At 35.0% G+C, this 72,089-nt stretch overlaps 6 protein-coding genes and 1 long non-coding RNA gene across 11 annotated transcripts; 5 read left to right on the top strand and 2 right to left on the bottom strand.

Annotated features, from left to right (window-relative positions):
• Window positions 1–10,557: 10,557 nt before the first annotated feature.
• LOC131011194 (uncharacterized) lies at window positions 10,558–12,634 on the bottom strand. The gene is made up of 3 exons (XR_009096783.1): window positions 12,030–12,634; window positions 11,222–11,579; window positions 10,558–11,063 (listed from the first exon to the last, which is right to left on the bottom strand). It is a non-coding gene; the product is annotated as an uncharacterized LOC131011194 (long non-coding RNA).
• Window positions 12,635–15,024: 2,390 nt separating this feature from the next.
• Window positions 15,025–17,414, top strand: LOC131010036 (chavicol O-methyltransferase-like). The gene is made up of 2 exons (XM_057937430.1): window positions 15,025–16,918; window positions 16,989–17,414. The coding sequence occupies exons 1-2, from the start codon at window positions 16,151–16,153 to the stop codon at window positions 17,280–17,282; spliced, it is 1,062 nt and encodes a 353-aa protein (XP_057793413.1). The 5' UTR covers window positions 15,025–16,150; the 3' UTR covers window positions 17,283–17,414.
• A 1,935-nt stretch (window positions 17,415–19,349) lies between these two features.
• On the bottom strand, window positions 19,350–22,741 carry LOC131010033 (protein WHAT'S THIS FACTOR 1 homolog, chloroplastic). Of its 4 annotated transcripts, none has more exons than XM_057937427.1 (4): window positions 22,359–22,741; window positions 20,875–22,073; window positions 20,670–20,726; window positions 19,350–20,173 (listed from the first exon to the last, which is right to left on the bottom strand). In XM_057937427.1, the coding sequence occupies exons 2-3, from the start codon at window positions 22,058–22,060 to the stop codon at window positions 20,686–20,688; spliced, it is 1,227 nt and encodes a 408-aa protein (XP_057793410.1). In that variant the 5' UTR covers window positions 22,061–22,073; window positions 22,359–22,741; the 3' UTR covers window positions 19,350–20,173; window positions 20,670–20,685. The 4 variants fall into 4 exon arrangements, with proteins under 4 accessions (XP_057793410.1, XP_057793411.1, XP_057793408.1 ...); XM_057937428.1 differs by having other exon boundaries at window positions 19,350–20,167; XM_057937425.1 differs by lacking the exons at window positions 19,350–20,173; window positions 20,670–20,726 and having other exon boundaries at window positions 20,749–22,073.
• LOC131010035 (chavicol O-methyltransferase-like) lies at window positions 19,365–20,676 on the top strand. The gene is made up of 2 exons (XM_057937429.1): window positions 19,365–20,132; window positions 20,232–20,676. The coding sequence occupies exons 1-2, from the start codon at window positions 19,365–19,367 to the stop codon at window positions 20,532–20,534; spliced, it is 1,071 nt and encodes a 356-aa protein (XP_057793412.1). The 3' UTR covers window positions 20,535–20,676.
• Window positions 22,742–31,382: 8,641 nt separating the features above from the next.
• Window positions 31,383–33,491, top strand: LOC131011197 (putative UPF0481 protein At3g02645). The gene has a single exon (XM_057938992.1). The coding sequence runs from the start codon at window positions 31,622–31,624 to the stop codon at window positions 33,305–33,307; it is 1,686 nt and encodes a 561-aa protein (XP_057794975.1). The 5' UTR covers window positions 31,383–31,621; the 3' UTR covers window positions 33,308–33,491.
• A 12,224-nt stretch (window positions 33,492–45,715) lies between these two features.
• On the top strand, window positions 45,716–47,237 carry LOC131012440 (uncharacterized). 2 transcript variants are annotated; one of them, XM_057940396.1, is made up of 3 exons: window positions 45,716–45,810; window positions 45,963–46,059; window positions 46,159–47,237. In XM_057940396.1, exons 1-3 carry the CDS (start codon window positions 45,772–45,774, stop codon window positions 47,073–47,075), a joined length of 1,053 nt encoding a protein of 350 aa, XP_057796379.1. In that variant the 5' UTR covers window positions 45,716–45,771; the 3' UTR covers window positions 47,076–47,237. The 2 variants fall into 2 exon arrangements, with proteins under 2 accessions (XP_057796379.1, XP_057796378.1); XM_057940395.1 differs by having other exon boundaries at window positions 45,963–47,237.
• A 4,279-nt stretch (window positions 47,238–51,516) lies between these two features.
• LOC131007766 (uncharacterized) lies at window positions 51,517–55,091 on the top strand. The gene is made up of 9 exons (XM_057934686.1): window positions 51,517–51,860; window positions 51,961–52,124; window positions 53,006–53,187; window positions 53,276–53,560; window positions 53,647–53,705; window positions 53,791–53,827; window positions 53,923–53,994; window positions 54,098–54,425; window positions 54,539–55,091. Exons 1-9 carry the CDS (start codon window positions 51,776–51,778, stop codon window positions 54,914–54,916), a joined length of 1,590 nt encoding a protein of 529 aa, XP_057790669.1. The 5' UTR covers window positions 51,517–51,775; the 3' UTR covers window positions 54,917–55,091.
• Window positions 55,092–72,089: the final 16,998 nt, after the last annotated feature.

The raw sequence follows: 72,089 nt of genomic DNA, 5'->3' as shown, positions 1-72,089 counted from the left end.
GGGAAAGGCTATGCCTCCGAAGGACTTTTCAAACTTGGTGTAAGAGCTTGTAAGCCTGCCAAGGCTAAGATCAATAAAGATGCATCAACCTCTTCTGCTTACTTGATTGAGTGTTCTGATTTATGGCATTGTAGACTTGGACATGTTAATCTAAATGCTATAAAGAGATTAGTAAAAATGAATTTACTAAAAGTTGATGAATACAACTCACAAGAAAAATGTGAAGTTTGTGTTGAAGCCAAGATGGCTAAGTTACCGTTTAAATCGGTAAAAATGAGCACTCAACCTTTGGAACTTATTCACACCGATGTTTGTGATTTAAAGTTCGTGCAAACTAGAGGTGGCAAGAAGTACTTTATCACCTTTATAGACGATTGCACAAAGTATTGTTACCTTTACTTATTGAAAAGTAAAGATGAGGCTATTGAAGCTTTTAGAAACTTCAAAAATGAAGCCGAGAATCAACTTGGATGTCGAATTAAGATAGTTCGAAGTGATAGAGGTGGAGAATATGTAGCTCCGTTTGCTGAATTATGCAACGAAAGTGGTATAATACATCAAACGACGGCTCCTTATTCACCACAATCTAACGGCGTTGCTGAACGCAAGAATCGAACTCTTAAGGAGATGATGAATGCCTTGTTGATTAGTTCAGGATTACCCCAGAACATGTGGGGGGAAGCTGTCTTAACGGCCAACTATATCTTGAACAAGATTCCACTCAAAGGGAAAGATGTAACTCCCTATGAGCTATGGAAAGGAAGGAAACCTTCGTATAAATACCTCAAAGTGTGGGGGTGTTTAGCCAAGGTAGAAGTGCCTTTACCAAAGCAAGTTACAATAGGACCTAAAACGGTGGATTGTATCTTCATTGGTCATGCACTTAATAGCAGTGCCTATCGTTTTATAGTGCACAGATCGGAGATACCTGATATACATGTTGGGACAACGATAGAATCAAGGAATGCTATATTCTTTGAAAATATCTATCCTAACAAGGATAAAGGTACATCGAACTCTAATGATGGAGTTGATGGTGATGCTACAGGTTCTAAACCTATGGAAGTAGCTAGTAATTCTACTCAAGTAGATGATGCCACGGGTTCTAATCATGTACCACCTAATAGGAAAAGACCAAGGTCTAAACCTATGGATGTAGAACCGAGACGTGGGGAACGAGTTAGAAAAGCTAATGTCTATGGACCGGATTATGTTGTCTTGATGCTAGATGGCGAACCGGTGACGATTAAAGAAGCTATGTCTGGCTCAGATGCAGCTCTCTGGAAAGAAGCCATCGATATTGAGATTGATTCCATTATGCAGAATCATACTTGGGTGTTAGTGGATCTACCACCTGGAAGTAAAGCTTTAGGATGCAAATGGATCCTAAAGAAGAAGTACAAATCTGATGGTACTATAGATAAGTACAAAGCCCGACTTGTCGTTCAAGGTTTCAGGCAGAAAGAAGGGTACGATTTCTTCGATACCTATTCACCTGTGACCAGACTAACATCTATTCGGATGCTTCTCGCTATTGCTGCCTTGCACAATCTCGAGATTCACCAAATGGATGTGAAAACTGCATTCTTGTATGGCGAGTTGGAAGATGAAATATATATGAAGCAACCTGAAGGGTTTGTAGTACCTGGGCAAGAGCACAAAGTATGCAAACTTCAAAGGTCTTTATATGGGTTGAAGCAAGCACCGCTTCAATGGCATTTAAAATTTGACAGTGTAATGTTGTCAAATGGATTCAGAATCAATGAGTGCGATAAATGTGTCTACATTAAGAATTCTAATAACGGATATGTTATTGTTTGTCTTTATGTAGATGACATGCTCATCATGGGAAGTAATTCCCGAGTGATTCAAGAAACCAAAGGCATGCTAAGTAAAAATTTTAGCATGAAAGATATGGGCTTAGCTGATGTTATCCTTGGAATTAAAATTCTAAGAAGACCTGAAGGTATTACTATAACACAATCTCACTACGTTGAGAAAGTGTTAAAGAAATTCAACGCTTTTGACAAGCCAATAGCTAAGACACCATGGGAACCTAGTGTGCATTTGAGTGTACACAAGGGAGAACCTGTTGACGCGATAGAATATGCGAAGATTATTGGGAGCTTGTTGTATCTAACAAATTGCACTCGTCCCGATATAGCATGCTCGGTCAACAAGTTGGGCAGCTTTACAGCTAACCCTAGTAATGAACATTGGAAAGCTCTTGAAAGGGTTTTGAGATATTTGAAATATACTCAAAACTATGCGATTCATTATACTAGGGAACCCTCTGTACTTGAAGGGTACTGTGATGCAAATTGGATATCTGATGCCAAAGACTCGTTTTCAACGAGCGGTTATGTATTCACTGTGGGGGGTGGTGCTGTGTCTTGGAAATCCAAGAAGCAAACATGTATTGCTAGATCGACCATGGAATCAGAATTCATAGTGATAGTCAAACTGCTATGGAATCAGAATTTCCTCGAGGATATTCCATGTTGGTCGAAACCTGTGTCGTCCGTGATAATTCATTGTGATAGTCAAGCTGCTATCGGACGAGCACAAAACCATTTGTATAACGGTAAGTCGAGACATATTCGTCGACGTCATAATACCGTGAGACATATGATCACTAGTGGAGTTATCACAATTGATTATATAAGATCAATTGATAACATAGCGGATCCTTTGACAAAAAGTATCCATCGAGATCAAATGTATAAACTGTTAGGGGGAATGGGTTTGAAGTCCACAAATTAAGGATAATCATAGTGGCAACCCAACCATGATGACTGGAGGATCCCAAGAACTTGGTTCAATGGGACAACTAAGCTATGAAAATCCGTGTGTTGAACACTCGAATTGCCTATTCCTTGTAGAACAGTGAGTGTTCGGAAACCTGCGCGTGGTGAGGTTAAGTCTTTGACTTTTAATGACTCTAGAACTCCTCGAAGAGGACAAGTATAGCAGGATACTTGAGTTAAGAGTCACCTATGTAAGTGTGAAGTGGGGCCGCTTCGATTGAAACACTTATGAATCCAAAGAGGTGTTCCAAGGCCTGTAATGGACACAAACGTGAGAACGAATAAGGATTGAAGCAATATTGTGTCAATATTGTTGACTAAGTATACACCGAGGAGGACTAGTTCAAGGAACACAATCCACTAGGCCGCCGGTATACTCGATAATATTGACTATGGCAGGTTCAAAGCCACAAGCTACCTTTCCAAAAGCAATGTTGTTTCTTAAGAAGACTGAGCTAAATGTCTGCATACATACGCATACTGATTTCTCACTCATGTGGGGGATTGTTGGAAATATGGTTTTATGCCAAATCTGAAAATTATTATTTAATTAAATATTTATTATTTAATTAAAATAATAATTGGATGTTAATCTACATCTCGAGTAGATCAACGTGATATACTTGAAGTCTCAAAACCGATTTCCGGTGAGTGAGATATTGTATGTCAAAGTTTGGATGTTGAAGAGGGAAAATCAGTTTCAACTTCTGCGTTCAACGATTGCGGCCACCTACCGCAGCCGCCGGAATTGACTGTTTCAACTTCTGCGTTCAACGATTGCGGCCACCTACCGCAGCCGCCGGAGTTGACTGCCGATCCGTTCACACTCGGTTTAACACCTATAAATATGGGTGTGTGGTGAGCTTTAGAATTCACTCTGAAAACTCACAACTCACAACTCACAAAATAGTCTGCATTCTGCATTCCACCTCTAGCTCAGTTTTCGATCCTTATTCAGTTCGCCGGAGCTCGCCGGATTGTGGTGCTACATCCGCCGAGACGTAGTCGTTTTACCTTTGGGGAAGATACGCCTAAACCGAAGAGCACTACCGGGGCGATAATCTTCTTGCGGGAAGAGATTCATCTCGACTCGACTTAGTTTATACGTATAATTTATTTATACAGTATATTTCAGTTGTATAAAATTATTTGAGTTGTAATTTCTCAAATTATTTTCTTTTGTAATATTTTCAATTATTTTGAGTAGTAATATCTCAAAATATTTATTTTGTAATATCTCGATCGTGTACCCGGTTCTAACATAAGTAATTCTATCTATCTCTACCATCAAATATGTTAATTTGGTAATCATGATAGAGCTTATGTTTTCTTAGATGTATTGGATTATATATTTCTTAATGTGGTAATCATGATAGAGCTTATGTTTAATTTTAATTGCAATTGCATGTGAAAATAAGTTTTTTGGGGGAATTTTGATTATCACATAAGCTCTGTTTTGTTAATATAGTTTTTTGGGGAGGATTATAAACTGCATTTACTGGGACTGTTTCCCAAGTTTGATTGAAATCGTTGCTAGGATTTGTTGATCAACTATAATTTTCAACACTAAGGGTTCCATACTTCCATCAACAGCTTCAGCTTCAACATATAAACTGCATTTCAGCTTATGCTCTAGATTTCTATTTTGAGAATATATACTGTGGGTTCCTTATTTTGCTATGGATTCCTTCATTCACTTGCCTTATCATACATATCGAATGCATTTGAATTTATCTTACCATACATATACATTTCAATTTGTTTTTTTTAGAACACGAATTTGCGTTTCTTATCTCATTATCCACAATATCTATTTGTAATGTATTCTGTGTTGTACACTACAGAATGCAGGGACCACCAACAGTTTCTCCAAACACATGCCATGCTCCAACTGTTCATGTTTACCTCCGGGTACCACCAATTGCTCCACCAGAAGATATTCCCATATACGCTCAGTTCACCTACGACAACAACAGACCACAAACTCGTTAGTTCTCCCAATTGTACAATTTCCTACTGTTTCTTCTACATATTTAATATGATTTTACTTTAACTATTGCAGACAGTGTCAGAGCACTTCTACAATACTTACTTGGTAGGTCTGAATGAAGTGCAAGTTCGATTTGCAGGTGCAACGACAATCTTGCCAGTAAAAATTGCTAAAAGGAGACCACTCTGTCCAACATATGAACTCACTATAGGATGGAAAGATGCCACACGTCGCAACGCTTTAATTCATGGCACCAAGTACAAAGCCTTCTTTGATGCAGAAAACACATCCATTGTGTTTGTTCCAGTATCATCATAGCAGGTACAATTCCATATTCAAATTATATATTATATAGTACATGCCGTAGTATGAAAACATTGTCAACTAATACACAATTAGTTCACAGATTGTGATATCAAAGGAAGGCACATGCAGAATTGTTAGTTTACTATGTAAAACAATGTTAAGTTTAATGCTTTTCTAGTATGATATTGTTAGTTTTGTAAGCAACTTATGAGACAACTCTGCTAAATATTTTATAAGCAGTAATTCTAATGCTTATGTATGATTGCATGATTGTATAGCTATCTATACTCTTCGATTAGTTGAAGATATTATGACATTGCTATATATGATCTTTCATTGCATGATGGCATATTTGTAGTGCATTCATAATCTCATATATATGTCATCATTTGTAAGGCTTATTGTTGCTATATGAGATATTTAACATTAAGGTTCCTTATATGAAAATACGATGATATATTTAGATGACATGTAATGCATCTCTTTGTTATAGCATAATATATCAATGGTGTGTTTGATATATAAATTGAGATAAAAACTGATAAATAAATATTTAAAATTTTGTAAGCATTAAAAAAGTTAATTTGATTTTGTATACTATCAAACTTAAAGATTTAAAATTTGCCATTCAAGTAGAAAATTACCTTAAGCAATAAGAAAATCAATTTAATATTAATATAAATTTTAAATAATATTTTGAGTGTCGATATTGGATCCAAAATGAATAAACCAGTTGTGCCAACCATATGAAACAAAAAAGGAACAAACATTCTTTTTGCCAATAGATTAAAATTGAAATATTTGAACCAATAATAAAAGGAATTGGACTGGCCCAATAATAAATTCATTTCCTTTATCTAACACTAATTGGGCCACAGAAAAAAAAGAAAAAGAAATTGGCCTTATTGGACATCTGCCTCCAACATGTGTGCATGCAATAGGTCCATAGAGAGTTCAGAGTTGTGGTTGAAAAGTAGTATATGACATACCTGTTTAAGTCAGCGATCGGTTCTATAGTAAATAACAGCTAAATGTTAGATGGAATACAAAGTAATTTTTATTAAATTTATTATTTTAATAATATTTTTTATAAAAATAATTTTTATTAGTATAATATTAAATAATAAAAAAAATTATACACTCTAATTGGAGGATTAAAACCCTAGTTAATAATCACAAAATTAAACTAAAGCATATAAGATTAAAATTGAATTAAAAATATGTAAGAAAATAAAAAAAATACTACTCCCACCGTCCCAGCGAAAGTGCATTTATTTTGGACACGAGATTTAAGGAGATAGTGTTTAGCGAAAAGTGAAATGAAAAAGTAAAATGAAAGAGATCCGAAAGTAAATTTCGGAAAGGGAAACAACTCAATTTCAATGGGACGATCCGAAAAAAAAAATACGATTCAACTTCGTTTGAAGTAGAATACAAAGTAAGATACCAAGTAAACAAAATATACTGCCTAAGTAGATTGAAAGAAGCTCCAAATCAACAAATAAATGCCAAAAATTAAAACGAGCCAAATTCAAATTACTATGCAATCACCATTCTCATAAATCGAACCTGGCCAAAAAAAAATTCTTAAGATTTTGGAGGAGAACTCGAACTGAACTGGACTGGGCTACTCTGAGAAGGCCCAAGTTCACTTTCTCATGTCGATTTATTTAGGTGTAATTCGAATTGAAGTACATTATTTTGTAGTTGGATTATTAGTTAATTAGCACAAGTACGATTCGATTAACCAAGCTTTATGTAACACCCCAATTTTCATAAACTTTTCAATATAAAATCTTTGAAAAATTAATAGATAAAATAAAATTTCTTGAATTATAAAAGTTTAAACCAATTTAAATCAACTTGCCAAAACTAAAGTAGTATCATAAAATAAAAAAAATAAATAAAACAATAAACTAAAACTTAACAAATTCTACTAAAATGTTCAATGTAAAATCCTTATCACTAGTCATTCTCCACTTCCATGGAGACTTCGACTCTGAAACTGCAAAACTGAAAAGATAAAGGGTGAGCATATTAAAAATATACCCAGTGAGGAACATAACAAAATATTCATATACGTCACATATATAATCAAATCACGATATCATACTTGCAAACATACGCCAAGAGACCGGAGCCCCTTGACAAACATAATCATAGTTTGAGTCGATGGCTTAAGTCCCATGACCAAACACATACATAGATCAATGACTTAGGTCCCATGATCAACTTATCAACATAGATCAATGGCTTAGGTCCCATGATCGCACATAACATCATAGATCAATGGCTTAGGTCCCATGATCGCACATAACAACATAGATCAATGGCTTAGGTCCCATGATCGCACATAACATCATAGATCAATGGCTTAGGTCTCATGATCGCACATAACAACATAGTCATAAGATGCACGTAAACAAGTAATCAACGCGATAATAAAAACATATATAACCATATGAATAAGCGTAAAATCCCTCACCTTAAAGTCGAAGGCAATTAACTAAAATCCGGAATGAAGGTCTTAATAACGCCGCACCTGAAGAATTCAGAAGAATTCGTCAAAATCGCAGCTGAACAGACCAGTCAGCTTCAAGCCTTCGTTTGAAGCCTCAAATGTCCTCAAATCGTGTTTTTCCCAGAAATACGACTTCTTCGTCTTCGAGAGAGCTTTCCATGGCCGCCTGTTTCGCTTGAATCGGAGTTCTGTGGAGGAAGTTATGGCCTGAATCGGAGTTCTGTGGAGGAAGTTATGGCCGTTCTTCCGAAACTACCAGAACTTGATTTCCTGCGAAAATCTGACTCCAGCTCAGATCTTCTGAACTGTATCCCGCTCAGCTGCCTACACGTTTCTGTCCCTCTCTGCTCTCTAAAACCCTAATTAATTAGTGTGTCCGTCCGTTTTAGGGTTTGAAAATAGATCCCATATTTATACTAGTTTTTAAAGAGTTCTAGTTCTAATAGGAAACAAAAATAATACTAATACTAATACTAATACTAATACTAATAATAATAATAATAATAATAATAATAATAATAATAATAATAATAATAATAATAATAATAACAGTCTAGATAAAATTAATGGTGCATATCTATATGTATCATGTAATTATTTAAAAAAATAAGCTATACAAGAAAATACTATTAATTAAACTTATAAAATAAATCTAAATTATCGGGGTGTTACACTTTATCTGTAAATTGTAAGGTGATTCGAAGTCACACGTTCATCTGCTCTATTTGAGCTTTTTTAAATTTAATTTGGAATAAAAACTAACATTGTTAATTTGTTAGCTTTGTTATCCCTTTGCGGAAGCCTTCTGCACTTTGTCTGATTTTCGAGGCACAAAAAGAATCATGCATCTAACGAGAATTGACTGTGGTTAAGTGTGTTCGTCGGGGTTCACACTTAGGAAGTTAGTTTTATCTAGCTTTCAACGATTCTAGTATAGAGATTTTGGAAAATTATAGAGGCATCGAAGCTCGAGTCTTGTATGAGTCCTGCTGTAATTTAATCTCATATAGTGAATCGGTTTCCCTGGGCAAGGCCCCCCAGACGTAGGTGTTCTATCACCGAACTGGATTACCATCTTGTGTGTTCGTATTTGTTTCTATACTTGCTTGCTGCTGCGTTTTGGTACTACTCTTGGTATTAACTTTGGTTACTGCGAGTTGTTTATGTGTATTAAGGTAGACTGGTATTTCACTCATAATTGCTTATTCTTTATTTTTTTACTGGAAATAGAATTATGCAATCCATCTAGCTTGATTTTACAAGAATATCATAATAGTCGGCGATCCATTTTACAATCAAATTAAATTAATTTTCTTTGTATAACTTGATTTTACAAGAATATTGTAATAGTCAGCGATCCATTTTTCGGTCAAATTAAATTGATTTTTCTTTATCTTTAAGCGTAAAGAAGAATTAATATTAGAATTAACTCTCCAAAACTCCAAGACAAAACGCAGAAGACATAAGTGACTTGAATGAATTTCGATGGAGCATTTTTGCAGGACAATAGCTTTAAAATTTTATATATATATATATATATATATATATATATATATATATATATATATATTTAACTCATCTATTCTAGGGCTGACAATTTTCGACACGACACGAAAGCACGATACGAAACCGCACGAAATTAATGGGTTAGTAACACGCACGATAAGGTTCGGGTCCTTATCGGGTCGACCTAATAAGGATCTGATAATTTCATGTCGGGTTCGAGTCACCCGATAGAATTAAATTTTTATTAAATATTTATTTTTAATTTTTTTATTCATGATTTTTTTCTATGCTTTAGTTTAGCCTTTATTAAATATTTACTTGTATTTTTTTTTATTATTATTGATGTGAATGAATTTGGGCAAATCAGATCAGGTTGTTATCAGATCAGCTCCAAATTCGTGTTGTTATCAGGTTGTAATCAGATCGTGTCGCTATGTGTCAACACGCTTTGAATCGTGTTGTTATCGGGTTCGGGTTTAGGTATTTGTGTCGGGTTCGTGTCCGGTTCGGGCATTCCCTTAACAGGCCGTGTTCGGGTTTGACCTTATAAAGTCGGGTCGATATCAGGTCGACCCGATAACGATCTGACCCGCACGATTTGCCAGCCCTAATATATTCTATCCTTTTTGTGTGTGTGGGTGTGGCAGCCAACTGCGGCTACTCAAACCACTATTGAAAAAGGCCATCAATTTGTGCTTATTTTGTTGAATCTTTTGCTAAATTATTCTAAAAATTACTGCTTCTTGACTTTTTCAAAGAAAGGCTCCAAGATCGTGCCATTGCTGCATGAACTCGATTTTGGCATTTGTGGAAAGTTAAATTAAATTTATGCACTTTTGTTGCTAAATATTTATCTGACATGACTTGTAATATATAAAGGAGTTTTTTCCTTTCAACATTTTACGTTTTCAAATTCGGATTTTCATTGAGTAATTGATGCGGATTAAACATATTTGCATTTAATTGTATTTAATATTTATATTTATTTATTTATTGAAACATATCGTTTAATTCGATGCTCGTCGTGCATCGCACGGGGGGATGTATTAGTATTCATATAAAGAATGGTGATACGTTGCCAATCCAAAGACGATGATTTGGGTCTGGACAAGAATATGTGTGGGGCTTTTGTAAGAACTTACTTTATTTTGGTGTTACTTATTTTTAGTAGTTCAGTCGGTTGAATCAGTCCAATCAATTTGGTTACAAGTCGACGAATTTGTGTCTCAGAAACTCCACACTCAAAAGAAATAAATACTTCAATTTATGCCCTCACTAATTTTTTACTTCGTCTACCCCATTTATTCATCATGTTCGCTCGTACTTGATTTCACCAATGGATACCACCACAAACACAAACACCATGGTAGCATCATTAGTGACAAAAGAAGAAATAAACTATAAAACATAATTTCCCTAAATAATGCTAATAGAAGACGAGATCGTTGCTTGGATCCTCGATGTTTCAACACAAAACCAAGTCTATATAATTGACAATTTGACATAAAAAAAATCCTAGTAATGAAACCACAACACACAGTACACATTATAGCACACAAAAAAAAAAAAACAAAACTACTCTAAAACTAGAATGGCAATACTAGAATGAAATTCATTGAAGAAAAAAACCTAAAAGAACTCATTATTAGCACAGATCGCGAACTAATGAGCGGGGCCTCATCAAAACCTTACCTGAGAAAATTCAAAGGAAAAACAAGGACCGACGTATACTCACGATTGATGGATTTTTGGGTACGGAGTACGTCCTTCATTTTTGGATACAGACGGTTGACTTACGTGACCAAGTTAACCCACTTTAAAAATTCCTTTTTCCGATCAGAGTTAAACTTGTCGCCTATTAAACACTCATTCCAATCCTTCGACACAAGAATTAAGATCGATCCACGCTGCAAAATATTTTTGGATGCCATTGCTGAGACAAAAAATAATTAAGATCAAACTGTAACTACAGGAAACTGCAAAAAACCCTAACTCCTATGCGCAGACATGTAAAATGCATGCTTAGGGAAAGAAAAAATGTTGTTCTTGGAGTTAAAATCACCAAGACGAAATTTTAAGAGAAGGTTATACCTTTCCTGTGAAAAATATGGGGAGAATGCCACCAACTACATAGGAACGAGTGCAATTTTGAGCCTTTGCATTGAGAATAATGGCATATAAATAGCACTAGCTGCAGACCGGATACGTCCTTCATTTTTGGATACAGACGGTTGACTTGCATGACCAAGTTAACCCACTTTAAAAATTCCTTTTTCGATCAGAGTTAAACTTGTCGTCTATTAAACACTCATTCCAATCCTTCGACACAAGAGAGAGGTGAACAAAGCTCCGATCGAATTGTGGTGGGAGCTTGAATAATTGTATCCAGTAATAGGCATTTGACCTCGTGTGGGATTTGCACTTGCACCTCCTTTTCCTACTCCATTTCCTGCATCAATATTAAATTTCAGTCCTATTAATTAATCATTGAATGAACAAAAACAAAAGTATAGAGTTTGAATGTTAGTAATAAACTCATTAACCATACATATCACATGAAAGACACATATAATTATAAGCTCAAGATTTTAATTAAAAAATGAGATTTTAGAAAACAACCTCTTTGAAATTAAAATAGGTCTTTGAAAAAAAAAAGGCAAAAAATATTAAAAGATTGTCAAAGCGATGCCTAATGAAGAAACATGTTAACGGTTATATCACGCATGTCTTGTGTTAAGCAAGTACTCTCTCCGTCCCACGAATTTTGACACGTTTGGTTTCGGCACGGGAATTAAGGAATTGTAGATTACTGTTTTAAGTGTGTAGTTAATAAAGTATAAAAGTGATAAAGTAGGAGAGAAAAAATAATAAAAATGATAAAGTAGAAGAGAGAAGTTACCTTATCTGAAAACGTGTCAAGATTCGTGGGACGGGGGAGTATCATGATAAAAGAAAAAGATTTGGACAGTGATTTTGACAGTGCATGAGATAATATTAGTATTATTCTCGTGCGATGCATAGTGATACCTATTTAATTAAAATAGTAAAAAAATTATATTTTTAGAATATTATATTTAGAAAATAAAATTCTATAAATTACTTATATTTATATATAAAATAGCTCTAATAAGGATAGCAACATTAAAATGAAGATGAAACCATTTTATAGTTTGAGGCTTATCAAATAATTGACTAAGATCTTGACAAAACCTTTTTATCTAAAGATTATTATTATCTATTTAAAATTTCCACCAAAATATATAGATATTTTTCTTCCAAATTTTCTATTAGTCTTGAAAGGGTTTTTGGAACTTTTAATTACTTTTTACTGATTTGAATTTCACAACATATTTTTTGAGGCGTTAATTGACTGTAAATCCACAAATTATTAGTGAATTTTGGTATTTTTTCAACTATATAAAGTTGTGATATAAATACACTGAATTTTAATTTCGTCCAAATCAAAACCATACATGGCAAAATTAAAGATGATATAATATATACACATTATATTAAAAATAACTTATACAAAATTTATACTGAAATATCAGTACTAATATATATATATATATATATATATATATATATATATATATATATATATATATATATATATAGGGTTGAGTTCAACAGAGAATTATCTTTTTCGAGAGAACGAACAAATCTATATATTTTACGAACAGATCAACATAAGTAATGAACAAACGTATTTAGTAAAAATATAGAAAAACTCGCCACCAGCAGGATTCGAACCCGGGGCAAATTATTGTTCATGCGGTACATTGATCTGTTCATTAAAATGATAGATCTGTTCGTTTTTATTTTACGAATTCTCTATTCTCCACAATATTTAGCTTCTCTGTTGAACCCTTCTCTCTCTATATATATATATATGTGTGTGTGTGTGTGTGTGTGTGTTTGTGTGTGCGCGCGCGTGTGTATGTGAGTGGTAATATATTATATTTAATGCACTTTTCTAATTTTAGTGAATATATAGTTTAATTTTAAAATTTGTATCTAGATAAAATAATAATACAACCTAGAAACTATGAAAATGACTTAATGGAAAATCATTAATTGGAGAACCATTATCGATTTTTCCTTAAAAATAAAAAATAAAAGTAGATTGAAGAGTTTAATTTTGTATTAGCAAATCATTTAAATTTACTGAAATTGCATACATTTTATTTTGAAAGAACTATGAAAATGTGATAAATTATATCAATAGAAAAAATTATAACTAACAAATATCTGTATAATCTAGAGTAGACGAAATGAATAAAAAAATTAGAAATAAAAAATTATATCCATAAATAGTAAGGTGATTTTTGGCTGAAAAATATAACTATTTTTGAAAGTGGTTGTGCTTCTATATATATACATATAATATAGAAAATTATCTATATAGTTTCTAAAAATTACAATAAAAAAAATTAATTCTAAAAATAGTAAAGTGATTTTGGCGGGAAAATATAACTTACTATTTATGTTAATGGTTGAGCTTTTATACATATATAGATAGATATAGATATAGATATAGATAGATAGATATAGATGTGAGACACAAATAACAGATTTCGAGAGAGAGAGAGCCATGGACGGCTGATGGGCTTTCTTTGAGCGTTTCCAGTAGTAGGTCTTTATCACCGGCGTCTGTCCAGCATAGAAACACATTGATCAACAAATTGAAATTTCAAGATATATAGTGGGATTTAGTGTTTCGGGAAAATGTCGATATTGTTTCAGAACGTTAATTTCCATTAATAGTAACAAATTAATGCTTCACTCCTATAGAAATCGCAGAAGACAATCAACAGGGAAAATTAATTATGTGCCCTATTAAAATTGAACAGTACAACACCCCATGCAGCAGGTATACATACATCAATAGAGAAAACAATAAAGCTGCCAACTCTGGAAAATCTGAAACATGAAGATATGTTTTTTCTTTGGCTCACAATTTTGAATCAACTAAGAAGTTTTAAACGGAAATGAACAAGACAATTATTTTTGTCTCAAGAAGGTGATTTCCCCAAAGAAAATTAAAATTAGGGGATCCAGAAATATGTGCTACTAAACGATGAAAAATACTCAAAACTCAAAAGTTGAAAAGAAAAAGGACTAAAGAAAATTAAAGAGAGAAACAGAAAACTGCAAGAATTAAGATCGATCCACGCTGCAAAATATTTTTGGATGCCAATTAAGATCAATATTATGTAGGTCGTGTTTAATAAATATAATAAATGTATATTAAAATAGATTTATATTTTATAAATATAATAATAAATATATAACAGAGATAAAATAGGCAATACACAAGTTGTGCCTTAGATTGCCTTTCCTTTTATATTAGTATAGATTTGCATCACTACAACCTAGCAATACTGAACAGCAAGGCATGTCTCAAGACTAAGAGCATTATACATGCATGTTATGAAAGAAATGCAAATATAAACCAACCAACAATGGGATAAGCAATATGACATGTAAGCACAGCCCACTTTCGTGCAACAAACAAAATCTGTTTAATTTACACCGCCAACGAACTTGAAACAACAAAAACTAAACTACTTGTGTTATTTTCAATTCATGCACAATACTAGCTTGTAGCTACCACTCATGCTGTTAAAATGTCAATGCGACCATACAAATATCAATAAATATGTGTTGTAGATACATCCTCGGGAAACAGTATCATAGTTTACGGAGCCACATATTCCACATCACGTTCTCACGGCCACGCACACATTCCGATGCAAAAAATTGTTCATGTAGCGCAAAATAGCTCGGAAACAACACACAAAGAAATATCACAATCTATATGCAAGAAACAGAGAAATAAATCCAAGGCAAGGATTACGTGGTTCGACCAATTTGGTCTACATTCACGGGACAAAGAAGTATGTATTTTATTCAAACGTGAACTAGCTTCGAATACAAATTGCATGAGAATTCAATCAAACTTTGAAATGAATTCGCAAGCCCTAAAACTCCGACCGTGAAACTCAGCTCGCAATTAGTTATAACGGTCTAATTAGAAAAGAAAAGATCTCGGCCCTTTATCATATCAACGGTTGTGATCTTAACTAACTAATAACCACTAATTGCAAATAAACCCCTCCGTTACTGACTTTGATACAGAGGCCCCTAAAATTTCAATGCTCGCCTCCTTTTTTTTTTTTTGATGAAATAACATTATAAATAATACAAACCCCACACACACCCCACCTAGTGGTTATTGTGGCCGAGAGTACTCGAACCTGTGACCTCTTGGACAACAGGCAACCACCCTAACCACTAGGTCATCCCAAGGGGACAATGCTCGCCTCCTTTTAGTTTCTCGGATAATAGCTCACAGTTCAAACAATATTAATTACCAATTTAATGAAAAAAAAAACATGACATTACTGAGAAAAAAAAACTAAATATTCTCCATTATAAAAGTTCAAACATTATAATATTTTCTGGTATTTCTCGATCTTTTTGCTTATTCTGGTTAGCAAAGTGTGTATAGCTAGCAACTCATGCAGCATAATAACTCCTTAATTGGTCCTATTTTAGAAAATTTATTTGGTTGGCAAAGTGTGGATGGCGACTCATGCAGCATAAAAACTCTTTTATTTGTCTATTTAGAAAGTTTCAATATGTAGCTAGTCTTCCTTTTGGATCTACAAAATCTTTTCATGTATTGATCACGTATTCATTAATTACACAGAATAAGCTCCGGATTCTGTAATATATATGAGATGTCGTTTTATGTTATATTTGCTGTATTTCATACGAAATCATGATAAGCAAGTAAAGATGAAGAATCCGAGAAATCCCATTTTTTTCACCCAAGTCCAAATCCCGTAAACGATTTTTCTAGTATTTAATTAGGAGCACATGAAAGCCACGAAATTTAGCATGCATTTATCAGGTGGGAAGAGCTGCTCAACAAAATTCGAGGCCTTAATGCATGTATATATAATAGCCATCGAGTTGCATATATGATACACAATAAACTTGTCTAGTGAAGAAATGGCATTTCAGAGTGGAGAAGTGTCCACAGATGAACTTATTGAAGCTCAAGCTTATGTTTGGAACCACACATTCGCCTTCGTAAACTCCGTGTCCCTAAAATGCGCTATTCAATTAGGCATACCCGACGCCATCCACAAACACGGCCACCCTATCACGCTTTCTCAATTGGTCGAATCATTACATGCCGACCACACCAAATCCCAATGTATCCACCGTTTGATGCGGCTCTTAGTCCAATCCAAGTTCTTCACCCAAGACACCACTCAAGAGGAGGCGCGGTACTGGCTCACACCAGCCTCGCGCCTCCTTTTGAGGAAGGCGTCTTTGACAGTGGCGCCTCTCGTGCTGCTCATTTTGGACCCCATTTTGACAGAGCCATGGTTCCATATGAGCGAATGGCTCACCAACGAGCGCCACCTCACGCCGTTCGAGGCGGCGCACGGGTCCATGTTCTGGGAGCGCATGGCACACGAGTCAGGCCTGGGTAGTTTGTTTGAAGAAGCTATGCGTACTGACTCGAGGCTGGTGGCCCATGTACTTGTTCGAGACTACAAGCACGTGTTCGAGGGAATCAAGACGTTGGCCGACGTCGGAGGTGGTACCGGGACGATGGCTAAGGCCATCGTCGATGCATTGCCCGGCATAAAATGCCTAGTTCTTGACCTCCCACATGTGGTGGCCGGCTTGGAGAGCACCCATAAATTGAGGTATGTCGGGGGAGACATGTTCGAGGCTATCCCTGCCGCCGATGCTGTTCTTCTCAAGGTATGAATATGCCTTGACAAAACAAGTCCATCATTCACCAACAATACTAATTATAACGAGATAAAAACAGTGGATAATGCACGACTGGGACGACGACAAGTGTCTCAAAATCCTCAAGAGATGCAAAGAAGCCGTGGGCACAGGAGGGAAGGTGATGATCATTGACGTGGTCGTGGATGTCAAGCGAGAGGATGATAAGGTTGTGGAAGATCAACTCTACTTCGATATGGCAATGATGACTTACTTCAATGGGAAAGAAAGAAGTGAGAAAGAATGGGCAAAGCTGTTCTCTGATGCTGGCTTCACTAGCTATAAAATTACGCATGCATTTGGGGTTAGGTCTCTACTTGAGGCTTATCCTTAGCACAGAGGGCTCTAATACTTGTGCTCTATCTATCGTCTATTACCACATATACGTGTGAATCGAAGCCACACTCTATCAAGATGTATTTCACCAAGTGTAGCATAAATAAATGATAAAAAATATATACCGTAATTTGGTGTGGATCCGAGAATCGAATTTGACGTTTTGATTTTGGAAAATTTTGAACCAACTGCAGCTTCTTACTATATGCTAATTTTTGGCTTTTTTTTCCGAGCTATACTTTTCGAAAATGGAAATTCTTAAGATTTTGGAGTCAAACTGAACTGGACTGGGATACACTGAGAAGGCCCAAAATAGTTCACTTTCTCATGTCGATTTTATCTTATTTAGGTGTAATTCGAATTGAAGTACATTTTTTTGCAGTTTCGATTAACCAACCATTTATCTGTAAATTGTAAGGTCACTCGAAGTGCCCTGTACACGTTCATCTGCTCTGTTATGAGCCTTTTTAAATTTAATTTGGAATAAAAACTGACATAGTTAGCTTCGTTATCCTTCTTGGGGAAGCCTTTTGCACTTTGTCTAATTTTCGAGACACAAAACGAGCATTGATTGGCTATGATCTAACGGGCATATGTACTCGAAGGGAGCATTTACCTTGCATGATTGATTATATGTATGATTGAGTATTTTTATCCTTCACAGTATGATATCTCCAATCCCACCCTTTCTATGGGATAAAAATCAAGCAAAACTAGCTTGAAAGATATAAATAATCAAGGGTCTTGGTATATCTCAAAGTTGCAATACATCAAAATAAACAAGGGATTAATCTTACTATTTTTATCAATCAAGGTTAATCATCCAAAGTAAACACCCCTAAATGACGAAGAAACTACTTACCTGATCATCTTTTCGATTGCTGACTGGGTATAGTAGATGAGTCGCCAGCACAAGTATGTATTGATTTACAAATAATTTGCATCACAAAAACTTAGCAATACTGAACAGCAAGGCATATCTCAAGACTAAGAGCATTATACATGTTATGAAAGCTTCCCATAAATGAGAGCATATGACATGTAAGATATGCACAGCCCACTTTCGTGCAACAAACATACAAAATATGTTGAATACTTGTCATTCAGAATACTAGCACTCATAGAATTAAAATGTCTATGCGACCATAAGAATATGACATGGAAATTATGTGTTGTACGGCTATGTAGCACGTTCTCACGCCCACGCACACATTCCAATGCCAAAAAATTGGTATTGAAACATTATATACCAAATTAATGAAAAATAAAACAATGACATTATTGAGAAAAAAAAAACTCAATATTTCCCAAAATGTGGATAGCGACTCATGCAGCATGAAAACTCCTTGATTGGTCCCATTTTAGATAATTTATTTGGTTGGCAAAATGTGGATAGCGACTCATGCAGCATGAAAACTCTTTTATTTGTCTATTTAGAAAGCTTCAATATATAGTCTTCGTTTTGGATCTACAAAATCTTTTCATGTATTGATCACGTATACATTAATTAGAGATGTCGTTTTATTTTATCTTTGTTGTATTTCATAGGAAATCATGGTAGATGAAGAATCCGAGAAATCCCATTTTTTTTTTCACCCAAGTCCAAATCATGTAAACGATTTTTCTAGTATAATTTTTTATAGTCCTAGATAAAACAAAATAGATAAATAATCATGTCTTATCTAAGCGTTTGATAGCAATATTGATTAATAAGAAGGCCCGCATTAAACGAGAAGCCCGCTCTTATATCACTGTCCCACTGGGAAATTTAATATCTCATCCCCCTGATATTATTTATCTAAGTTTTATTTATCACTCTTTATCTCAATTTATATATCAAACACACCCTTAGGAGCACATGAAAGCCAACTAAAACACGAAATTTAGCATGTATTTATCAGGTGGGAATAGTGCATTTTACTGCTCAACAAAATTCGAGGCCACACGAAATTTAGCATGTATTTATCAGGTGGGAATAGTGCATTTTACTGCTCAACAAAATTCGAGGCCTTAATGCATGTATATATAATAGCCATCGAGTTGCATATATGATGCACGAATAAACTTGTATAGTGAAGAAATGGCATTTCAGATTGGAGAAGTGTCCACAGATGAACTTATTGAAGCTCAAGCTTATGTTTGGAACCACACATTCGCCTTCGTAAACTCCATGTCCCTAAAATGCGCTATTCAATTAGGCATACCCGACGCCATCCACAAACACGGCCACCCAATCACGCTTTCCCAATTAGTCGAATCATTACATGCCGACAACACCAAATCCCAATGTATCCACCGTTTGATGCGGGTCTTGGTCCAATCCAAGTTCTTCATTGAAGACACCAGTCAAGAGGAGGCGCGCTATTGGCTCACACCAGCCTCGCGCCTCCTTTTGAGGGAGGCGTCTCTGACAGTGGTGCCTTTCGTGCTGCTCATTTTGGACCCCAGTTTCACAGAGCCATGGCACCATATGAGCGAATGGCTCACCAACAAGCGCCACCTCACGCCGTTCGAGGCGGCGCATGGGTCCATTATCTGGGAGCACATGGCACACGAGTCCGGCTCTGATGGTTTGTTCGAAGAAGCTATGAGCAGTGACTCGAGGCTCGTGGCCCATGTACTTGTTCGAGACTACAAGCACGTGTTCGAGGGAATCGAGACGTTGGCCGACGTCGGGGGAGGTACCGGGACGATGGCTAAGGCCATTGTCGATGCATTGCCCGACATAAAATGCGTGGTTCTTGACCTCCCACATGTCGTGGCCGGTTTGGAGAGCACCGATAAATTGAGCTATGTCGGGGGAGACATGTTCGAGGCTATCCCTGCCGCCGATGCTGTTCTTCTCAAGGTATGAATAAGTTGGTAATCTCACCAATGTAACATCTTTTCCTTGACAAAACAAGTCCATCATTCACCAACAATACTAATTATAACGAGATAAAAACAGTGGATAATGCACGACTGGGACGACGAGAAGTGTCTCAAAATCCTGAAGAGATGCAAAGAAGCCGTCGCAAGCAACAGCACAGGAGGGAAGGTGATGATCATCGACGCGGTTGTGGATGTCAACCGAGAGGATAATAAGGTTGTCGAAGATCAACTCTACCTCGATATGACAGTGATGACTTACTACAATGGGAAAGAAAGAAGTGAGAATGAATGGGCAAAGCTGTTCTCTGATGCTGGCTTCACTAGCTATAAAATTACTCATGCATTTGGGGTTAGGTCTCTACTTGAGGCTTATCCTTAGCACGGAGGGCTGTAACACTTGTGCTCTATCTATCGTCTATTAGCACATATACGTGTGAATCGAAGCCACACTCTATCAAGATGTATTTCACCAAGCGAAGCATAAATAAATACGAAAACAATGTAATATATTTACCTTTCAAGATCAATCTTCACGCCCAAACCCGAGAACAATCGTTCCATCGCAGATCAACTGTAACACATTGCAAGTAAAGTGAAGACAAACCATAATTGCAATACATATCAGCAAAGGCCATCAAAATTTCATTTAGCATCATCACCAAACAAAACTTTGTAAAATCGTTTCCTTTCCTCAGCATCCAGGATGCCGCCTAGATTACCTTCTTGATCGTTTTGTTGAGAAACATTGTCGCCATCGCCTGTACTCCTTCCGATAGGCCTAACTGCTGTAACACCTTTTTTCTTTTTCTTTTCTAAGTTCATTAAGTAGTGCCTCCGGTTGTACTCATGCAGCCCCTCCTGCATCAGTTCCCCAAACTTATTCTTTACCACAACGAGCGGATCCTTCTCCATCAATTCCGAGCCATTGTATGCTTCCCTGAGAAGAACTGTATAAATCTTGTATTTGTTTGAGACGTAGAATATACCGGGATGCTTTAGCAACAAAACATTCAGTTTCTCAGGAAAGCCGAATTCTCTCTTGAAATGGCCTAATTTGGAAATCGAGAGTTTCTTCCACAAAGTCATAGACAGCAATTCATGCACCAAAGCCACATTTCGTTTATCCATTTCAACCGTCCCCTCCACCATAACGCTCGAGTCTGCATAAGGCGAAATATAGGGAGTCGAGTTGAACTCGTGAAATCTCTCCCATGACTTCACCCATGTCGCTGGCAACGAACATGAAAAGGACGGTTCAGAACCCTTCTTCTTAGCTGATTTCTCAACTGCAGAAACTGCAAAATCCGGATTCCAGGAAATAAGCTCGATATCCATTGAACTCCGCCTCCCAGTATAGTTCACAACCCGAAACATGTCAGTGTGCTTGGGGACAATCCTGAGCAAATAATCATCAGGAAATCCGAAATTCCTTTTCAACTCGTTCACCTTCGAAACATTTAGCCTTTGGTTTCTGCTCATCATCAACAACTTTGCCAGCCGCTCAACAAAAACATGCTCCTGCAAATCCTTAACAGATTCTTCCTCCTCAACTAGGAACTTCATGCGTTTTGTCAATCGACAAAAGTACTGGTTGTTCTCACGATATACTTCAAAGCAACAAGGATACTTCTTAAGCCAGTTAGGCGCCTTCCCCTGAAGGTCGAGGCTCTTGAACTTCTTCTGGATGTGATCAACAGACGCAACTTGATCGGGGCATCTGAGGATTATGTTCTTGATCTGATTATTCACCATCCATCTATGGTTCCTAGACAGGGCGGATTCAAGATCAGGATCTTTCTTCATTGACCACAAGGAAAATCTTCTTTGCAAATGGTGATAATAAGGTGGTGCATATATACAAAAACTCCACCATTTAAATCTTCTGTGGTATTCAACTGTTACCATATTACAGCATTTCCTGAAAATTGATATTATTGGCATTAGAAATCAATGGCTAAGAAGCTACAACAACATTATGTATTTTTGTAATTTCAGCAGCTTAATAAGCTATCTTTAAACAAATTTAGGCTTGCAAATTCATTGACAAAAGCATCAGAGAAAAAGAATCAGTTAACAAAATGCAAAAAGATTCAGTAATCTTCCAACACATCTCAATCTATAGTTTCACCTAGCACTTCACACAGCTAACAAAATGCATTAAACAAGAATTTCAAAATCATGCAATGAGTTCCGGATCCTGAACCTGACACGGTCTGTGCCCTCTGAAATCCGGCTTAGACTTAAAGCCGCTCTTCACGTGCTCCGACCCCGCTCGGCTTCTCCTCTTTCCCAACGAACCCCGGCCTGAGAAGCGGCGGCACGGACTTTGACGGCAGCGGCGACACCGGAGAAGGCAAGGGCGATGAGCTCAGAACCGGCGGTGACCCGGTAGGGCCCTGCGGGCGGAGGGAGATCGAATTGGGCAGACCCGGCCTTGATCGGATTTGAGCGGCGACGGCGGAGGCGAATTGGAAGAGATCTACTCCTTGATTTCCGATTTCTGGGGGATGGAGATGTGTTTGGGCCTGGGTCGGGTCAAAACGAGCATATGTCTATGGATCTCCGAATTGGATAGCACACATGACAAAAAAAAAAAAAAAACAAAGTTATTGCTGTTTAAATATAGTACTATCAATTTTTCACCGATTTCAAATTTTAACATAAATTTTCAATTTTTTATAAAATATAATAATTTTAATACTTACTTAATTCTTAACATTGACATTCATATCCTCTAAATTTAATCTGATATGGTATATTTGAAAGATAATTAGAATTCATCGGTGACACTTTGATATGACGTTGTACTGAAATACATGTCATTCATGAGTCTTAATCATCTTTCAGATACCTTAGATTCAATTTAGAGGAAATGAGATTGGTATAAAAAATTGAGTAAATATTAAAATCGTTGTATTTTAATGAAAATTACTCCCACTTTCTTATTACACCATATGTTTTTTTTTTTTTAATTCCATTAATTTAATCTTAGTCGCAACAATTGTTCAATACTTCCACTATTTTTAATTACTCCCTCCGTCCCAATTCAATAAGCCACAAGGCTTGGACACAAATATTAAGAAACAAATAGTTTATAATAAAATAGGATAGACAAATGAAATTTTTGTTAGGATATATTTGGTTAAAAAGTAGGAAAGGGAAATAAATTAGAAGAGATAATTATGTGCAGAATATAATGACATTTTGGTGTAAATAATAAGTTATATAAGAATATTTATTATATATTGACTTCTCATTTTAGGAAGTGACCTATTGAATTGAGACGTTCAAATAAGAAAACATGGCCTATTGAATTGGGACGAAGGAGTATGTTAATTTAATTTTAATTATATATATATATATATATATATATATTAATTATTCCATCCGTCCACGAAAAGATGTTCTAATGGACAGTGACACGAGTTTTAAGAAAATTTTGTTTTTCATTTAATTAGTGAAAAAATAGGACCCACAAATATTAAGAAAAGTGGAAAAAGTTAATTTAAGTTAGTGAGCGGGGAAAGGAGCCTACAAATTAGTGAGTGGAGAAAGGACCCACAAATTATTACTCCCTCCGTCCCCGAAATGGCTTCCTCTTTGGGGACGGCACGGGTTTTAATAAAAAGTTGTAAAGTGTATTGATAGTGGAGAAAAAGTGATATAATTATTATTGGAAGTTGTGAAAAGTGTTATAATTAGTATTGAGAGTGGTGAAAAGTGAAAAGTAAGAATAAATAAAGTATTATTAGTGGTGGGGTAGGTTTCCAAAAATGGAAAGAAAGAAAGAGGAAGTTATTTGGGGGACGTCCCAAAATGGAAAAAGAGGAAGTTATTTTAGGGACGGATGGAGTATTATGACATCTTTTTGTGGACGAATCAAAATGGCAAATTATGACATTTTTTTTATGGACAAAGGAAGTATATTTCTAAATTTAGATGCATTTCAAGAAATCGGTTAAAAATAATGTTGTGGGTATTTAAACCACCGATTTCTATCAACGTCATTTTAAGCGGTGCATTTTGCGCTGATAGACACCAGTACACAATATCACTAATATATATACTAGTTAAAAAATGATGTCTACGACACCAGTGTAATCGGTTTCGTAAATTATTTAGTGAGGAAAAAAAAATCAATGTCGTAAATATATTTGACAACGATTTTTTATTGTTTGGAACCCCTACAATAACGATTTTTCAATAAAATATATAAAATCTAATTAATAATAAAATAATAAACAACATATATCAAATTACACAATTTCAATTAGGCAATGATCATCATTAACATTCATTCACTACAAGAAAATCGCACATACACAACACATGATATATAACGGGTTTTTTCGAACACCGTTATGTATGAGCGCCTTTTTTACTATAAATAACGGTTACAGAAAATTACGTTATGTATGTACTGTTATCTATATACATACATAACGGTATGGAGTAATGAGAAAAATTATTGTATGTACTGTTATCAATTAGGCAATGTTATATATTTTTGTAGTTACTGTTATTAATTAGGCAATGTTATCATTTTTGTATGTAGTATTGTTATCAGAAATTTCCGTTATGTATGTACTGTTATTAATTAGACAATGGTTTTATCATCTTGTTATTTATTTTTTATTTATTTTTAGATAAATAACAAAATAAGAGAATTTTTTTTTATCTATAATAACACCACACAATGAATATAATGGTAAAAAACTTTTATATATTATGACAAAGATAAGTTAAAATCGTTATTTAAAGTACAAAATATTGTTATGTATTACACATTAGATAACAGCAACTAAACGTTACGTATGAGCGTAACATACTGTTATCTATTACAGTATAGATAACGGTATATATTTTAGTGTTACGTATGAGCGCATCGTACTGTTATCTATTCAATTATAGATAACGGTATTTTACTGTTACGTATGAACGCATCGTACTGTTATATAATATAATAGATAACGATTTTTTTTACCGTTATGTATGAGCGTATCATAGACGACACCACTATATATAACGATTTTTTTGGGGCATAGATAACAGAATTTCTCCGTTATCTATGTGCGTTTTTCTTGTAGTGATTCTGTTTGTCTATAATGTCTTGCATTGTATTTAAAGTATAAATCTAACAAGTTTCAAAATTAAGTTTTAAATGCAACAATGTTCTTCGATATCAACTTTTGAACAATTAAATATGACCTTTTTGTAATTTGCATTCAAATTAATTAGCATCGATCATTTTGTATATAAAATTCAAGCCAATTACAATTTCATACGTAATTTGAATTTTCAAATAATCATCTTCTAACTCAAATCAAGCACCACGCTTCAAGACAACAAATTGTAGTATTAAAACACTAATGATCATACACCATTATATGAAGTAAGAAACATCATTCCTTCTACAGTTCTACTCATACATTTAATATTTTACATACTCGACCCACTCCATGAGCACTTTATCAATTACCCATAAAATTTGAGTTCGTAATGTAATTTGCAAGTTAAAGTCAGCACTTCATAGGGTGGGAGAGTATCATTATCAAGTGGATCATTCAATCTAACAAAGATACAAAATGATCATCTACCTGCCAGCCATTAGCCATTTAATTTGGCCACCAAAATTTACAAACCAATAATATAATGTAAAAAAGAACTCATTACATTCTCTACAAATCGGGTTACCTAGCTAGCAGGAACCCTAAGATTTTGTATTTAGACGTTGCTTTTTTCTTTTTTCTTTCTTTTTTTTGTGAGGGAAAAATTGAAAATTGCTAAAACGTCGAAATATAAACTGATCAATAAGAGAGGAGATCTAGTCCACAGCTATACATACATAAAGAATTATTTGATCTGATACGGGATCTATTTTGTCAGGAAATTATAGGGGGTGCCAGATCAGTATTTTATATGATTAATAATTTAATATGGACAGACAAAAATAATATTCGATAGTTGTGGATGAGAAATATTAACTAGGATAATGCCAGAGAGACCGATATAAATAATTCCTAGAATTTGGGATTACTGGTTTGATAAATATTCGATTATACAAGGGTCTAACTTGGAGAAATCTTGAAATAAAAAAATGAATGACTTATACCAATTAGCCCTTAATTTTGATTTTCTATTATGTTCGTTTGCTTTGATTTACTTCTCCCTATCTATTTATCTATATAGAGAAGTTCAAATAAAAAATCTTATTTAAAAATGAAAAATTGAGAATTATTTTTTATAGAACTTCAAGCTAGTCTTGAGTATAAACCACCTATCCCTAAATTAAAACACGCAAATATTTTACCCTATACTTGATTTGTGATAGGTTAAATTACATTTCAATTATGTTCATGTTTGGTAGGGCTGAGCAAAACCAAACCGGAACTGCCAAACCGAACCGAACCGAATCAAATCGGGCGGTTTGGTTCGGTTTTTGTAGTGAAAACGGTGCGGTTTGATTTGAAAATTTTCAAACCGCCAGTTTTCGGTTCGGGTTCGGTTTGGAAAAAACGGTGCGGTTTATAAACCGAACCAAACCGAAATTTTTAATATATTATTATAATATATTATATATTTTATAAATAATTAATATTAATAATATTAGAATTTTCAAACCTATTCTCATTTCTAAATTCTAATCCAGCCCTAGCAGTAGCCGCCTCTGACCTTTCCCCCCATACCATTGCAATTCAAGTTTCAATTTCTAGGGCTTCCTCCCACTTCTCGCCGGGCCGCCGCAGCGCCACCGCCACCCCACCCCATTCTGGGCCAGAAGCCGACTGCCATCCCCACCAACAATCGCCGACCCAAGATCCCTGCCGGCGCCGCCTCTTCGTCCAGTAGAGTTCCCCGCTACGCCTGCCCAGGTCCGGAGGTCCCAGCAGTCGCGAGACTCACGACGTCGCCCAGCCGTCCCGCTAGGCGTGACCGAGCCTCGCCGCCCCACGCCGTCGCCCAAGCCTGCCTCGCCGTCGCCTAGGCCCGACCGAGCCTCGCCGCCCCACGCCGTGGACCAAGCCTGCCTCGCCGTCGGCCAAAATATTGTTACCAGGTTTAAAAAAAAAAAAAAATTGGAACGGTTTTAGGCCAAACCGAACCGAACCGAAAATTTATGGTTCGGTTTGGTTCGGTTTTTTCAAGTAAAACAGTTTGGTTCGATTTGAAATTTTAGTTGGCGGTTTGGGTTCGGGTTGGTCAAAACGGTTCGGTTTCAACCCAACCCGCCCGAATGCTCACCCCTAATGTTTGGGGTTCTATTACGACGATGAAGGTGTTGGGTCCCACTCTTATATAAATGTCTTCGATGCGAATCAACTGAAGTTGTTAATTTAATTTTAAAGAGACATATTATTTAATTAGCCTGTTTTTAATTGATGTTATATTGAATTCTGCAGTTCTCATGGATTCATACCAACTGAAATGGCTGCGCGCCTGATGCATATATAAAACGGAACTCAGAAACGATCACCTATCCACCGTGGGCAAGCATAAGTTGCCCGTCATTGATATGACAATTTTAATTAGGAAAGAAAATTAACAAATCTTACTTTAATTAAAATTATCTTACTATAATTACAATTGCCACATAAATAGTGGGCACGTTATACTTGCCCATGATGGATATATAGGTGATCGTTTTTGGAACTGATTATATTATTTTTATGGTTCCTTTTATATATTTACATATATTATATTAATAGGAAGAAGATCAAATAGGAATGAACAAATATAATGAAAAATGAAAATGAATTTGTAATATTATATTTTCAAATCTTATGACTGGTATTTATTTGGGGTAATTGCCTGCAAATTCCTAACGCTTACATGGAATTAGTTTTTGCACCTATTTTTATTTTTCTTCTTTTAAATACTTAACCTTTCATTTTTGTCTCAAATTTGTCCGATCACCGGTTTTTTCTTACGCCGGCGCCGGAAATGCCACTGTGGCAGCCGGAATCGACGAGGTGGCAGCTATAATTGACACCTAAGTATGTATTCGACATGTGGAATAAAATTAAACAAAAAAAAGAAAAAAATTCACATGTGGAATAACCCCTCTCTCTCCCCCCCTCTCGTCTTCTTCCCCATCTCCTTCGTCCCCCCACCCGCCGCCCTCCCTCCTCTCCTTCCCCCACCATCTGCCACCGGGCGCGCCGATCTCTGCAAATCGGCCACGCCACCACCGTCTCCCCTTTCCCCATCCTCCGTCGACCCCTCCCCCCCGTCTTCTTCCCCCTCTCTCTCGTTCTCCCACCCGCCGCCCTCCATCTTCTCCTTCCCCCACCATCTGCCACCGAACGCCGATCTCTGTAAATCGGCCACGCCACCACCGTCTCCCCTTCCCCCATCCTCCGTCGACCCCTCCCCCCGTCTTCTTCCTCCTCTCCCTCGTTCCCCCACCCGCCGCCCTCCATCCTCTCCTTCCCCCACCATCTGCCACCGGACGCCGATCTCTGTAAATCGGCCACGCTACCACCGTCTCCCCTTCCCCCATCCTCCGTCGACCCCTCCCCTTCCCCCACCCTCGCAGCTATCACCTCCCCCAACGCACAGAACATGACGACGTCGATAGATGTGGAGCCCAGATCCACCCAGATTTGAAGCTTTGTCTGAATTTCCTCCTTTTTTTTTCTTCTTATTTTCTGTTGGGGAAGAAGAGTGTTGTGTAGAGCAGGGTAGGGGTTGGCGGCCGCAGAGGGGGAGGCGGCGGAAGGGGAGGGGATTAGGGTTTGTTGGATTGATTTGATGGTGGCTTCTTCTACTTTGAAATCCATATCTTCCATGGCAGAATTATGCGAACGGTGGTGGTGGTGGTAGGGGGGAGGCGGCGGCGGGTTGGAGGAGGGGGATAAGGGTTTGAGGAAATCGTCGGTGGCGCGCGAATCGTCGGTGGTGTGTGGCTGGTGGCGGCAGCGGCGGCAGAGGGTGGCAGAGCAGGGTGGGGGGGAAGGGGAAGACGATGGGTCGGGTGGGGAAGATGATGACATAGATTTTTTTTATTATTTTTTTTTTATTTTTTTTAATTCCACATGTCATGAATAGGCTATGTGTCAATTTTCGGCTGCCAAATCAGCGATTCCGGCTGCCACAGTGGCATTTTCGGCGCCGGCGTAAGAAAAAACTGGTGATCGGACAAATTTGAGACAAAAACGAAAGGTTAGGTATTTAAAAGAAGAAAAATAAAAATAGGTGCAAAAACCAATTCCGTGTAAACGTTAGGAATTTACAGGCAATTACCCCTATTTATTTAGAGGGGTGAAAATTTATCCGAGTTCGATCCTAGAGGGAGCTAAAAATATTATCAATATATTAATTGAATACCGTTATTCAGTAATTACACGCAGCTTATCAACACTATATACTGATTTATGCAATATTCTTATTTTTTTTAATGAAAAATAGCATTCTCACTACTCGTTCCTAGTGCATAAATAATATCAAAATAAAATAAATTGTCCAATATATATATAGTTTCAACTTTTGACCCCTGGAAGGATAATTATTTGATAAAATTGACTAGGATTCATATAATCCACCATAGTAATGGTGGATTTTATTTGTACCACCATTTTAATCTTACGTACAATATAATACTACTTTTTAAAAGTAATTAAACAAAGATTGTTAGATATTTTTATTCATGTCATCCATATAATATAATCCACCAGATAGTTAATGCATCCTATAAATTGTCAATGTTAAAAAAGTAATTAAGCACGTTGCACCAGATAGGTTATTTAATTTTAGCTATTTAAAAAACGAGTTCTGAAAATAACTCGTTTTTGTTGTTAGACCACTATTCACAGGGCTTGTTTTTGTGACTTTTGTGGAGACTTCCTAACTAGGGAAAGTCACGATTGAATGTATTGGATTGATTTGATTCACCGTATCCTAGTGAATTAAAAATGTATACCTGCGAGCATATATACGTTGATCTAGCAATATAGTGATTAATGTTTTAAGTTAAAAATTTTAGATTAAGTATATTATAGTGCGATCATTGAATTTATTTTTTAATTATTAATTTATCAAAAAAAGATGAACATGATAAAAATAATTGTTAAATAAACATAACAAGATATTGATTAGAAATATATTTAAATATCACAATTTTAATTTGATCATAGTATTTGTTATGATTAATCAACGTTCAAGTATTGAATTTGCATTGTGTAATTAAAGAGATAAATTTAAAGTTGAATCTTCACCGTCCCCGCCTCCACACAATTAAAAATAATAACCACATATATATATATATATATATATATATATAGGGAGAGGAGTTCGAGGGTTTTTTAGGACAATAACTTAGATTGATTTGGAAATTAGGACAATAACTTTCAGACTTGTAAAAATAGAACACTAATTTTTTTTAGAGTAAAAATAGGACACTAATTAATAAGTGTTGCATCCGCAGGACATTTTTCGGCCCATTACCCTATTTTTAAGACGCTTATTAATTAGTGTCCTATTTTTACTCTAAAAAAAATTAGTGTCCTATTTTTACAAGTCCGAAAGTTATTGTCCTAATTTCCAAATCAACATAAGTTATTGTCCTAAAAAATCCTCTGACTCATAGGGAGAGGTTCAAAAAAGAACCATAAATAAAGGTATGTACTTTGACAAAAATTATACAACATTTATAATTATAAAAATAAATAGAATATCTTAAGGGGCATTTACTTTGCATGATTGATAAAATGGATGATTGAATATTTTTATCTTCAAGAGTAGGATTTACTCCAATCCCACCATTTTGATGGGATAAGAATCAAGCAAAACTAGCTTGGAGGATAAAAATAATCAAGGGCATTGTGACATCCCAAAGCTGCAATCCATGAAAGTAAAAAAGGGATTAATGTTACTATTTTTGTCAATCAAGATTTATCCACCAAAGTAAACACCCCCTTAACGGCAGTGAGAACTATAATTAAACCATGTCATATGAAAGTCTATAAACAGTATGTGGTGTGCTAAAACCATGTCATATGAAAATCATGCAAGCAGTGCATGCCCACTTGTGTAAATTACTGTAATAAACAATTAGCTCAATTATTTGATCTGAATGATACGCATGGCAACGAATTGCATCGCAGTTTCATCACCATCCATATAATTAATACCTCAATAATCACACATGCAAGAACACATGGTTCATATTCTTTATTACTATATTTCATTTCATTTTGGACTTATCTTTTTATTGTTTACCTAGCTACTGGAATCTCGCTCGTGAACGCATTGTTTACACTAAAAAATACAAACCAAGAATATTTGACCTAGATATATAGTGCTACTTTAGTTTTAAACCTTCACATTCATCTCCTATATTTTATTACAATAACGAGTAACGAGAAACTCATTTTCGCCCACTTATGATACTATATTTAAACCACTACGTACACAACACAGCCAGTTGATTCAAAAATCCAATCTTAATTTCCAATTTCCACACCATATATGTCGACGACACAACAACGGCCACACTACGACGAGACGCAATGGGTGAAGCGCATCCAGCAAACCCTAGACGACGAGGTCGACGAAGAGACGGAGATCCCGGTCACCATCTTCGCCGTCCCTAAAGCCCTAATGGTGAGCGATCCGGAGTTGTACATCCCCCAACAGGTGGCGATCGGGCCGTACCACCACCTCCGGGCCGAGCTCTACGACATGGAGAGGTACAAAGTGGCCGCCGCCAAAAGAAACCAGAAGGAGCTCCAGAACGTGAAGCTCAAGCACCTGGTCGACCACATACTCAAAATGGAGCTCCGCATCAAGGCCAACTACCACCGCCCCCTCGGCATCGGCGCCGAAGCCCTAGCCTGGATGATGGCCGTCGACGTCTCCTTCTTGTTCGAGTTCATGCAGGTCTGCGCCGTCAAGGAGGGCAAGGCCATCACCAGAATCCCCTCCAGAATGGCTCATCTCATCGATTTATCCGGCAGGAAAACAGCGCACAACGCCATTCTCAGAGATATCGTCATGCTCGAGAACCAGATCCCTCTGTTTGTGATGAGGAAGTTGCTGGAGCTTCAGTTCTCGTCTGTGGAGATGGCGGACCAGAGGGTTCATGCGATGCTCACCGCCCTCAGCAGGGACCTCTCGCCCTTTCAGATGGCCGAGACGGCGGAGGGCGCCGCCGTGAGCGAGTGCGCTCACTTGCTCGAGTTTTTGTACAACTACATCGTGCCGAAAACGGATTGGGAGAAGCCCGCGTCGATCGAGATCGACGTGGCAGAGGAGGAGGAGGATAAGGACAAGGAGGCAGCGGAGGGAGAGGAGGCGCTTAAGCAGTCCAGCCACGTGAGGCAGCTCCGCGTGATAGTGTGGAGCATTGTTTCCACCTCCATGAGAAAGCCTGTGATTTATATGAAAAGGGTGGTCTTGTCCAAACCTATCAAATTGGTAGTGAAGCTGCCATGGAAGATCATTTCCAACATCCCGATTTTGAAGGCGTTCAAGCAGCCTCTCGAGAACATGTTCTCCGCCTACGGGGAGAAGAAAGACGACGGCGACGAGGAAGCGCAGAACGGTAGCGAGAAGCCTCCGCTGCAGGAGGAGATCGTGATCCCTTCCGTGACTCAGCTTCTGGAAGCCGGGGTGCGGTTCTCGCCGACCAAGGAGGGGATTTCGAGCTTCAATTTCGATGAGAAAAGCCTAACGCTGTACATTCCGGTGATCAAGGTGGACATAAACTCGGAGGTGGTGCTGCGGAACCTGGTGGCGTACGAGGCGTGCGTGGCGGCGGGGCCGATGGTGCTGACGCGGTACACGGAGCTGATGAACGGGATCATCGACACGGAGGTGGACGCGGGGGAGCTGTGCCGGAGGGGGATCATAAACAACCATTTGAAGAGCGAGAAGGAGGTGGCGGATCTGTGGAACGGGATGAGCAAGTCGGTGAGATTGACGAAAGTGGGCTCCTTGGACAGAGTGATAGCGGATGTGAACAGGTTTTACAGCCAGAGGTGGAGGGTTAAAATGGGGAGGTTCATGAAGGATTATGTGTTCGGGTCGTGGCGGATTCTGACGTTCCTGGCGGCGGTGGTGATGGTGGTGCTCATGTGTCTGCAGGCGTTTTGCCAGGTCTATAGCTGCCATCGGATCCTCCGCATCAAAGCGCTTGATCCTGATGCCTTCTGAATTTGGACAAACAAAGTTGTGTTTTGTAATTGTTACTTCTTCCTTTTTTCTCTTGTCCAACAGTCCAAGTGTGAATGTGTTTCCAATTTATTATTTTTTTTTTTGAGGGATGTTTCCAATTTATTATTTGTGTATTATATTGTTGGCAAGTTGGTGTGATTTAAATATTGTTCATATTTTTGTCCTTGGCGCCTATTTTATACGAAGGTGTAAGACAAATTTGGAGTCGAACTATTATTGTTGGCCCTACCAAAAACATTATGCTTGGGAAGACGGGTTGGCGTCTTATCAATGAACATGAAGCTTTGGTGTGTTGTGTCTTTAAGGCGAAGTATTTTCCTCAAGATGATTTCCTCTCGGCGAAGATTGGTCACAGGCCGAGTTTTACTTGGCGTAATATTCTTTTTGCTCAATACTTGGTTAAAACAACTTTGTCGATCACTGATAGATGTTTCCGTCGGTAATAATAGGTACCGACAGATAAGCCCCGACGTTAAATAACGCGTCGCTAACACAGTACACCGACGGATCCGTCGGCTGCTCACCGACGGACACTCTGCCGCTAACTATCAGTCGACGACGACGTCGGCCATCTATCGCTGATGGTATTACCGACGGACGTTATCCGTCGGTATTTTCACCCACCGCCGATTGCCGATGAGTTGCCGGAAATATTACCGACGGTCCTTACCGTCGCTAGTCCGTCGATACTTAATTTTTTTTTTCTATTCTGTTTTTCGTTTCGCCCTGTTATCGACAACCTAGACAACCAGCACATGCATACCTCCAGCAAACTATTTAACTACAATGATAATTTAAAATCAAACTAAAGTTTAATTAATAAACATAAGTAGTTTAATTAGTAAGTTTTAACATACAACAATCCTAAAAAGTGATCACACACACCCAAATACAAAGTTCAAAAGTAAGTGATAAAATGCATCCAACATGATAATACACATCCAAATCAAAGAGGCGGTGGTGGTGGTGGGGGAAATCCCGACTGTGCACAGAACCGCGCAAAATACTCATGCTGAGCTAGTAGGTGAGCTCTCAAATTGTCATTCTCTTGTCGGCGCTCCTCTCGCTCCTTCTTCAACTCATCCTGAAGACCAACTAAATGCTCATCATAAGCTGAGGAGTGAAATGGAAGAATGGATACCTGGAATCAATTAACGGCGGGCTGCAGCGACAGTTCAGCGGCGGTGGCGGCAGGCGAGTCGATTCAACGGCGCGCTCTGTACGAAAAAAAAGGCCAGAGAGATTGAGTGGGAGAGAGATTGAGAGCGAGAGAGATTAAGAGTGAGACATTATCCACAGAGGCGGCGGAGGGCTTGGCAACATCGACGGCGGAAAACTTCGGATTTAGGGCTTGGTGGCGGAGGGCTGGGTTGGCGATAGAGGGTGGCGGCGGAGGGCTTGGCGGCGACGGAGATTGTGGGAGTTCGACGGCGAAAGGGTGGCGCCGATTTGGGGTTCTTTTTGGGTGTTTTCTGCGAGACAAAATGAAAATGGGGGGCACGACTCACCGACAGACATAACCCATCGGTACATATCCGTCGGTATTCCGTTGGATATATTTAAAATTAAATAATAAATAAAAAAACATTAATGTACCGACGGAACCTGTACCGACGGAACCTGTCCGTCGGTACTCCGTCGATAAATCCATCGGAAAAAGGTGCCGTCCAATGGTAAAGTTGTCCGACTACTATCCGTCGGAAATCGCCGATCGAAAGTTTTCCGTCGGTATTTCTGACGGTGATCGACAAATTTTCTTGTAGTGAAAGAGGTATAAGGTGGAGAATTAGTGATGGTTTGAGAGTTCGTTTTTTTGATGATCCATGGCTGCGTGTCAAAGATTCTTTCCAAGTTTCGGCTACTCCTCCCCCTGAGCTAGCGGACTTTACTGTACAGGAAGCCATTAATCCAGGATACTTATCTTGGAATGTTGAGTTGCTTCAGTATCTTGTTGGTGAAAAGAAAAGCTTAGAAAATATAATAATTTTTTATACTATAGAAAAAATATAAAGGCATAATGATGTCAAATTATATATTTTTTTATATTAATTTATTTTCATTAGTAATTGACACTTAAAATTTTATTTTATTTTAGAAAAAATGACAGTTATAATTAAAAACGTAGAAGTGGTATAATTTTTGTGTTATCTAATTAATATGTAGTCGGGCAACCTTGTAAAATAAAAGCTTTGCTGAACTCAAGTAGAGCTCAAGTTCTAACTTGTGAACTGATATGAATACTCAGCTTGATCACACATATATTGTTATTAAACAATTAAAAATTATTTGATAATGAATATTAGCATTAGGTATTATTATTATTATAGAGTATTAAAGCATATAAATTAAAAAATATATGAAATTATATTTTTAATATATATAACTAATTATTCATCTATAAAGTTATCTTAATATATATATATATAGGTATAATATATTTATAAATAATAAATAATTTATAGACAAACATAATTATAAAAAAATAAATTTAATCCAAATAAGAAATTTGTTATTTAGATATATAACTAATTATTCATCTCTATATTTATATTAAAATTATAATAAATTCTACCTTTTCAGGTTTAATCTTACTTTTCTTAATTAGTTGCATTATAATTAAAGTATATATAAATAAAAAATACAAAAATTGACATCTAACAAAAATATATAGAAAATGAAATAAATTAATATAAAAAATGAAAACATAAAGAAAAGAAATTGCATGCTCAACATTAATAGGAAGGAGAAAAAAAAATTATTGGAGGAATAGAAAATAAAATATTTTAAAACTTTCATAACTTGTTCGTTTTAAATTTATTTTCGATGATTTTTATACCATATTAAAAATCTTGTCACAAACATAAATTTAAGATGTATGATTTTTTTCATGAATCAAATTTAACAATGTGAATTAAATAATAAAGTATAAAAAAAGAAAATTAATGGAAGAAGAGATAGAAAAAAGGGGGGAGAATGCAGAGGGAAAAACTCTTTTATAGTACTATATTATATACAAATTGGAGCTGGACATTAACTAGATTTGACCAGTAAAACAGCTCATATATATGTGAATAATATGTAAGTAGGGTCATGCAAATAATTTGGGCTTAATAGAAAATGCAACTTTGATCTCCACTGAACTTTGGGCTTTTAAGTGCATAAATTGGATTTTGATTTTTAATATGCAGGATTAACAACATAAATTAAGTGGGCTTAGGAGAATTTATGGGTTGGTGGGTTACAGTCTAGTGAAGTTGTAAATTGTAAATTTCTGATTTATTATGTAAATAGTGAAGAAGTAATAACCTGATGTGGAAAATGAAGAAGAAAGTAGATGAATCAAACGGATAACATTTAGCTTCCCGAATATTTGCAAGGAATCAGTAGCTAAAAACTTGGATTTCAATATAAAAGTGAACGTAATCCACGACTTTACAAGAGCAGTAGCCTATTTGTAGTACAAAGTAGTAATAAAAGTAAGGATTAATTGCCGTAAAATTCAAAAGGTTTTGCAATTTTTACGATTTTCTCACGACCTTAAATTCGGCTTAGGAATACATAAACGGATTTTTTTTTTTAATATTCCCAAAATTAGAAAATTCAGCGAGATGACATGGCAAACACCTATGACATGTCAATTACATGCCAATCAGCTATGACATGTCATTGTTTTATTTTTGGGTTAATTGCCGTAAAATTCAAAAGGTTTGAATTTTTTGCGATTTTCTCACGACATTTAAATTCGGCTTAAAAATACATGAATCAAGAATTTGTTCTTAATGTTTCTCAAAATTAAAAAATCCCCCCAAATTGAAGCTGACATGGACTACTGTAAATACAGTTTGATTTCTTAAATCTGTGCCGCAGTGGCAGAAAGCCACCCACCGCCGCTCCACGCAGCGTGGCCTCCCTCCTCGCCGCCGCTGTGCCCTAGGCCCCAAATCATACACCACCGCCTCTTTCCTCCGCAAATCAGAAAGCCACTGCCTCCCTCCTTCTTCCCTCTGCAAATCTGACACTCATCGCCTCTCCCCTTCAAAATAAGACAGCCACCGCCTCTCTCCTTCTTCGATTTGGGCGGCGGTCCACGCGGCGTGGCCTCCCTCCTCGCTGCTGCTGTGCCCTAGGCCCCAAATCGCGACCTCAAAATTAAACACCACCGACCTTTTCTTTCTTTCGATTTGGGCGGCGACAGCTCCAGGGGTTTAGGGAAGGGGGTAGGTGGAGGAGGTTTGGGAGGTGGTGGTCGGGGGTGTTTGGGGATGGGGTAGGTTTTTTTTTTATTATTTATTTTTTTGTAAATTAATTTATTAATAAATTATCATATTTTATTAAAATAAGATTATTAAAAATAAAAAACAATGACATGTCATAGGTGTTTGTCATGTCATCTCACCGAATTTACTAATTTTGGGAACATTAAGAAAAAAAAATCTTGTTTATGTATTCTTAAGCAGAATTTCAAGGTCGTGAAAAAATCGCGAAAATTGTGAAACCTTTTGAATGTTACGACAATGAATCCTTTAAAAAAAACGACGATGTTTCCTTACGTCGCCGACTATGCCATGATGTATTTACAGTAGTCCACATCAGCTTTAATTTTGGGGGATTTTTTAATTTTGAAATTAAGAACAAATTTTTGATTCATGTATTCCTAAGCCAAATTTAAAGCTCGTGAGAAAATCGCGAAAATTCCAAAACCTTTTGAATTTTACGGCAATTAACCCTAAAAGAAAAATAGTCTGTTTTTTCGTAATCCACATAATCTGCATGAGTAGGTTACAATTATAGTCGCAAATTAGTTCATTTATCTTTATCCTTCTTATAGCTGCTAGATTGCGTAAACGCCTTCAGTCGTATTCTCTTTATTTGTGGATCACTTTCTTAGGTTCTACGTACCAGCCTACGAAGGATTTTTAAATAATAATAATAATAATAATAAGTTTATTATATCCGCTTATTTAGGCGAAATCATTCTTTCATAGACATCCGATGTGGGACAAGTTGGTGCTATCATAAGGGATTGGGTAATTTTATTCATAGCTCCTATTTCACTTTAGTATAGCCCTCATCTAAAATAATACTAATATAAATTTATTATTTAACCCTATAATAAATATATTTTATATAATAAATTCAAAATTATTTATTATTATTATTATTATTATTATTATTATTATTATTATTATTATTATTATTATTATTATTATAAATAAAAGCTATATTGAATAAAACATGGGTTGTGAATAGAGTTACCCTAAGCGAATTACGTTCTCTTAATTTCTCAATTCGTTAGATTACAACTTTACAAGTCGAGAAATACAACACTTATTCTAAACCCAACTTTAATTAATTCAACAATTACTTGGATGGATGAAGTTTTCAGGAGATATTTTCAGGAGCTCTTCACCACGGGATCCCCCAATAACCCTTCAGAGGTCCTGCAATCCATAGAGCCTGTTGTGACGGAGGGAATGAACAGGGAGCTGACCTCCCCTTATACTCAGGCGGAAATCGAGCAAGCTTTGAAGCAAATGCATCCTCTTAAGGCCCCCGGGCCTGACGGTATGCCTGCTCTTTTCTATAATTCTTGTTGGTCCCATGTTGCTTGATATTCTCAATAATGGTGCGTCTCCCGCTCCCTTGAATAATACTTTTATTTGTCTCATCCCAAAAAAGAAGAAATGTTCTATCCCCGCAGAGTTTAGACCTATTAGTATGTGCAATGTTGTTTATAAAATTGTGTCAAAGGTCATTACAAATAGGCTTAAAGTGTGTCTTCCCTTTATTATTAATGAGAGTTTAGACCTATTAGTATGTGCAATGTTGTTTATAAAATTGTGTCAAAGGTCATTACAAATAGGCTTAAAGTGTGTCTTCCCTTTATTATTAATGAGAGTCAGTCTGCCTTCGTACCGGGTCGTCATATCACGGATAATGCTTTGCTTGCTTTCGAAATTTTTCATATGATGAAAATGAATAAAGCCAAAGATAAGGGTGTTTTTGCTTATAAGTTGGATATGGCTAAGGCGTATGATAGAGTGGAGTGGTCTTTCTTGGAGTCGATTCTGACACACCTGGGCCTCCATAATTCTTTTGTTGACTTGATTATGAGATGTGTCTTTTCTGTTTCTTTCCGTGTTTTAGTGAACGGTTTTCCAGGGGGTGTTTTTCAGCCTAGCCGAGGTCTACGCCAAGGAGATCCTTTATCTCCTTTTCTCTTCCTTTTATGCGCCGAAGCTTTATCCGGGTTGCTTCGACAGGCGGAAATAAGACAGTTAGTGCATGGAGCCCGACTTTGCAGAACGGCTCCACGTGTGAGCCACTTGCTCTTCGCCGATGACTGCATCATTTTTGGGCGTGCTAATATGAGGGAGGTGGAGGAAGTAAAGAAGATTCTTCAGGCCTATGAGGCGGTTTCAGGTCAAAAAGTGAATTTGGAAAAATCCACAATTTCTTTTAGTGGAGGGGTTATGGAGCACAAGCAGATGGATCTTGCGAGACAGATGGGGGTTACTCTAAATGCAAATCGTTCTAATTATCTTGGAATTCCGAACACTGTGGGCAGATCGAAGTCTGAAATTTTTCAGATGTTGGTGGATAGAACTAGAAAAAAATCAAAGGACTGGAAAAGGAGATTTTTATCGGGTGCTGGCAAGATGGTGCTCATCAAAGCAGTGCTGCAATCTATTCCTAGCTATCTTATGAGCTGCTTTGCACTCCCGGATTAGATATGTCAAAGGCTAAATAGTGTGGCTGCTAGTTTCTTTTGGGGCCAAAAGGAGGATGAACGTCGAATCCATTGGCGTAGCTGGAAAAGACTTTGTTTGGCTAAAGGCGATGGTGGGCTGGGTTTTAGAGATCTCTCACTCTTCAATCAAGCACTTTTAGCCAAACAGGTGTGGAGAATTTTAAGGGATGATTCATCACTACTGGCTCGATCACTCAAAGCGCGATACTTCCCGCGAACTGATATTCTCTTGGCAGGCAAAGCTCATAACCCTTCTTTTGCATGGAAAAGCTTGCTTGTAGGACGTGATTTGTTAGCGGAAGGAGTTGCGTGGAAGGTGGGAAATGGTGCAAGAATTAGAATTGGCATAGACTCCTGGTTACCGATGGGCGAAGGGAGATTTGGGAAGGCGTGTGTGGCGGAGACGCTGTCAGATGTTAAAGCTCAAGAGTTGTTCTTGTATGGTTCTTCTAGATGGGATGTAGATAAGGTGTTGACTACGTTTAACCATAGTGATGGCGGGAAAATCTTATCACAGTTGCATGGGAATCCGAATGAAGAAGATAAACCTTTTTGGCCCTTTGGCAAATTCAATTCATATTCGGTGAAATCGGGATATTGGCTGGCTTCTGATTTGAAAAGACGTTCTGAACCCTCGCCGTCAAATTCCTATCGGGAGTTATGGAGGTGGATTTTGGGGCTGGATGTGATTCCAAAGATCAAGCTCTTCATGTGGAAATGCTTAGCGGATGCTCTCCCAACCAGTTCTGCGTTAAGAGGAAAATCTATTGGCATTGATCCGATTTGTAGGAGATATGGAGAGTGCAACGAAGATATGGTACACGCATTGCGGGATTGTGCATGGAATCAAGCTCTTTGGGCGGTCTCACCTCTTAGACTCCAACCGATTCCGATTGATGATATTTGTTCTATTCCCGAGTGGTTTGAGCGGATCCGGCGATCACCCCAGAAGGAGAGTCATGCGATGTTTGCTTCCCTTGCTTGGTCCTCCTGGTATGCTAGAAATATGTTGATTTTCCAAGGTAAAGTGATAAGCCATATTGAGTGTATTCAAATTACCCAACGTGCTTGCTGGCCGAAGAAGATGTGCTCGCCCACTAATCAAATGAAGCCCCGTAAGATTCTCTGCTCGAGGTCGGGTCAGCTTAAGATCTCGTGTGACGCTGCTGTTGTGAACGATGTTGGGATTGGTGTTGGGGGTGTTTTGCAGAATGGTGACTGTGAGATTGTAGGGTGTCGTTATGGAGCTCGGCGAGGAGTCTTCTCTTGCCTGGAGGGGGAAGCTTTGGCTGTCCTGGAGGGGCTGCGGCTGTGCATTGAGAAGGAGGTGGGGGATGTGATTGTGGAGACTGATAGCCAGATTTTGTACTGGTGTTTGGTGAAGAGGGAGCCAGATCTTTCCTATCTTGGGGACACTCTTGATGAGATCTTTAGAATGATGGACTCGCTGCATGAGGTTGCGCTCAGCTGGACTCCAAGGGAGGGTAATTATATAGCTGATAGGCTTGCTAGTTTTGCACTTTCTAGTTTCTCGCCTTTTATTTCCCAAGGGTCTCTTCCCTTTGTACTGAACTCTTCTTCTACTGAGTAATGAAAGTTTAGCTCTTGTTCTCAAAAAAAAAAAAAAAAAAACAATTACTTGGAAGCCCAAAATTATATCCCTAATTTTCTGATGCAAGGCTTCTTCTTCATTACGATAGTTCTCTTATCTTCTCTATTTTTCCAAAATACATAGATTTGAGAACTGACTGCAACGTCATCGTCATTATTCGCTGTTGCACCAGTCGCTGCTGCTTTGACTAGCCAAATTTGGATTCAGACCAATCAATTGAATTTACACACAAACAGTATTATTTGGATATACACATATTTATTTTTAATTTAATTATTACATTAATTTTTTTGCATATATGGGAGATGCATGACAAATCCGATTTTGTCAATATGAGAAAGTTCAAATTGAATCATGAAAACAGTATTCAGCGTGTGTGTTCCACTTCCACTTCACAATAATTTTGGTAACACCGTATATGTGTCATCCAAACTTTTTGAAATTATTCTTCATTGGATTTTTTTGGGACCATTATACATTTAAGAGCATCTTTAATGGGTGGGTCATATATAGTTTGGGTCTTAGATGGTGGTCCCCACCTAAGATCCACTTCTCTCCAATGCAAAGGTCTTAGCTTGGGTCTAAAATCTCCATTTCCACCGAAATTCCAATTTCAACACAATTTTGCTAAAATGTTTATTTTTTTCATTGAAAATAAAATTAAACATTACATTAAAGATAAAAAAAATTACATAATTTAATTCAAATACAATAATAAAAATTAGAATTACAATAATTTTCTAGTGGTCAATCGGACCAAATCAAGACCAAATGTGCTCCTTCAAGGTCAAAGTGAGGCGCCACTTGATGTAGATGAAGACATTTTATAGAGAGAATTTGAAGGAGATAAAGATTAATTTTTGAAGTGATTTAAGAGTGAATGAGAAGGAGTATATATAGATAATCAAAATTTTAAAAAATAAAAAAAATTCGATTTTAGCCTTTGCAAATCAACGGTCCAAAATCTGATACCCCTTTAAATATTTCAAACGGTTGATGTTTTTTTTTTACCAGCGCGTGTATTACATGCGCTAGCCAATTTCTGCCAACGTCCCGGATCTCCAGCTCGACCCCGCTTCGACGCAGCGTGGGTCTCCAGTGCCCGGGTCTCGCCTCGAGCCGGATCGACCCCTCCCTTCGACCTTGTAATTGGAGGTGCGAGTGTTGGTGGTTTAACTTTGAGTGGTCGAGCTGCTATTTAATTAATTATATCACTTGGTAGAGTAGTTTATAATTAATGGGGTACTCTTTAATTTATCTTTAATAGCACCATGAATATCTTTATATATATAAAGAGCAAATTAAATGTAATTTCATTCAATTTGAATGACATAATTGGAATTGAAAAAAATCTTAATTAGTGGTTAATTCTTTTGTTTCAAACGTATCCTTTGTTATCTAAAAAAAACGGTTACACTTCTTCATTTACTTTTTATTCTCATTAATTATATAAAACCTATTTTCTTTTTTATTTATTTAATAATTTATTATGAATATAATATAGAAAATGCATCTTAAATAAAAAATCATAAAAAGATCTTTACTTTGATATATAATATGTAAAAAATTAATTTAAAATAAATAAATTGTTATCATTTAAAGTTTAATCATATTCAAAAAAATAAATACTTCTAACTTCCGTTCAAATGTGTAACATATTCAAATATCTTTCAAAATATTTTCTAATTAATATTTCTTCTTTCTTTTTATGAATTTTGTTTGTTTTATTAAAAGTTTGAATTTTATAGGTTGATATTTTTTTTTAATTCATCATTTTTCACACCAAATTCATAATGTTTTTTTTATATAACTAAACCAAATTCATAATGTTACATAGAAAATTCATACACAGCTTATTTTATACGATAAATCTGGTTTAATTAGTGTAATTATAGAAACTCCATATATAAGTGATACAATATTTATATATAGACACATGTTATATTTTTGTATAATTACATTGGTAATGTTAAAATATTAGATCACTTAACAAAATATAATTTTAGTGTCGAATTTTAATTATATTAGTTTATATTAATATTATAAAACATATATATGCAGATTTTACGTGAGTCTAAATTCACATTCAACCGTGGGAGGTACACTAGTTAGTATAAAGGAAAAAAGCTAGGCTATATGCCTGGGAGAAATAAATAAATAATGTTAATTAAAAGCGCCATTTGCCATTAGTAAACTACTAACTAGTACTAACTACTGCGACGACAAATCACTTCTTTTTTACTTGTTGAATATTTTCTTGTTTTCTTTTTCAACGATTTCTTGTTGAATAGTTAATTCGCAGTTTATATCAATTTTCTTAACGTCGCACCGCACGAATCAGTCCTTTGCTATAATGTGGAAGTTTTTTGAAAAATATCGATACTTACTAAAATATCAAGGGTTATTAGCCTGTAAATACATGAATTTTTTGTATTTTCTGAAATTTAACATGACTTTTTTTTCAGCCCACAAATACATGAACTTAGCACCTTTTCTTATTTTTGACACCGATAAAAAATCCGGCGACTTACTACTGTGACGTGTAATTTACTGCTTACATGGCTCATTATTTTGCTGATGTGGCAAAATTTGCTGGCAATTATTAATTTGTTGTCTTCAATTCCTAAACTGACCATTAATGTAAATCTAATTACATTTATTTCCAAACAAAATCCTACTGTATTTGTTTTCTTCCCAAAACACAAGATTAGGGCTCGCAGACACCACTTTCCTCTCCATCTATCTCATTTCCGATTTTCTTCTCCATCAAATCCTGATAAAAGCAGACTTAGACAATCTCCCAGAAACCTCGATGAGAATGACGTCCCTTGTCGTAGCACTCCTCTGCGGCCCTCATCACCTCCGTCGAATTCTGCTGCGCCACCTCCCTTATTCTAGAAACCTTCTCTAACGAGAGCGCTGCTTCCCCGGGCAGGTGATGGAGATTCCGGCGACTCTCACTGGAACGGCCTCGATCTGAATGGTTGTCTCTCTATGAGGTTGCTACTTGCTACTCATCTCAATGGATGTCAAGAAGCAGAAGAAGGATAAATTTAAGAAGGATGAATTTGATTGCTAATGCTTTACTAAGCTTTCAATTAAACTAAACAAATGGGTTTGGGTTGATTAGTCGTCATTTGTTGGGGATTGAGTTTGCGCAATTTGTGTTTGGGAAGAAAACAAATCTGATTTTGTTTGGGAATAAATGGAATTAGATAAACTAATGGGTATAACCTCGTTTTTTGGGAATTGAAGGCAACAAATTAATAATAGTAATAAAGAATGTTCATGATTTTTTTTAAATTGCCAGCTAATTTTGCCACATCAGCAAAATAATGAGCCATGTAAGCAGTAAATTACACGTCACAGTAGTAAGTCGTCGGATTCTTTATCGGTGTCAAAAATCAGAAAAGGTTAGCGTTCATGTATTTCTGGGCTGAAAAAAAAAGTCATGTTAAATTTCAGAAAATACAAAAAGTTCGTGTATTTACAGGCTAATAACCCAAATATCAATATCGTTTCTTAGATGTTTTTCAATTTTTTTTACTTCCAAAAACATAGATTGACGTTTGTTTCGTATGTACTTGCATGCGTTAACTAATATTATTATGAATAATTGAAATCTATCATAAAAGTGACTGAAATATTTGTTAGCCTAACTTTTGATATAGAGAAGTTTCACACTAAACAGAGCGGAATATACACACTTAAATTTGGGTCCGATCCACACACGCAATTCTAAAACCCACATTTCTCCCCAACACAGTTGCAATCTGAACGTGAGTCATGCTGTAAATTTATATAAATGCATGAATATATACATGCGTGTTGCCTTTCATGCGGAAGACATCCACATATAAAATCTTTGTTCCATTATATATTTAGATACGCTGAATCTACCTATGATTCTATCTCTCTCAAACTTCATCGTATACAATTATTGACTACTCATCTCACAAATTTTTAATATATGTCTAATAATTGCGTTGTCTTATTTTCTCTATAAATAGCAAACATGTTTTCTCTATTCTCAACTAACCAAGGGAGATTCAGATTCAGATTCAGATTCAAATTATAGCAATGAGATGCATCATAGCTAACATCCTCTTTCTTGCACTGGTATATATGCACATTCCTCTGTGTCCTAAATTTATCACATATACGTATGAACTTATATGAGCTATTCTTTTTACTGATGTCTTACACAACATTAATTGTTTCAAGTTCAACTCTCGGCTCATTTCTAACTAGGGCTTTTCTGAGAAATGCAGATAGCTTGCGGTATCAATGCAAGAAAAGATGGAGGGGAATATTGGCAAGGTGTTGTGAAGGATGAGAGAATGGAAGAAAATGGGTGTCATACTTTGGGTAAGTCATCAATCTTCGATGTCAAACCTAAATACGAGGAATCTTTTGCAAAGCAAAGGGCTAGCACCATGGCTCATACTGATGTCAATCATGATATAGGTTTTGTGAGAAACTTTGATCCGAGACCAAGCGCTACAGCCTATGTTGCTAATCTTAAGCCAAAACTAGAAAAATCTTTTGTGAGAGATTTTGAGCCAAGGCCTAGCACTACATCTTATGTTCAAAACCTCAAGCCTGAAGATGATAAATCTTTTGTGAGAGATTTTGAGCCCAGACCTAGCGCTACATCTTATGTTGGAAACCTCAAGCCTCAAGACGAGAAATCTTTTGTGAGAGATTTTGAGCCTAGGCCTAGCGCTACATCTTATGTTGGAAACCTCAACCCTGAAGATGAGAAATCTTTTGTGAGAGATTTTGAGCCTAGGCCTAGCGCTACATCTTATGTTGGAAACCACAACCCTGAAGATGAGAAATCTTTTGTGAGAGATTTTGAGCCAAGGCCTAGCGCTACATCTTATGTCGGTAACCTCACCCCTAAAGATGAGAAATCTTTTGTGAGAGATTTTGAGCCTAGGCCTAGCGCTACATCTTATGTTGAGAACCTCAAACCTGAAAATGAGAAATCTTTTGTGAGAGAGTTTGAACCTAGGCATAGTGCTACATCTTATGTTGAGAACCTCAAACCTGTAAATGAGAAATTTTTTGTGAGAGATTTTGAACCTAGGCCTAGTGCTACATCTTATGTCAACAATGTCAAGCCTAAAGAACAAAAACCTCATGTGAATGACTTTGAGCCGAGACCTAATGTCTCAGCATATACAGATGATGTCAATGCTAAGGATGAAAAATCTCAAACTAAAGACAATGTGAAAGATTTTGAGCCAAGACCCAATGTTTCAGCATACATTGATGATGTTAGTTCCAAGAACAAGGAATCTTATGCTAAAGACTTTGAGCCGAGACCCAATAATTCAGCATACACTGATAATGCGGTCGGAGGCAAGGCAGAAAAGTAAAAATGAATTATCAGTGAAGTTTATGTTGTTATGTATGTGCTCTTATGTCACCTATATCACTATTAATGTTAATGTATGATGGTGCATAAGTTTATGGTTTCTAAATAAATGTAAGTCGTGTATGCAATGAAAATATGTATTTAAGTGAAAAGCATTCGGGTATGTTCATTTTCCTAGTATCAACTAATTACCAAAACATGTAAGTATGTTTTTATTTAAATTTCAACCCATGAAGTCTCAAGAAAAAACGTTGTCTTAATTTAATAACTCAATTCTTGTTCAAAAAAAAATATTAATTAATAACTCAATTCGTTAGATTACAAGTCGAGAATACAACAATTAATTCTAAGCCCAACTTTAATTAAATCCAACAATTATTTCCAATCCCAAAATTATATCCCTAATTTAAGTTAAACTCTTGCGCTGTTCTTCTTCTTCTTCACAAATTTTCTCCTCCAAAGCTAGGCTGCTTCTTCTTCTTCTTCATTACGATAGTTCTCTTATCTTCTCTATTTTTCCAAAATACATAAAGATTTGAGAACTGAATGCAACATCATCGTCATTATTCATGTCCAGCCAAGAACGAATTTTAAAAATATAAAATATTTTTCGTGCATCACACGAATAATAAAGCTAGTTAAAAGGATAATTTATAATTAATTAATGGGGTACTTTCTAATTTATGCTTAATAATACCATGAATATTATAAACGAAAAACGGCCGGGGAGAAATAAATAAACATATATTAAAAGGCTCCATTTGTCATTAGTAATTACACCAGCCTAGCTCAAGTGGCAAAGTTGAGGCACCCAAAGACTCTTATTTGTGAGAGGTTTTGGGTTCAATCCCGATGCGGATAATTTTTTCATTTTTGTATGGGTAGTGTTCCCGCCTTTGTGTGAGTAGTGTTCGAGTTATTTGTTTATATATTAGATGTCTCTTGTAATTTATAAAAAAAAAAGAAAAAAAGAGTTGTTTCAATTTGTTTAGAGTAGTGACATCTACTCGTTACCTGCAACAGCAAATCACTTATCTTTCTTCTTCTTTTTTTCCTTGTTTTTTTTGGGGAAATCACTTCTTTTAATTTTACTTGTTGAATGTTTTCTTGTTTTCTTTTTCAACGATTTCTTGTCGAAGAATTAATTCGCAGTTTATGTTAATTTTCCTAACGTCGCATGAATCAACTATAACGTACGTGCGTTGCGATGTAGAGACACAAAAAGAAGAAGAAGAAGATAATAGTTTATATATGCTCGTACTTTTGAGTATTAGCTTAAAGAAAATGCGTTCATAGCGATTAGCGATGGATAGATAAAAGAAAAAAAAAATCAAGTTAAACTATCATTAACTTTACAGGATTGATTAATTTTGATTCTTTTAACTTGTTTGACCATCTTATCTTTCAAAATATTTAATTTATGTTTTATCAAGTGTTGATGCATAAAAATGCTCATTTTCATTAATACGGACAAAATAGTAAATGAACAGAAGAAATATTACTAAAAATTGAATGGCATGACTACATATTTAAATGTTTGTAACATTTAAATAGAAAGCCTACACATGCTGAACAGGTGGAGTAATTGATTTCAATGGTTATTAAGTAACAACATGTTAGCAATTGAATTAGAAACAGCTGGAAATTTAGTACTATCAAATAAAAGAATGTGTGAAAAGATTAAATTAGAAAGATACATGCATATGAAGTATGAACAGGCCGATCAATTTCGCGTCATTTTGAATTTGTCAGTGGAAACTATATATTGTTTAAAGTATTTTTTAAATAAGATTAATTTATCCACACACAAAATATCCTAGATATCCATTGAAAATTTTAAAATGAATTCATCAAATAAAATTTGAAGTTATTAAGTGAATTTTATTTTGTATTTTCTTTAAGGTTTTTTATGGCTTGATATTGGTGTTTTTCGCAATTGTAGGGGTTTTAATCTTGGTTGCTTCATCGTGCTTTAGCACTGGTTTTTGTTTTTGAAGCATATTTTTTTGCGGCTATTATTGCTATTGAAATAGCTTTGGAGCATGCTCGAATTGACTCCATACATGTTGAAGCTCTCTCATCTAAGGATACAATATTTTTTTGTAGTGTAATTTTCAATATGAAATTGATATTGAAGAATGCTAAATGTAGAAGGAAACAACGAAGGCTGAATAACTCAATACATTTACTGAATAAATCACGCGAGCTCATGAACGAAAAATGTACGTGTTTATTCAGTAAAATAACTATTCATGCGATCGCGTGATTTATTCGGTAAATTTATTGACTTATTCAGAATGAAATATAGTTACTTCTTCATAGATCCCAACCTTATATATATATATATATATATATATATATATAGGAAGAGGTTCTAATAAAAACCTCTGTTAAAATGAGAACTAGGAACCTAATCTTAACCTTTTAAATATTAGATCTAATGGTTAGGATTTAGTCAACAAAAGAAACTGTGCATCTATCATATTTTACTGTGCAATTAAAAAATATGCAATTTATGCAATTGAAACCAACAATGCAAAATACTCAAGCAAATCGAAATTGTGCATCTATGCAATTGAAACTGTGCATCTATGCAATTGAAATTGTGCATCTGTAGTTTAATCTTAGCCCTCTATTTTATTTAAATCAATGACTTTAAATTGGTTCCTAATTTTCATCTTAAGAGGGGTTTATATATTAACCCTACCCTTACATTTTTTTATAATGTTCCAAAACATAACAGAAAACAGAAATGCTGTCGGCCAACGGATAGTGTAGTTTAATCTGTTTTGGCGGAGACATAACACATACACATGCCAGTTTATGTCTTTTATTGATAGCGCTACGGTTACCATACATTAATAGCAAACAAACGTTGACCATGGTGTCAAGCATCCATTATTTATATGTATTAGATTAGATTAGATGTTTATCAAAGTGTTGAGCATGGATTTCTAGCATCCATCGTTTATATGTATATTAGTGAAGATGGAAGCTCAGAAGTCACAGACTCACAATCACTATTTGAGATCTTTTATGTGTAATTATAAAACAGTAGTACTTTTCGAACTTATTTTTTAGTAACAATAGAATAGATTAGCAACTCCTGTTAACAAACGAGGGAGCAACTATAACACCACAAATCACAAGTTAATGCAGTTTCCAAGTATTAAAGTAAATTATAGCAGGGCAACTTTTTTTGGCATAAAGTGAAACATTAAACAAATTTGCTGCAACTCCGAGTACAAAATGCGGTAGCCTACCGACAGGCGACAGTAGCGGTGGAAAAAATATACAGAAAAATATCCAAATAAAAATCAAGCTAATCCAGTTTAAATCGAAATTTATTGTCTGAATGTGGAGGTCGCTTTTAATTTTTTTTAATAATAAATAGTAGTAAGTAATAGATTGAAATCTTGATTTGTTTGTGGTGTAATTAATACTACCTGATACATTTGTGGAGAAACGTTTTGGCCATTATTATATTTCTATTTATTATAGTTGTTTTGAATATATATTTTGACACATTTTTCTTGTACAAACAATAATCTGGTTTTATTACAAATGTAAATTTTGAAGAAAATACAATTGAAATCAAGTCAGTTTTAATGAACGAAACCCATTCAAATCCAGTATAAGGGCATTGGGGGTACAGCTATGCCCCCTAAAAAAATAGTACTAATATTATATAGTCATATTTTATGATTAATAGTAATATTCTTGATATTTTGTATCCTTAAAAATTTAAAATTTTTCTTCAATTGTATGTTCCTTTTTATTTTTTCTCATTACAAACACGGGCAGAGAACACATTATCAATGAAAAAGACAATGTTCGTTACCTGGATCTCACCTCTTTATTATTATAAGCTCATTTACCGCACCCCTAAATTTAAAATTCTGGATCCGCCACTTGGCTGGCTTCAAGTTTCGACTATCCTGGTTAGGTTTTGGTTTCATTTTTTAAATAAAAAATATTAATACTTACTGACATTTCAATATCGTTTCTTAGAATAAGATGTATTGACATTGGTCGACTAGGATATAAATATCAATATCGTTTCTTGCTCAGTTTGCTAAAAACCTTAGGCAATCGATGGTTTAGACTAAGGATTTCTCTTTGTAGCTTAGCGATATTGTAAAAGATGATAATTTATGAATAAAATTATATTTTTTTTTGCTTAAAAAAAATATATTGATATTGACCGTGAATCCAATACTTTAAGTTTTGAACATTAATCCCGTTAAATCAATATACGAACATATTTTTTCAATTTGTTTTACTTCCACGGACACAGATTGACGTTTGTTTCGTATGTACTTGCGTTAACTAATACTATTATTATGAATAATTGAAATCTATCATAAAAATGATTAAAAAAATTCTTAGCCTAACTTTTGATATTAATTTATATAGAGAAGTTTCTTACTAATCTCCACGTTTTGGCCACTCGGTACACTACATTCCACCTACAAAGATATTATTAGTCTCTCTCTCTCTCTCTCTTAAAACATACGTTAAGATAATTAAAAGATTCTCAAAAAATAAAGCACAGCAGTCCAAAGGCCTCTTCCCCGTCTCCTTCCCCTTTCCACCAACCAGAGCGAGAGAGCTTCCAACACTCAGAATATACACACTTATCCATTTATATTTGTCTCCACACGCGCAATTCTGAAACCCACATTTCGCCCCAACACCAAGATGTCCACTTTCAACACCAAAACCTCTTCTTTTCTCGCTCTAACGTCGTTGATTCTGCTCCTCTTCACATTCCTTTCATCCCCTGGTGCGTATTCGTCGTTTTATCTGCTGGGATTTCGTCCAAATTCGCATTCTTGTCTGAAAGCGAGCTTTTTTTCTGACAACCCTTTTTATATGCCTTGCAGGAGCTGCGGCAGAATCAGCCGGCGACGGCGTCGTTCGGCGGTCTGTTTTGGAAAATGAAACGGTTTTAGTGCTGGCTGAGGAGAGAACGCGTAGAAAAGATCCGCTTGATGACCTCAATTACTATACGGGAGGCTGGAATATCAGCAATGAACATTACTTTGCTGTAAGATTTTTCTTGTGTGTGTGTGTGTGTGTATCCAGGTGTTTTATGTTGCTGAAATTTATTGTGGTCTCATTTTGTTTTTCGAATTTTGAGTTGGTCAATTACCAGCATGCGTTTCATCTTAGTGGAATTTTCGTTCCGCGATTGGTAGATGTGCAGAGGTTTTGTTCCGAAACGTAATTACTTTTGTTTATGTTTTATGTTTCTCTCTCTCTCTCTCTCTTTTTTTCCTATTCTATTTTTTATATTTGTGCAGAGCTCTGTATTTAAAATTATTGTTTTTTGTATATGACTGCATATGATTTGTTGTTTGAAATAAATTTATGTCAAATGATAGAAGAGTGGCCCTTGCAGACCAGCATCATATGTTATTCATACATAGGATTACTAGAGTAGGGTTGACCATCTACCATGGATTCTGATAGCTTAACTTAATTTTGTGAATATTTGGGACTGGAGATTGTGGTCCGTCTATTTTCTCTTGGTATGAATTGGGGGTTTAGATGTTTATTGCTGCTTCGTGGGAGATTCATTAAGTTTGTAATGGATAAAAAATCGTTCAGAGAGATCCTTTCTCTGTCTTTGACATGAGTCCGAGTTGTGAAGAAAATGCTTAGGTGATTAAAAAATTGATTTATTATAGAATTATTGAAGTAAATTAGTGTCTGTCTTGTGATTCTTTAGTTACCTTTAACTTGAACTTAGTGAACATTTTGTTGCCCTAGTATCTAACTAGCTTCTGCAAGGTCTAAATGTTGTTAGTTTGTATCTCTGTAAATGTTAAAATGAATAAAATCATTTTCAAATGGACCCGGATCCTTTTATCCTTTTCCCATTGTTGTATGATTCGAAATATTTGATTTTTCTTTCTTTTGATGCAGTCTGTGCTTTATACTGGCTCTTCTCTTTTCCTTGTTGCTGCATTCTGGTTTGCGCTATTCGGGATTTTCATGTTGCTGGCTTGTATGTACGTCTGCTGCTGCAGACGCAGGCGTTACGGCTATTCACGTGTTGCCTATGCTCTCTCACTCATTCTTTTGACATTGTTCACAATTGCTGCAGTGTAAGCCTGCTCCTTTTGGAACTTAATGTCATTTTATGCTCGGAGACTTCACATTTATTCACATTCGTATTGCTTTTTCATGCATCAGAATTGGTTCTATTGTTCTATACACTGGCCAAGGAAAGTTTCACGACACTACAAAAGATACATTAGAATATGTGCTGGGCGAAGCAGATTCCACTGTCGGCAATCTGAAGAGTTTTTCGAATTATCTTTCTACTGCTAAGACGGTTGGAGTAGATCAAGTTTTTCTTCCTAAAGATGTGCAGAACAACATTGACAAGGTGAACACCTTGGTTACCTCTGCTGCCGACACTCTTGAAAGTGCAACAAAGAATAATAAGGATGACATATTCAACTATTTGGATACTGTGTGAGTGTTTATAACCTAACTTCTTTTTTGTTCATATTTTCCTCATCGTTGTATGGCTAACTCTGGTTCTGTTTTATGACTTGCAGGGGGTTAATTCTAATTATAGTTGCTGCTGTAATGCTTGCCCTCGCTTTTGTCGGTTTCTGTAAGTTACTGATTTCTTCAATTTGTTTTTGTTGAAATGGTGATTCCCCAAATAAGGATTAGTTGATTTGTGTGATTTGGTGCAGTGTTATCCATTTCAGGCCTGCAGTGTCTCGTCTACATGTGAGTAAATCCTAACTCGAAAGGATATATACATACCTTAGCCTTTTTTGCATGCACTTGTACAGTTGTAAAGTTGTATATACTATTTGTTGTAGATTGGTGGTCGTTGGTTGGATTCTCGTTGCGCTCACTTTCATCTTGTGTGGTGTATTCCTCGTTCTCCACAAGTAAGTGTCATCTACTCTGCCCTCATCTTTTCCATCTTCCACACAAAGAATCTTTCCTTGGTTCCTGTTGAAATGCTAACTAGGCATATTCGCTATCTTTTAGTGTGATGGGGGATACATGTGTGGCCATGAACGACTGGGTTGCTAACCCGACAGCTCACACCGCGTTAGACAAAATTATCCCATGTGTGGACACAGCTACCGCTCAAGAAGCACGCTCCCAAAGCAAAGAAGTTACCTTCCAAATGGTTCAGCTTGTGAATGGGATCATCGCAAATGTATCCAATCGCAACCTACCTCCTATTGCTGGACCTTTGTCGTACAACCAATCTGGTCCGTTGGTGCCTCTTCTCTGCAATCCATATAATCCTGACAAGACCGACCGGAAAACATGCATCACTGGTGAAGTTGATTTCACAAATGCAACACAGGTAAACAGCTCATCTTATCCTAATGTTGATCACATAGGCTTGTGGAACGTCGAATATGTGAAGAATTATTCATGGAGTTACTAGTCCTTGAGATGTATGGTTATGTGATGCAGGTTTGGAAGAATTACGAATGCCAAGTTTCAAACAACAAATGCACGACAGTGGGGCGCCTAACGCCCAGTATGTATGATCAAATGAGTGGAGCTGTGAATGTGAGCTATGGGCTGTATCATTACGGTCCATTCCTGACGGACCTAGTCGACTGCACGTTTGTACGAGACACCTTCACCACAATACACAAGGATCACTGCCCGGACCTCAGACTTTACAGCAAGTGGGTGTATATTGGCTTGGTCATGGTCTCTGCTGCAGTCATGCTCTCTCTCATATTTTGGATGGTCTATGCACGAGAGAGGCGACACCGCAAGTATACGAAGCTCGAAGATGCTGCTGCATCAGCTCAAGCCTCATATGAAGCCAAAGACCCATGAGATGCTCACGATTTGCATCTCCAGCTTCACTTGTGTAGATACCAGATTTACAGTAAATTTTTTTAATGTATATTGTTTTTTGGCCCCCTTTTTTTTTGGATAATTTGAATTTCTGACCTCTGCTTCATCAGATTAAGTATGAATTCTCAGTGGGAATTATTGTTTTTTTTCTCCATTTGAAGGGTATCATCTCCAGTTTGGTATTTCTAAATTGAAAGAGAAGATTTACTCCCTTCCAAGAAAATTAACGCTTTAATGCCCCTAAAGAAAATTTTATGTAAAAATGTAAATGAATATTTTTGAGTAGCTCTGTTGAAAGAAAGTATCGCCAACATCTAAATCAAAATTAAAATGATCATATGCTACTTTTCAAAACAAATTAATATCATATTGGTGAACGTACATTACTTACTCATTTAAAAGTATTACTTTTGTAGAATTATTATTTTTATATTAAAATGAGCACTTCTATATTGATAAATAATACTCCTGATTAATCCTTCACCATGTCACTAATTAAGACCATCCTACAAATGTGAATATCTTAATTCTCTATCAACTATAGTACAACTGTACAATCTTAGATTAGCTATTATCTTCATCTTTTTTCTTTTCAACATTACTTGGGTACTTTACTTAGACTATATCTGCAACGTATGTTTGGATAAGAATAACGGAAACAGATAACCACTTAACAGCTGAATTTGCAATTTACTGTATAGTTATAGGCTTATAGCGGATATTAAATGAAAATATGGGTTATATTATTAATATGACCTATCGAAAAAGCAAGTATCACTATTTCTTAATGACGTTTTAGAGGTTCCGTGTAATTTAAATTAATTGCAGCTCAATTAATAAGACGTTTCTTTTCGATTAGTAGATTAAAAGTTCGAATTATTACGGTGAAAATGGAGAATTATTAGTTCAGTTGTTAAGACGCTCCCCCTTCAACGGTCCAATTATTTGGTCAACGATTTGAGTTACAACATAGAAAACGGGAATTATTATTAATTATTTTTAGAAGAATAAAAAAATAAAAAATACACTTATTAATTATCAAATAGTGTTGCTAAAAGGAATAATTGAAAGTGTGTTAGAATGGTGTGATCCATAATGACAATCAATGAATTTGCTAGGTTATGCCTATTAAATCTAGCTTAAGTGGCAAAGTTGACACTCAAAGACTCTCATTTGTGATTTGTGAGAGGTCTTGGATTTAATTCCGCTTGCATGCGGATAGTTTTTAGTTTATTAGTTTTCTCACTTATGTGTGAGTAGTGGTCTCGCCTGTGCGCAGTTATTTTTTTCATATTTGTGTGGTGTAGAGGTCTTGCCTGCGTGCGAATTGTTTATTAATTCTAAAAGAAAATGCTAGATTATTTTGTTTTATATTTTGATAATGCTACTTATTTTAATGCTATTAACCAAACCAAAACAGAAGAAAACGCATCTTCATTGCGTAGAGTAGTAGTATAACTGAAGGGTTCAAATAAAACTACTTTTAATTTATTGTGAAATTTTTAAAATTAATTTTAGTCATTTATATTTGTAGATTAATGGATGGGATTAATACATTAATTTTTATGACTTCAGATTTGCAGCAGTTAAAATAAGGCTAATACTATAAATTTAATTTTCTGTTACAGATTTATCCTATCGTTATGGGATTTTATTAAATTAATAATGTAGTTTTATTCAATATTTTATCTTATAACTATTTTTACAGCTTATTAGAAGTTTAAGGAACTTATTTTATCAAATGCTTATAAGCTGTCTTAAGAATTTTATAAATTTAATCAAACACACTCTAAATCTATCAGCATATATAAAGGTGTCTTGTAAATTTACTAAAATCACTAAGAAAAAGTATATCAATGTGTGAATTAACGACAGACGAGCTCGAAACTAGCTTCTATGGATTTACTAATGTAAATTTCAAATTATTTAGTCAAATTGCTCAATTAGGAAATTAAGTTTTGTTTCACTCTACTATATATGCTAATTAAGAACATCAAGTTGCATAATTTGGATAGTATCATTTGGTTGATTTGTCAACGGCTGGAGTAGGTACCCCTATAATCCTATCCAGTAGACTGAAATAAGCAAGCTTGGATGGAGTTAAAGTCAAATAACGAATTTTCTCATACTATTTTTTTTTTTTTTAGTATTCTCATACTACTATTTATTAAATTAATCAAAACATAACAATTATCTACTCTAAAAAGTTCAGGACCCAAAATAAATATTTTGCCAAAAAATACTTAAAAAAATAAGGGGTTTTTGCAAATAAAATCACGAACAATTTTGAATTTGCAATTTTAACGCCACTTTTGAAGTATGGCGAATTAAATCATAATCTTTTCAATTTTTGCAATTTCATCCCCTCATTTTTTTCCGGCCACCAGAGTGATGAGTTGGAGCTTATGTGATTTTTTTTCCACGTAATTAATTTCTGACTAAGATTAAAATAAAATCAAAACCTAATTCTTTTATTTTTCTTCTTTTTCATCGAAAATTCAATAAGTAGGAGTATAATATTAAGTTCAATGAGTATTGTATAATAATAATTAAATTTACCGAAAGTTTTTTGTTATTGATTATTATTTTCTATTAAATTTAAAATTAATAAATACTTTTATAATATTGTCTCGATATTTGTTGATAATTGTGCATTATATTTTTTAATTAATATTTTTTAATTTAAATATTTTTATGTATGCTTTGATAAAATAATTCAACAAATAAATATTATGTTTTTTTAATCAAAAGAGAAGAGAAGATATATAAATTTTGTAGGAGAAAGATATACAAATAGAAATAATATAATAACAAAATAAGGAGAAAGAGAAAAAAATAAAGAATATTGTAAAAGAGATAGGAGAGAGAAAAACAATCAATTTAATTAAAATTTTAAATTATAATAAATTATTTATTTCAAATTCATATTTAATGAATTTTAAATCAAATTGAAGATCTTGTCATGATCTTTAACTTAAGATACACATCAAATATATTTTTATAAAAGATGAAAAAGAAGTAAAATAAAAGAATTAGGTTTTGATTTTGTTTTAATCTTAGTCAGCAATTTAATCTTAGTTAGAAATTAATTACGTGGAAAAAAATAATCCACATAAGCTCCAACTCATCACTCCGGTGGCTGGAAAAAATTGAGGGGACGAAATTGCAAAAATTGAAAAGGTTATGATTTAATTCGCCACACTTCAAAAGTCATGTTAAAACTGCAAATTTAAAATTGTTCGTGATTTTATTTGCAAAAACCCCAAAAAATAATGCATGCTTTTTGTTTTTCGTGCATCCAACTACTGAAATGGGCGTGCTTATCTTATAACTATCTCTGTTCTGACCCTCTTTTTTGTAATTATATTGGCTTCATCAACTAAGAACATTCAATCCTAGACGTAATTTGACGTATTCATCACTTGTGTTATCAGGTGTGTTCTCTTTGGTTGTAAATTTATCATGAAAAAAAGAAGGAGAAATAAAATTTCACCCTTTAAATTATTCTTTTTTTTTTCAACATGACCTTTAGTCATTCCTCATTTACACTACAAAAGGAGGGATAATATTATCACACCATTTTTGGAGAGATAATATTATTCCTCCTTTGTTGTAAATAAGGAATGAGTAAGAGTTAAGTAGGAAATATGGAAAAAGAAAGGAAGAATTTAAATGATGAAATTTTATTTATCCTTCATTTTTTCATGATAAATTTACAATCAAAGACAATGCGGAGTCAATTGGGCCCATACTTTGTTTTCTAGCCCCATTTTATTTTACTATTTTTTTCTCCTTACTCGTCGGTCTAAGAAAGATTAAAAAAAAAAGGGTTAATTACGCCAAAAACCATGAACTATACCCCAATTTCCAAATTTACCATGAACTTTGATTTTTATCAAATTTTCCCTGAACTTAAGGGCGTGATCAATTTTTCCATGATTTTCGAAAATCCCCAATTTGACTGCTGACTTGGCACCATTTAAGTCACCTGAAAGCTGACTTGGCACCGGCGACGATGTGAAGAAACGACGTCGTCCTGTTTGAATTTCCAATTTTCAGATCGGGATTTGGGGCGGCGGATCTGCGAGGGGTGGAGGTGACTGGCGCGGCGGCGGCAGGGGCACCGGATCTGGTGCGGGTGCCGGAGGCAGAGCAGAGCCAGAGCTGCTCTCGGCCAGAGCAGAGGGGGTGGTGGAATTCGCCGGAAATCGAGCAGCAGCAGTCGAGCCCAAACCCCACTGCTGCATCTGGGAGGCGGCGGATCTGCAGAGATGGTTGGTGGGGGCGGATCTGGTTTTGCGAAGGTGGGGGAAGGTGGTGCGTGGTGGAGAGAGAATGGAGCGGCGGCGGTGAACCTGTCGTCGTCTACGATCTGCCAAAGAGGGAAAAAAAATAAGAAGATGAGAAAAAGAAAGAAAGGGGGAAATAGGAAGTTAGGGTTTACCGATTTCGGGCGGCGGCGCGGCTTACGCCATGTCCGTGCACGTGTGAGAGTGTGACAGAGGGAATGAGAGAAGAGGAGGGAGTAGGAGACGGCGGCCGTGTGGCCGGAGAGGAGGAACAGGCGGCGGCGCACCGCGTTAGTGGTGTCTGCTGTCCTGTTTCCGGCAGAGTGAGCGAGAGGGATAGAGGCGAGAGGGTGAGAGGAGAGAGTTCAGGGAAGGAGAGAGATGGAGCAGCCGCGCCGCTCGCCGGCAGCGGCGGCCGCGGACAGAGGGACCGAGAGAGAGAGATGAGTGTGTTTGGGGAAGAAGAAGAACGATCCACGTAGGAGCCGAGAGATAGAGAGAGATGAGTGTGTTTGGGGAAGAGAGAGAGAGAGAGCCGAGCCACGTAGGCGCCTTGTCAGCTCGGTATTGCCACGTAGGAGCCAGCTCAGACCGGAGTATTACCGGAGGTCAAAATCATGGAAAAATTGATCACGCCCTTAAGTTCAGGGAAAATTTGATAAAAATCAAAGTTCATGGTAAATTTGGAAATTGGGGTATAGTTCATGGTTTTTGGCGTAATTAACCCAAAAAAAAATGACTCTGATTTATACGTATAGGAAAGAGACCATGTACATGCTACTAGATAATACTTTTTTCATCCCACATTAATAATGTCTCTTTATTGTTCTATACAAAAAAAAAGTAATTAAATAATAGATGTGATAAAAAGTAGTGGAGCATGTCATCATCAATTGGACAAATTAAATAGAAAAGTGAATCATTATCAATCAGACATATAAAATATATGGTAGCAAATTTGGACCACATATTTTGTGCATGTGACGCGTCAAGAACGTGCTAGATGGCAGAGGCCTTTAAAGACAAAATACACATATGTGTAAAATGAGAATAAATTTTTTAAATATTAAATATATATATATATATATATATATATACATATTAAAATCCAAAATTTATTTAGTGTATATAATTGAACACAAAAATACATATATAAAATGCGTGGTCCGAATTCAACTAAAGAGTCAAATTCAACTCAAAATGACATAAATAAAGTTATGATTATATATCACCTAAATATATGGAAAATAACAAACTATATTTATACTAAATAAGACTATAAATGAATTAAGTTACTTGAGAATTATTCCAATTTCATCTTAATAAAAGCACGTTTCAGCTTGCTTAATATAAAACTTTGTAGCATGAAAATATAAAACTATTAACTACGAGGGTGTTTGGCTAAGCTTATTTTAAAGAGCTTATAAGCTCTTGAAATTTATAGCTTATAAGATGTGGTTTTTCAAGAGCTAATAAATTGTCAAAATATTTGGATAGTTGAGCTTATAAGCTAGAGAAAAAAAAATTTTGCTAGAAAGAAAAAATATTTTTTCAAAGAGATAAAATCGAAGAAAAATAAACTTGAATGATATATGATGAAAATAATAAATTATAGTTGAAAAATATTTATAAAATAATTATTGCATATTAGATCATAAAAAAATAAGTTGGGTAGAAGAACTTATTTTTTGGGGAGCTTATAAGCTTATTTTTGGAGCTTATAAGCTGTTTTGCAGGCTATTTTACCAAACACATTAAAATAGTTTATAAGCTCCTAAACAACTTATAAGCTATTTTTGGAAGATTTTATAAGCTCGGCCAAACACCCCCTCTATATTCAACTTATGGAGTATATTATACTACAATTAGTAAGAAAAATAAATGAATATATATTATGTTTATAGTGAATAATATATAGTAATATTTAAACATTTAAATTTAGGCCTTATTGAAGCTCAACCAAATTCGAATAAACTTGTGAGTAATTATTAAATGGGATAATTGTAGTTTATGGCTCGAACTTTAAAAAATATAAAAAAAATATCCTAAACTTTAAAATCATTTGTAAAAATGGCTTGAACTTTGGAGTCATTTGTAAAAATGACATTAACTTTTAAAAATACAAAAAAATAGCATGAACTTTGAAGTCATTTGTAAAAATGGCGCGAACTTTATTAATACAAAAAATGACTCAATTTTTATCAAATGTATAAAAATGACATGAGCTTACACTTTCGGAATCGAATTATGACAACGTGGAAAGTCCACATTGACGTGAAAATTATATGAAAATTATAAATTGACTTGGAATATTTATTATAAAGTATGATAATTAATTCTCGTATCATAAGAATTCTAATCTTGTACTAATAATTTTTCTCTCATAAAATATTATTGACAACACGAATTTTTTAAACTTCGAGTACATAAAATTCATATTACGCACAGACATAGAATTTTCACTTACTTTTCAGGTCATTTTAGATTTTGTATTTATGAAAGATCGAGTCATTTTAGATTTTTTAAAATTCAGACCATTTTTACAAATTTTCAAAATTCAAATTATTTTTGTATTTTTTTTTAAATTCATGTTATTTTTACAAATGACTTTAAAGTTTGGCTATTTTTACAAATTACTTCAAAGTTCATGTCATTTTTTGTATTTTTTAAAGTTCATGTCATTTTTACAAATAACTACAAAGTTCAAGCTATTTTTCTATATTTTTAAAGTTCGGGTCATTTTTACAAATGAATTCAAAGTTCAGGCTATTTTTTTGTATTTTTTAAAATTTGGGCTATATTTACAAATGACTCAAAAGTTGGGGCTATAAACTACAGTTAACCCTTATTAAATGAAGCTCGAAGAGTCCATAGTAAATGAAGTAAACATGAAAAACGCAGTGTTTGAAATGATTCGATTTGATTAGAAGTTTTTAGACCTAACAAGTATTTGTAGACAGTTTAATTGGAACTTTTTCTGTAACAAGATTAAATGAATCTAGTGATTCTGAAAAAATGTGGGCATAACCTTCTCTTTGTAATTGTCTTGACTCTTGAGCTACTATAAATACATAGTATTGCTCCACAGAAAATCTTACAAGATAGTCCACATCATGATACGTTGAAATTCTTAGATACGCGGCAAGATCAAATGCATATATAAATTTGTTTGACTAAAACTAGAATGGCAAGAAAAAAACCTAAAAGAAGTCATTGTTAGCACATATAGCGAACTAATGAGTCGGGCCTCATCAAAACCTAGAAAATTCTAAGGAAAAAAGAGTACCCGTCTATTAAAAATAAGAAAAACTATAAAATATTACAGGATCTATTACAAGAACCTAGAAAATTCTAAGGAAAAAATAAGAAAAACTATAAAATATTACAGGATCTATTACAAGAACCTAGAAAATTCTAAGGAAAAAAGAGTACCCGTCTATTAAAAATAAGAAAAACTATAAAATATTACAGGATCTATTACAAGATTCAACGTGAGATGCTCTCCCAAACACCTTCTGCCATTGGTCGACATCTGCACCAAAATAAAATATGTTCCCATATCTGCACAAAAAAAAATATATGTTAAAATAAAAATAAAATTAAAATTAAAATACCTGCGTCAAATGATGGTAGACCATCTTCGCCTATGATAAAATCGCCACAGAAGAATCGATCGATTTCCATCATTCTCATGGAATGTGGATGAAGGCCGATAAGTTTTGCAAAATCTCTACAGATAGCTGCCTCTTATGGAGTCGCCACATAAACTATAAAAAGAAAGATCGTCATAAACTCACGATTGACGGGGTTACTTTAGCGAGCATGTCCTTCATTTGTGGATACAGACGGTTGGCTTGCGTGACCAAGTTAACCCACTTTAAAAATTCCTTCTTTTCCGATCAGAGTTAAACTTGTCGCCTATTAAGCACTCATTCCAATCCTTCTACACAACACAGAGGTGAACATAGCTCCGGACTGTGGTGGGAGCTTGCATACAGGGGTCGGTCCTGAGAAAAATGAGGTCCTGGGCTAAATTATAAAAATGAGCCTTAAATATATTAGCGCATCAATATATTAAAAAATAAAATTTTCCATTACTTATAAAAAATTATTTCATCTAGCATTTTTACTTGCAAAATCTCTTAATAAAGATAATAGAATTAAAATGAAGATAAAACCATCTTATAGTTGGAGGATATAAAATGAATGACCAAGATTTTGACAAAACCTTTTTAACTAACGATTATTATTATCTATTTAAAAAAGTTCCACCAAAATATCTAGATATTTTTCTTTCAAATTTTCTATTAATTTTGAAAGGGGTTTTGGAACTTTTAATTACTTTTTACTGATTTGCATTTCATAATATCTTTTTAGGCGTTAATTGACTGTAAATCCACAAACTATTAGTGAATTTTGCTATTTTTTCAACTATATAAAGTTGCAATATAAATACATAAACTTTAGCTCATTCATGAATTTGCCCTGAATTTTAATTTTGTTCATACATGACAAAATTAAAGATGATATAATATATACACATTATATTAAAATAACTTATACAAAATTTCTACTGAAATATACACAGTACTATATATATAATGAATATATAGTTTAATTTTAAAATTTGTATTTTGATAAAATTAACAAATACAACCTAGCAGAGATGAAATTTAAAATTTATCATGATCAAGAATCATAACATTTTAAAATTTGTTTATTTTATTCTGTTTTTTTTAACTATATTATAACAATTTAATGCAGTTACTAAGATTAAACTTATATTTTTTCATTTTAGAACTCTTTAGCTTAAAATATAAATTTGTAGATATATATATATATATATATATATATATATATTAAAAATAGAATTTCTAGTATGATTTACATTTATTAAATTTTTAGTACACTTTTGTATGATTATTATTATTATTATTATTATTATTATTATTATTATTATTATTATCTAGAGTAGATTGATAAAAAAAAATTAGAAAGAAAAAATTATTTTCAAAAATAGTAAGGTGATTTTTGGCAGGAAAACATAACTTACTATTTTTGAAAGTGATTGAGCTTTTATATATGTATATAGATATTGTCAAACCATTCAATCTCTTTAGGGACATTGACGATCTCAAATACGTTTTCAACAATTTTAAATTTGAGAAGCTCATTTTAGAACAGTCTGTTAGTAACTGGCATTGTCAGCATAATTTTACATTTCGATTTGAACTTTGAAGTTTTAATATAATATAAATTTGATAAAAAATTTTGGAGTATTGCCTAATATTTTTAGTATATATAAAGTCTATAATTAATGAGATATATTTAAAATTTTGGGCCCTGAAAATTATGTTACAAAATTATCATCAAATTAATTTAAAATTGATTTTAAATTGAATTTTGAATTTTTGACAATAAATTATGTTATCTAATTATTATTTAGTATACATAAAGCCTATGATTAATGGGATATATTATAGGCTTTAATGGGATATATTAAAAAAATTGGGCCCTCAATTTTTTGGGGCCCTGAGCCGCCTGCCCGCCCTCACGGCCCTGCTCTCTTATCCGTTTATCTCTATTCCAAATTTTGTCAACTTCCCTTCCATTAATGAGAGAGAGACTATATATAACAGATTAACAGTTAGAGAGCGTTGTGTTTATTAGTTTGATAATCTGTAATTTAAAGTTGAAGAAATTGGGAGATCGAGTTTGTATAGAATGACATGCCTGTGCTCTCCGACGTTGCATCCGGGTTCATTTCGGTGCAGTCGCCATCGGGGCTCCGGAAGCCCTACCCGGATACCATACCCGAAGGCTGAAATGAATCGGGTGGTAGCGAAAGTGGGAGTGGTGAGAGCGTTAGTGTTGATCAAGCTAATAAAACCATCGAGCCATCATCTTCACCGCCGGAGGAATTTCCACCCCAAACCCACCCGATTTTCTAATCAATTCATCGTCGCTTGATTTTATTTTTATATGCTCATGTTGGTACCAAATAAATGCTTGCTTCTGTAAATATTTCACTCTTCTCTTCTTGTCTTTTTCTCCTTTTACCTTCATCTTATTTCACTGCCAAACATTTAAATTTCAAGCATTCATATAATATCTGCAGCCCATATTGGCGGGAACCTAAAGCACGAAAAAGAAATTTAAATAAGAGCCAAATATTAAAATAATCATTTTACTTAAGTAAAGGTTAATAATAGCCATAAAAATAAAAATATACTAATTATAAATAATTTTACAAAAATATCCTTATACATTAAAATTTATTAAAATTAAAAATGATAAATTTTAAATTATTTATAACACTTACAATTTGAAAAAAAAATAAAAATTCAAAACCCTATCCCATTCCCCATCGTCTCCCTCTTCCAGGAAGGAGCTCGCACAGGCTTGCATTGTCGTCGGCGGCGGCACCTACATCACCGCCGCACCTACATCGTCGTCGGCGGCACCAAAAGTGGAAGGAGAGGGAAAAGTGTCTGTGACTGACTGACTGTGTTTGTTTTGAGGGGGTGTTCGGAGAAGTGCCCGGGGGGGGGGGGGGGGGGGGGGTTAAATTTTAATTCTTTATTTTTTAATTGTTAGTATATTTCTATAAATTCATTAAGGATAAAATAGTCCATTCACATAAAAAATGGTTTGAATTAATATATTTTTATTTTTGTGGTTGTAATTAACTTTTTGTTAAGCAAATTGGTTAGTTAGGAGTATTAATATTTTATATAATCTCTATTTATTTGTAATAAGCATTATAAGAGAAGAAAATTGTCCTATTAGCCAAAAAAACTTACACTTACATAATTTTAAAGAGAGATTGGAAATAATTTTAATATTCAGTTAATAAAACATTTTCTTACGTGCAATTGATAAGGTTCGAGTTATATCTAAAAGGTAACTTCAAAAAATCATACAGTTTGAAAAGTAAATTTGGATGCACAATAAAATTTTCAGTGACACTCAATCATAGAGTTTGAAAGTAACTTCTAACTTCACTCAAATTTCATACCATTATCAGTAAAATTGCGTGAGATTTGATCGACGAAGTTAATTTAACTCACATGTCTTATTTTTTATTTTCTGGAGATACGGATAGGACTCAATATGGGTTACCGTGTTTGGTTGGGAGAGATAAGAAAGCTATCTTTGGTTTCCTACACCATGACTCTAATCATTTCTGTTGGTATTAGGTATCTCGGGACAATTTTGACGCGTATTAATCATATTCATGATAATAATTTATTAAATATAGGTTCATTTTATTCAAAGTATTTTATATTAACAATTCTCTTGAATCACTTGTTTGAAATTAGCTAAGTAACAAGCTGGAGGTGTTTGATTTCACTGTTTGTGGCTCAGAGAATCGGGTGTACAATCTCTGCAAGCTTCATCCGTTCATCATTCTTTTGAATTTTCATAAACTTCCAAACTTGTTCAACCATGGTATCACAGTATACTTGATTAATTTAATTAAAAATGCATTCCTCAAATAATTATCAGTCGCACATGATCAATCCAATCAAATGGGACACAATGAACTAAACTAGATGATTTGTGGGCCCTCCACTAACAAATTATCTATGATTACCAAACTTGATTATCACCAGACATAATTTCCTACTCTAAAAATGCTTTGCTTAAACACCAAGAGCCATTTAATTATGTACAGAATTATTAAACCTGGCCATGAGAGATGCTGGTGGAAAAGGGACAACAAGAAGCGAATTTATTTTCAAAATCCAAACAATAATTTAATCTATCGGGTTATAAAGCCCAGCTGGCAGTTATATATTTTGTTGATTGCGTTTGTGTGTAGGTTAGGTCCCAATGAGCCCAGCTACTTCATCGCTGAATTATATTGAATTATAACTAATAAATTATTAAGGGTTAATTTCCTTCTTTGTTTTTGATAAATTATATAAATTAAGTAAATAAATTTAAAAACAATCCGACGAAGGACTTGAATCCAGGACCTTAGGTCTTGAACTTTAACCTCTTATCGCTAGACCAACACACGCACACATTTCCTATAAATTATTGAATTTGCATTGAATTATTCTATTGCATTAATATGGACAGTTATATGAATTACCTTTTTGGACCTGATTCCATGAGGCTCAATTATAAAATAAAGGCTTAAAAGCCCAACAATTGATTTATGTTCCAAAACTAATATTATATATATATATATATATATGAATTATTTTATAAATAATTACAAATTAAGTAAATCAAAAGTTCAAAGCTTAAACTAGCAACGAGATCAAGACATGACCGAGCTGAGCAAATAAAATTTGATGATAAAAGACTAATTTCGAGGCTGAAAAAAGCATCAAATCCGAATAACAAAAAGAATCATAACCAACGAAAAAAGATGTTTATAACATTATTCCCCCTCGAAGGAATATCCTAACTAATTGTGTGCACAAAGATTTTGTATGAAATAAAAATTATTCATTAATTCCATATCATAAAAGTGTGCACTTTTTGCTAGTGTAATACTCCATTCTATAAAAATGTACATTTTTCATTTTCGAACACTATCGCACCACATAAAACTATAATAAATTGGGTCAATTTCTTCACCCACAACACACTCCCCTAATATTTATTAAAATTTATGTCACTAAAAGTAATGCACACTCTTAAGGAGCGAAGAAAGTACTTAATATATATAGTGATCATGAATTTAAAGTTGTACTGTTAAAAATGGGTGATTAATCCATAAATATTAAAAATCTTACATTGTATAAATATTTAGGATTCTATTATTGGTAATAAGTTTAAATTATAATTTATATTTTAGTAATATTTTTTGTATAATACAATAAAATAATAAATTTAATAGTAGTGCAGACAATTTGAACGGAACAATCTCCTTTTTTTTGCAAAATTACATAAAAAAAAAATTAAAGACCGTGTTACGGTAGACTCAAACTCAGGACCTCAGACATTAAACATTAACCACTTACCGTTAGACCAACACACACACCCAACAGAACAATCTCTTCTATTTAAAGTCAGTCTGAGTATGAAAAAAATTGAGGCCCTCGAGAATACTATGGACTCAGTATAGTCCATAATAACAGTTGTTGTAAAAGTGTGTGTGTTGGCCTAGTGAATGTTAATGTTCAAGGCTTGAGATTATAGGTTCAAGTCCTCCGTTGCACGGTTTTTAAATTTCTTTATCTTACTTATGAAATTTATCATTAAAAAAAAATAGTAGTTGCAAAAAATAGATTCACGCGTTATTCTTGAATCCTCATTTAAGAAAAGCAATAGGCCCAAAATGACCATTAACATATTCAACATTGCATTATTGCAAATAGTTTGTGGGGACACATTTCACAACAGAATTCATCACTCCTTTCAACAGGTTGGTAAACTAGTTCGATCGGGATGCAAATTATCATATTTTTTCTATAAAAAAATAATAAAGAAGAAGAAGCCATACAATGGTACTGAAAAGGTGATAAATTTGTGCAATATTACGTTTGGATCTCTAGCTATCACTTCTCAATCAAAATAAATTTTTATGGACGTTTACTCAGCATGATTGAGTATTTTGATCCTCCGTATTAGGATTGTTTCAATCTCACACTTTCAATGAGATATGAATCAAGCAAAACTAGCTTAAATAATAGAGTATATTAAAAATTTTGGGGTATCTCAAAATTCTAATCCAAGTAAATAAGGGATTAGCCTTACTATTTTTACCTATGATGGTTAATCCTAAAAAATAAACATTGTGTGAGCAAGGAACAAAATATAGTCAAAACACAATTTATTGAGCTATTCGTAGTTCACATAATCACATTGTATGATTGTGTTCCAACCTTAAACGCCGGGAGACCAAGTCAAGCTAAGTTTTGTAAATTCAATTTTAGTATAATTAATTCTTAATTTGTAGCTTTTTACGCTCTTTCCTTTTATATCAATTATATACATGCATAATTATATACCAATCAAACTATTTTCGAAGACCAAATCCACGTTTAATGTCACATGATAAATGAAGTGAAGAAATTAGTATATATCCTGAGAATCCGAACTCGATCGGGTTCAACCAAAATCTTGTGGACAGTCAAATTCAAAAAGTTCTTCCATTTGGAAAGAAAAGAAAAAACTTAAAAAATCCTGAACATGAGTATTTGTAATCTACATGTGCAGTATATTGGAAGTACTAGGGTGTCCTTAACAAAAAAAAAATTAGGGTTTATACACACGTAGATTGAATTGAGTTGATATTAATTGATAACAATTCATATTACGAATTACGATCAATATTGTAATATCACTCTAAAAAATCACTTATTACTGCAGACCGTACTTGCTTACAGACTGCCAATTGATGCGGCCACCCTAATTAGGAACTACATACTGCCAAAGAAACATCTAATCACTTATTCATTTATTACCAAATATACTTAAAACAATAATTTCTTAAATTATGTGTCGAAAAGAAGTTGATCAATTTAGTTGGGCCGGAGAGAGTATTACATTTTCTTATAATTAATAGATCCTTGTACAATTCTTTTGTTTCCAAAAGTCTCTCTATTTATATACTTCACCTCAAAAATTAAAAATCCTTTTTAACGGAGTTATCTAAACCGTAAAAAAGGACCTATCGAAATTCACAGATTGAAGGTATGAGAATTATTAAGATAAATGTTAAATAAGTCCAACTGAACCATTAGAATACCGTCAATTAATTGGCTTACATCTGTGCAAGATAATTTCATATTTCACCAGAAACTGATCAATGGTTAACGGAGTTATTTATTTTTATTTTTTTGGGTGTGGGGAGGGGTGGAGTTATATTTTTTTCTTTCCATCGAATCAACGCAATTGTTTGGACATTTTAGATAAATTCATTAAAAAAATCTTTTTAATTGAAATATACAAGTAGAGGGACTTTATGGAACAAAAAAACAAAATAGTAGAAGGATGTATTAAAACAAAACTTTAAAAAGTACAAGGACTTCAGGATTTATTTAATTACAACTGTGTTATCTGATGGGGATGGAATTCGGGATTTCCGTCTTTCCAAGGAAAAGTCCAAATATAAGCAATGCATGATTATAATTAAACTGTTATATTTGTATCACTTTGATATTATTACAGAATTGAAGCAGCTATAAATCCAAATCCAGCCGAACCGAGTGTTATACTTCAGAGCTGCATTAAATCTAAAGAGAGAAGTCAGATCTGACGATGCAAGCCAGAGTTAAGGAATTATCGAAGACACGTGGCAGATTAATGGATTTTGGTCAATATGAACTTGTATTAATGGGCTTTAAGGTTAAATTGGCCCAAGGACTTTAGGTTATTTCTTATGCTTATAAATAGGACCTTAGGTTATGAGTTAAGGGAGCTTGATTATTATTCTTTTCATCATGTAAAATGTAAACTCTTCGAATATAGTGAAAACACCCCAAAAATCAACCTGTGGATGTAGATCTTCACGATTGAACCACGTAAATCCCGTGTCTTTTTATCGTTTTATTTTATTTCTGCTGTTGAGATTTAAACCCAACTCAGTAGTTATCAAACATTATTTGTAACACATCTTTTAATTTTGATTTAATATATTAATTAACCTCTACTCAACCCCTAATTACTCCCTCTGTCCTACTAGAATTGACACTTTTGAGTTAAGCACGTAGATTAAGAATAAAGGGTTAAGAGTGTAAAGTAGGTATGGTCCATTTATTTTATGTGTGTAGAGAATGTAGGGACCACATACTATTTTAGGAAAGTGTCAATTCTAGTGGGACCAAACAAGAAAAGTAAGGGTGTCAATTCTAGTGGGACCGAGAGAGTATAATTTATTATACATATTTAAAACTTTACGGAATTTAGGGGTAAAATGATAGACATTATTTCAAATTCGATGTACAATATAAAAGGTCAAAAAGAAATTCAGAACTTGAGACCATTACGTCGTTAGAAATAGTAGTAGCAAAGTAATTTTCCAAACAATTATTATGCATGATAGTGACAAATATTTCTAATTCCAATTCCAATAATCTGGGACTTGTATCGTACTTAATTGCATTTGATTTTGAGCCATTCACAACGGAACGAGGAAATATCAAAACGCGGCTTTGACCCATTTAATGAATTTATATATTTTAATTTATTTTCTTTTCTTTTTTTCTAGGCAAAGACTTTACATATTTTTCAAAGTAAGGATTTAGGAACAAAAAAAAAAAAAGAAAGAAAAAGAAAAGGGACCCCTCCATTGAAATTTTGTACACTGAATTGTGTCGACTCTTGAGACATTTAAATGACCACGCAATATTCTCATTTTGAGTTCCTGACTTTGTCTTTCATTTTGTCTAGTAGTATACTCCACGGCAATGACTTGTATACCAACTATTTAAGCCATTAGAGCACCTCCAACACTTGCACCCATAGTGGGTGCAATAGAAGTGGTCCCATTTCTATTGCACCCACTCCAGCAACGCTTGCACCCTCTATTGCACCCATTCTTTTTTTTTTTGTTTTTATTTTGGTTTGAAAAGGGGCGCGTGTAAACACGCCCCTTCCTTCGCTCCCACAGCAGCCGAGTGCGACCCATCGCCCCCCTCCCTTCGCTCCCGGGTGTAGCAACGGCGCTGGGTGCGATAGGCCGGATTCGATCCGGCCATCGCACCCAGCGCTGCGGATGCTCTTAGCTCATTGGTTCAGTGCAATGTCTAAAAGGAATGCAAATGATATTATTTTTTATATAAATGATACTCCTTCCATCTATAAAGAGTGTGCAATGGAATGGAGGGTACGAGTTTTAATAAAATGATTGAAAAATATAATTTTAGTATTAAAAGGGTCCCACAAAGGATAGTATTTAG

Source organism: Salvia miltiorrhiza, chromosome 2, assembly GCF_028751815.1.
Source record: "Salvia miltiorrhiza cultivar Shanhuang (shh) chromosome 2, IMPLAD_Smil_shh, whole genome shotgun sequence".
NCBI classification, from domain to species: Eukaryota; Viridiplantae; Streptophyta; class Magnoliopsida; order Lamiales; family Lamiaceae; genus Salvia; species Salvia miltiorrhiza.
The sequence above is the reverse complement of the archived record's forward strand: the minus strand, read 5'-3'. Positions and strand labels throughout refer to the sequence as shown.

Coding starts and splice junctions, on each gene's coding strand:
- LOC131010036 (XM_057937430.1), top strand. CDS start 16,151: ATGGCATTTCAGAGTGGAGAAGTGTCCACAGATGAACTTATTGAAGCT. Junction 16,919..16,988: donor CCGATGCTGTTCTTCTCAAG/GTATGAATATGC, acceptor AGATAAAAACAG/TGGATAATGCACGACTGGGA.
- LOC131010035 (XM_057937429.1), top strand. CDS start 19,365: ATGGCATTTCAGATTGGAGAAGTGTCCACAGATGAACTTATTGAAGCT. Junction 20,133..20,231: donor CCGATGCTGTTCTTCTCAAG/GTATGAATAAGT, acceptor AGATAAAAACAG/TGGATAATGCACGACTGGGA.
- LOC131010033 (XM_057937425.1), bottom strand. CDS start 22,060: ATGGTAACAGTTGAATACCACAGAAGATTTAAATGGTGGAGTTTTTGT.
- LOC131011197 (XM_057938992.1), top strand. CDS start 31,622: ATGTCGACGACACAACAACGGCCACACTACGACGAGACGCAATGGGTG.
- LOC131012440 (XM_057940395.1), top strand. CDS start 45,772: ATGAGATGCATCATAGCTAACATCCTCTTTCTTGCACTG. Junction 45,811..45,962: donor ACATCCTCTTTCTTGCACTG/GTATATATGCAC, acceptor TGAGAAATGCAG/ATAGCTTGCGGTATCAATGC.
- LOC131007766 (XM_057934686.1), top strand. CDS start 51,776: ATGTCCACTTTCAACACCAAAACCTCTTCTTTTCTCGCTCTAACGTCG. Junction 53,561..53,646: donor TTCAACTATTTGGATACTGT/GTGAGTGTTTAT, acceptor TATGACTTGCAG/GGGGTTAATTCTAATTATAG. Junction 53,706..53,790: donor CCTCGCTTTTGTCGGTTTCT/GTAAGTTACTGA, acceptor GATTTGGTGCAG/TGTTATCCATTTCAGGCCTG.